Source organism: Astatotilapia calliptera, chromosome 22, assembly GCF_964374335.1.
Source record: "Astatotilapia calliptera chromosome 22, fAstCal68.1, whole genome shotgun sequence".
NCBI lineage: Eukaryota > Metazoa > Chordata > Actinopteri > Cichliformes > Cichlidae > Astatotilapia > Astatotilapia calliptera.
This window is the reverse complement of record NC_137442.1, coordinates 20294824-20360000: the sequence shown is the minus strand read 5'-3', so window position 1 is coordinate 20360000 and position 65177 is coordinate 20294824. Positions and strand designations below refer to the sequence as shown.

General features: G+C 40.5%; 6 protein-coding genes and 1 long non-coding RNA gene across 7 annotated transcripts; 1 reads left to right on the top strand and 6 right to left on the bottom strand.

Annotated features, from left to right (window-relative positions):
- Positions 1-18619: 18619 nt before the first annotated feature.
- On the top strand, positions 18620-24605 carry sp4 (sp4 transcription factor). Its single transcript, XM_026156692.2, has 7 exons — positions 18620-18761; positions 19045-19115; positions 20112-20462; positions 20554-21748; positions 22436-22634; positions 23730-23929; positions 24225-24605. The coding sequence occupies exons 1-7, from the start codon at positions 18755-18757 to the stop codon at positions 24494-24496; spliced, it is 2295 nt and encodes a 764-aa protein (XP_026012477.1). The 5' UTR covers positions 18620-18754; the 3' UTR covers positions 24497-24605.
- Positions 21831-24228, bottom strand: LOC145423808 (uncharacterized). Its single transcript, XR_013904852.1, has 4 exons — positions 24027-24228; positions 23692-23901; positions 23150-23270; positions 21831-22613 (listed from the first exon to the last, which is right to left on the bottom strand). It is a non-coding gene; the product is annotated as an uncharacterized LOC145423808 (long non-coding RNA).
- Positions 24606-31248: 6643 nt separating the features above from the next.
- Positions 31249-38024, bottom strand: cdca7b (cell division cycle associated 7b). Its single transcript, XM_026157252.2, has 10 exons — positions 37866-38024; positions 36161-36304; positions 35970-36070; positions 35588-35813; positions 35379-35444; positions 34287-34469; positions 33767-33922; positions 33478-33627; positions 32471-32607; positions 31249-31751 (listed from the first exon to the last, which is right to left on the bottom strand). The coding sequence occupies exons 1-10, from the start codon at positions 37911-37913 to the stop codon at positions 31730-31732; spliced, it is 1233 nt and encodes a 410-aa protein (XP_026013037.1). The 5' UTR covers positions 37914-38024; the 3' UTR covers positions 31249-31729.
- A 5030-nt stretch (positions 38025-43054) lies between these two features.
- On the bottom strand, positions 43055-44665 carry LOC113014175 (lactose-binding lectin l-2-like). Its single transcript, XM_026155534.2, has 2 exons — positions 44272-44665; positions 43055-43619 (listed from the first exon to the last, which is right to left on the bottom strand). Exons 1-2 carry the CDS (start codon positions 44357-44359, stop codon positions 43192-43194), a joined length of 516 nt encoding a protein of 171 aa, XP_026011319.2. The 5' UTR covers positions 44360-44665; the 3' UTR covers positions 43055-43191.
- An 8907-nt stretch (positions 44666-53572) lies between these two features.
- LOC113014856 (C-type lectin mannose-binding isoform-like) lies at positions 53573-54674 on the bottom strand. The gene is made up of 2 exons (XM_080296487.1): positions 54460-54674; positions 53573-54063 (listed from the first exon to the last, which is right to left on the bottom strand). Exons 1-2 carry the CDS (start codon positions 54545-54547, stop codon positions 53573-53575), a joined length of 579 nt encoding a protein of 192 aa, XP_080152613.1. The 5' UTR covers positions 54548-54674.
- A 393-nt stretch (positions 54675-55067) lies between these two features.
- LOC113014822 (ladderlectin-like) lies at positions 55068-56606 on the bottom strand. The gene is made up of 2 exons (XM_080296120.1): positions 56377-56606; positions 55068-55713 (listed from the first exon to the last, which is right to left on the bottom strand). Exons 1-2 carry the CDS (start codon positions 56462-56464, stop codon positions 55280-55282), a joined length of 522 nt encoding a protein of 173 aa, XP_080152246.1. The 5' UTR covers positions 56465-56606; the 3' UTR covers positions 55068-55279.
- Positions 56607-58183: 1577 nt separating this feature from the next.
- Positions 58184-60943, bottom strand: LOC145419224 (lactose-binding lectin l-2-like). The gene is made up of 2 exons (XM_080296119.1): positions 60672-60943; positions 58184-60066 (listed from the first exon to the last, which is right to left on the bottom strand). The coding sequence occupies exons 1-2, from the start codon at positions 60757-60759 to the stop codon at positions 59633-59635; spliced, it is 522 nt and encodes a 173-aa protein (XP_080152245.1). The 5' UTR covers positions 60760-60943; the 3' UTR covers positions 58184-59632.
- Between the last annotated feature and the right edge of the window lie 4234 nt (positions 60944-65177).

Genomic DNA, 65177 nt, shown 5'->3' with positions numbered 1-65177 from the left:
GAAAGTGGTATCTTTTCAACAAGCGTCTTCACTAAAGCTGCTTGCGTTATGAGTTTCTCTGCTCCTCCATCAACTTTCGTCACGTTTCTGTTAACTACTCCCAGTAAAGCTGCTGATTTATGCCGAGGAGCTGTTCTGCGCACCGAGATATTAATGAGATGCTTCTGGAGGAGGAGTCTTCATTGATTTTTCTCAGAAGTCGTTGATGTTTGTGATGAAAGGGAGTGTGTACGCTGATTGCAGGTCACTGCTTGTATACACTCTTGCTGCGCTCTGTTAACGTAGCTTAAACCTCATGGAGAGACCTCCGCCTTGTCTTCACATCATCTCAGTGTACATAACCCAAGTGTCACCTCAGGTTTGCAACTTTTAATATTAAAGTATTAAAAAAAAACCAACTACTGGTCTACCAATTAACTGTGCTAGGAATTGACTATAAATAAATAGATTTTTATAAATATTTTGAATGGTGATGCAGCGATTTCTAGAAAGTAAATAGTAAGTAGAAGTAATTGTTTCATATTTTACTTTCTTTGTTTTTTCTCAAGCCATCTTTTACCACTGCTGCTAATTAAATGACAGTTTTTAAAGGTTTGGAAAGGCTAACTTTACGGTACTGCAATTGTGTCTACAGCAAGCCCACAGATTAGTGCTGTCAACCACTCCTTTAAGATCCCAGCTGCATGTTGCTCGGCATCTGTCGGTGAAATGCTGATTGGTTGACAGTGACCGGAACCGGGTAGGGAGCGATAGTGGAGCTCACAAGGAATGGGAAAAGCATGAAAACATAAAACAGTGAGTGCAGTGGACACTTTTCATTGTTTGTAACACTAGGTTTCACTTCAGCTCTTTTGTATGGCTGGCTGATGGACCAACTACAGCACCATCAAGCCCACAAAGTGGTGGTACCACATGTTTTTGACACTGTCTCCATCTGACAAACAGCTGTACCATAATTTCCCCTTTAGTTCTTAAGATAGTAAAGATCTGAGTTAAAATAAATAGTTTTATTGTCATGGCTCAAGGGCAGGGATAGCTCAGTAGGTAGAGTGGTGGCCCCATGATCGGAAGGTCGGGGGTTCAACTCCACTAAACGGCTACCCTGAGGTACCCCTGAGCAAGGTACCGTCCCTACACACTGCTCCCCGGGCGCTGCATTGATGGCTGCCCACTGCTTCACTGGGTGAATGGGTTAAATGCAGAGGAACTATTTCCCTATGGGGACTAACACATACACATTATACATTATTGTGTGGATGCTTTAAGCATCCACACTATTGAGTTCCTCTTGGGACTTCCGTACACTTTTTGGCACTTAACTACTTCCACAATTTTCAGCCGATTTTCACCGTTCAAATTTTAAAATATTCTGCTATTTCTGCTAATTCCTGCTATGTCTTTTGGTATTTTTCACTATTATACTTTTTAAAATATTAAGCTTAATTTGTCCCATTGAAATGAATGGGAAACTTCTGCAATTCTGCTAAAATTTGCTTGTTTCTGAAACTTAACTACTTCCTCATATTTTCACGTAGAACAACCATTCAAACTTTAAAATGTTCTCAAATTATTGGGCTATTCAGGTATGATTCAGCTTTTTCAAATCTTTTACCGTTTTACCTTTATGCCTCTTAAAGTTTTCAGTTGCAAAATTGTGATTTTTCACAAAATACATGCGTTGTTATGGTTGCTATGCACTTGGCTTCCAGTCTGCCACTGAAGGTTTTGCAGTCTTCTCTTCATGTCCGAACAACTTCTTGCTACTTGCTCAATCTTCACTCAACTTCCACAAATTATACATCAAAACGTAGGTATTTTTGCTGGGTTTCCGAAAATGTCACTATCATTGTTGTGGGATTTATAGAATTTTGGCAAATCTCCTCAGACCAACACAAAGTCGCAAAACTCTCCATAGAAAGTCAATGGAGAGCTTGTTCAAAATCACCGCTTGATTTCTGTAATGAGAGGCATATTCGAATCGTCATATCTCCTTAACGAAGCAAAGTTAAGACATAAGGCTTGTCCCAGTATATCTTCAGACACTCCTGACGCTCACAATTCAAGAATTATTTTCTCACCTATTACCGTTCTGAAATGAGTTAGACTTGTTTGAGGGTAGGAAATTCGTCCTTCGCTCAGATTTCTTCAGATTTCAAACTCTGGAAATGAACCACTTTTTTCTTTCGTCATATCTTTTTAATGGATTTCCACAGAGACCTGAAAATTTCCATGATTGTTCACCAAAGCCTGCTGTCTCTTACGGTGAAAGAATGATATTGATACTCCAAATAGATTTAGAGTTAGAAAGCGTTGTTTGAGGGCAAGTCAAGGCAGTTTTTGCTTTGCTCTACTCAGTTATGGTGCATTAGAAGTCAATTATCTTTAATAATTCATATTTTAATGATAAATTGTCAACACTTTAAGATTCCCCCATCTCTTCTGAACAAAACGGTGTAAGAATGACCGTTCTAGCCCCTACGGTTAGGAAATTATCGTCATTTGTTTGAGGGGAGTCGTCATTATGAGAAATAGACTGCAAAAATCCTGTGTCTCTCTGTGCTGCATGCACCTGTTTTGGCGGGAAAAAGTGCACAGGCTCTCTGATTGGTGGATTCAAATTCAGCAGCTCCAAGGCTGCTTGACTGAGCTAGAAACTTACTTCTCTGTGTGTGTGTGTGTGTGAGTGTGTGTGTGAGTGAGAGAGAGAGAGAGAGAGAGAGAGAGAGAGATGATCTCATTGTAAGATTCAAATTCAATATATTTAGACTGGTTGACTGAATTGGATCTTGTGTGTGTCTCTCTCTGTGCATGTGTGTTTCCATATGTGTCCATATTTGTGATTGTGTGGCTGTTATATTTTTTTTTGCCAATTTTTTTCATTTAACAAGTATATTTGAGGGACCCTTAGCATGTTCAGCATTTTTTCAGCTGTCCATTTTGCTTTTCCAATTTTTCTGTTTAAATTATTACTATTGTGCTAAATCATACTATTTCTGCTATTTTATAAGATTTGTGCTAAATGTAGTATTTCTGTCAAATTATAGTATTTGTGCTAAAACATAGTATTGATTTAAAATTACAATATTCATAGTTCATCACAGTGTCTCTGGTAAATCACAGTATTTCTGCTCTGTTGTACTATTTTTCTAAATCATAGTGTTTCTGTAATGCTTAAGTATTTTTGGCTAAATATATTCTTTCTGTTATCTTATACTATTTCTCCTAAATTCTTGTATTTTTGAGAAGTTATCATGTTTCTGGTAAGTTACAATATTTCTGCTAAGTTCTCCTATGCTATTGTATTTCTGCCAAGTATTATGTTTCCTCTAAGATATTGCAGTTCTGCTAAGTTATTCCATTTTAGCAAAGTTCCTTTGCTTCTGCAAAGTTTTTACAATTTCTGCAACTTTTCAGCTTTTTCAGCTAGTTTTTGCATACAGCTTCAGCTTTAAAGCATCCACACTGCATTTTCGCAGGAAATGCAAATCTTTCTAGTTATTATTATTATACAAGTTATCATCTACACTGAGCTTCACTTTATTTTATGGACAGATTTTGTTGTCTCGTGTGACTATTAGCGGATTCTCAACAATAACATGGAACTGTGGGCCACAGTGAAGGGTCAACCTCTGGGGCTAAGAAAATGGATCCAACTGCAGTTTGTCAAATGACTGCTTTAACTGGCTCTAAACGTGATTCAGTCTCCATAGACTCTTATGTTTAAATGCCCAAAATCTATAGCAGAAATAAATATGTTTACAGTTTGATATAAAAACACTGATTGTTTCTACAGATAATTTCCCCTTCCTAGCAAATTCAAGAGGGTTTAATAGGGTTTGCATAACTTATTTAAATCCTACAATGGCTTAAAGTTATGCAGAGTTAAGTTTTTGTTCAGTGTGTGGTGTACATGAAATCACATTTTGACAGGGAAATAACTACAAAAACGATGCACATTGCTAACCAGTGCTAGCATTAGCAGATAACTCTATATCTTCTATAGCCTCTCCCTCCTCATCTGTATGAGACAGCTAAGATGCAGTACAAGTGCTGTATTGTACTAAAAGACCATCAAAGCAGTCACCTGCTGAGTTTGTTTGGTAAGTAAATTTTTCATTTAGTAAAAAGCACAAAAAACCAACAGGACAAAGCAAAGATGAAAAACAGCCAAAATTGCCACAGTGATTCTACCTTAGAACCATAAACAGATAAAAACAGAGGCTGCAGGCTGACTGCTCATAAGTTTGTTACCTGTTGAAGTTCAGGGTCTGGCTGCTGGGCTGGGGTCAGCATTCACTCAGCTTAAAGAGTTCTTGGCTAGCTTTGTGTTAGCAACAGAGGAGGAAGGAGGATTTGTCTGTCAAAACATTGGCAGATTGAGTTTTACCAACTTCATATTGACATTGTCTTATTGGGAAAAAGTTATTTTACGACTACTACTGCTGGAACGAAGTCAACTTTAATTAGATGTGACACCCAGCTCCGAAATCTGACTTCAGAACTAACAGGAAGCATATCTCCCAAACACTACCCTGAAGTGTTTGATATCATGGCTAAGCTTCAAACACGTGTATCACCATTCTGCAAATGGTGTTGAAGTTTTTTTTTTATCAGCATGTAGTGATAAGGTAGCAAAAACCTACAACAATCAGCAAACAAGATTTTGTCTTTATTGACTCAGGTTTGCTGTTACTATCTGTTTCCTGTGGCATTCAACAATCAGAAAACCAACATTTTTGCTTACACGTGAACTAATAATGCTGGGTTTCAAAGTGGAAGGAAGACAAACAGAAGAGCAGAAGAACTAGAAGAAGAGGATGAAGATATAAAAACAAAAAAGCCCATCATGCCACACATGTCACATGTCTGAGTTAAGATGCCGCAGTGTTTGTCCTGAAGCCAGCCTTGTTCTCCAAACTCAACCACTGAGGAGCACTCGGACAAACTCGTTCTCCTTGATTAAATCCCGCTCTGACCGTGATCTTGGTTCTCTTCACCAATAACTCTGTTCATTCCTCTTCTTGCTCTTCACCACCGCACAGACACTCCTCAGACAAGAAGATTAATTTACTCATGTTCATTTTTCAGGTTTTTGTGTCTTCTCTGTGTTTAATGTATGTGCGTCCATTGATTGATGAGCTGAAGCCCAGGAGCATAATCATACACTTCCAGACGTCATTTTTCACTTTCAGTCTTGATGGATGGACTTGATGCGTCTGATCGCTGCTACCTCAGCGTGGGGGGTCTAGGTCATCTTGTGTGTGTGTGTCCTGTTGGCTAGCAGTCCATCTGTCTGTCTGATGGAAGTGGTGATTGAGTAGACACCCACATCAGCATTAGAAGGCTTGTTTGTGAGGTTTTTTCCTCCCATCCTCACCTGGACGACTACCGCTCGCAGCAGCTAACTTTCGGAGAATTTAAGTTTGCATGTTTGCTAAAGCGAAGACCATCAGCCAGGTTTATTGTGATTTATAATTTTTTTAGCTTTTGAACATGATATATATATTTTGTTATTGTGTCTTCTTGTATAATCAGTGCAGATCTGAGCTCTATAAATCTGGAAACCTTAATTAAATACATTTACGAGTTTACGGCACCTATCTTAGTCTTCTTCTTAGTCTTAATCAATGACTCAATGAGCTTAATACAAGGCATCCTAAATTATTTTGATCAAGTGTCATCAAAAAAGCAAAAGGAAGTCTCATGGAAAACTCTAGGATATGGACATCTGCTGCTACTGATGCTTATAAGCACTCTGACTCCTCTAAGCATTCATATGTTTCTCTAGCACTTCTTCATGTGAAGTGATATTTTGGACATTTAAAAGTTTGACTCTTTTAAGTTTTCAGTTTAATTAAGATTTCAGTGCTTAGATAGAATTATATACCGGTACCCATCCCTAATTACACAGTTCTTAAACTTTTTTCAGTTATGTGCTCACTTTAAATGTACCTGGTGTTACAGATCACTGTTACTGTTGTTGTTTTCTTCTGCTTCTGAGTTTACAGGTGTCACCCAATGATGCTAAACGCAGGACACCTGCAAGGTATATGGGGTATGGCCGTATAAGTGTCCGCCTCCTTAGCCCTGCCCCCTCTCCTTTTCTACCTAGCCTTGTGCTTGATCGCTCTTTTGTTTAGAGTAAAAAGGCATTGTTTTTCTCCTTGCTTTTTTAATTAAAAGAAGTGGCAGGTGAACTTTATGGTTTCGGTAGTACATACAGGTATGAGTGTGAGAGTCCCCAAGAGCTGCTTGAGCTCTCTCCTTTTTTCACAGTATACACAAACATTGCAGAAATCAATACAAAAAGGTAAGCAAGCCAAGATCCATCAGAGATTAGTTTTAGATCACAGCTTGGTTTTAAGTTGCGGAGAGAAGGTTAAGCAAGGGACAACTTTAAGATGATCACTTTGGGACCCATGTGATGGATGAAAGCATTGGAAAATTACTCTATAGGGCAACTACTGAATTTTTCATCCATTATGGCAATACTACATGGTTTAGTAACCTGTCTGTTAAGCTCAGATCACAAATCCAAAATTTGATCAAAAGGGCTTGAAAGATAACTGTTATTTTTGTGTGTGTTTTGAAATTATTACTTTTATGTTAAGCACATTATGTTCACATGTTATGAAATGTGCTATATAAATAACATTGCCGAAGGTACAAACCAGATCCTTCATAAAGAGTAGAATTTGCCGTCAGAAAAGTGCAAAGCACCGAGCTATAAGTTAAATAGGTTGAAATTTTCTTAAGAGACACTATCAGTTTAATTAATGAATGATAATAGGTGAATTGTGAATGTGTGCTGCGCTGGTCAAAGCTGCTCTGCAAAGGTGTAGCTGTGTACTGTTTCCAGGGGGCAGTGTCAAAACAACTGTCAAGAGCTACATTTGGAGGCGTAAAGGTGAGGCCTTCAAACCTAAAAACACTGTATCAGCTACCAAGCAGGGTAGTGGTAGCATCATTCTGTGGGACTGTTTTGCTTTAACAGGTACTGGTACACTGCACAAAGTAGATGTGATAACAAGGAGGAGAAATTCTTCCACTTATTCAACTTCATAACAAATTAGCGGTTTGATGGATGACGCTTGGTCTGTGCCAGGAAACTAACCAGTTTAAATGAACTGCAGCAGTTATGCCAAGAACTGTGGTCAAATAACCAGACAGAAGCTTGATGATGGCTACCCAAAGCATCTGGTTTTGATGAAAGTTGCTAAGGGAGATTTATCCAAATATTAGGAGTAATGTATTCATGCTGTGTGGATTAGAGAACATCCTAAATAAAGCCAAAGTTCTGCATACAGTTCTTGTTTTTTAAAGTCATTAAAGATATATGCTGTAAAATAATTCCACTCTGGAAAAGAACAATTGAAGAAATCAGTAAAAACCCAAAGTGACCATGACACACATATATATGTTGAGTGTATGTAAACTGACTATAACCATAAGTCATAATGGATACAGAACTTATTTGCAGTGAAGGTCTTGTTCAAGTTAGCTTCAATAAGCACCTACATGCAGTGTCGTGGGTTTTGGACTATGTGCTGACTTTTTGGAGAACTGTGTGCAAGTGCATCTCTGTAGTCTCTGCATGGGTTAAATTCCCACAACCTCATTATGAAAAGTTATGGAAAATGACACCACACTGGGACTGCAGCAGTCCTCTGAGTGGTTTCTCTTCAACTAATCCTAAAAGTCTAAATTACTTAAGTGCTTTAACTTACTTTGTAAGTCATAAGGTAGTGTATAATGTGCACACAGTGCTGTAGTAGTATTGTATTACAAGTACTATTATATTCTTTAAAGCATGAATCTGTTTTGTTTTGTTTTTTTGTTTTTTTTACCTCTGCTGCTGTGAAATGTCAATTACTTCTTGCAGATTTGCAGACCAAAGCACTTTTCAGTGCAACTTAATGCAATAGCACTCACATACGTATGCACAGAAACGGACACATACTAACAAACCCACACAATCAACGCTACGCTCATGGTTAGCTCATCCTCCTCCCCATCATTGCGCTTCAACTCGCCACAATGCCTGCCATAAAATTCCGAGGCTAGAGAGAGCAGAAGAAGGGAGGCGCTAAGAAAAGCACTAAGAGATGGCTGATGTTAAATTGACTGGAAAACAGCCGCTTGCTTTTTCATGCTAATTGCCGTGCAACAAATTGTTAATTTATTCCACACATAAATGCAGACCCCGCCCCCCAAGATTTGCCTGGAAATGTGGGCAAGCTTAAATATCATCTGTGCATCTGACAAATCTCTGCAGAGGCACAGCCTCGCGCAACCCATGCTTTACATGGTCACCAATTAGAGCTGCTGAAGTCACTGAACAAGTTAAAGAAGAGAGAATACATGTCGACACACATCCTCTACTATCTTTCACTCTCCGTCTTGCTCTTCTTCTCTCTCTCCCTCTCAAACACACTCAGACACATTCCTCCACACTTTCTCAGAGCAGGTTCAGGTGGTTTTGAGGCGATTTGACGGTTGCTGTTTTATTGATGGTTCCTGTCGAACATGAAACCTTTCTTTTCCCACCTAACCACACACATACGCACTGCCTCTGGGCTGTCATTCAGGACGCATACAGACAGCCAGAAACAAGGGGCTGGCGTCAGCTCTACCGGGCCCTCAAGTCATGTCAGGTCCTGCCTCAACTACACAAACACACAACTCATGAATACACACATTACACACTTATCTTGGATTTTTATAGTGAGCTGCACCCTCCACTTAGCACTGCTGTAAAGGTTTTCCTGAGCTCACAAGAGTGCCATCTTCAAAGAGCTCCATGCACGCACACATGAACGCACACTGAAGAGCCACGCAGACTTCTAAGTGGACTTAATCATTTCACATTTAGCTTCAAAGAGACTGTTTAAACACATACTTGCTCACTGTCTGAAAGCACAGCATGAGACCTGTCCTCTTTAATAGTCTTTCAGTGCAGCTTAATTCTGTGTCTTTGAATTCGGCTATACATTTTTCCTGTCAAGTGGCGATGCTGAAAAAACTTCCCGTTTGTGTATGCATCTCATAAACAAAGCCAAACAATTTCAGTGCTTTGAACTAAAAACAATAATAACAAGGAATTCTGAGTTTGTGCTTTAATCTGCCCATAATTTGAACTAAATTTAGGCTGTACTGCATGATTTACGGGGGCAAAGTTCATCTCAGAGTTTACTCTCAGTTCAAGGTCTTGCTCCTACCTCTCCTGTAATGATGTTATATCTTTGAGCATCTCATCTCCTCAGGAGGTCTTTGACCTGTGATCTCTCAGGGTCATATAGTTTTGGAGCCTGACCGCAGGTTGACTTTTCCCTTCTCTTTGTGCATCTTTTATGTCTCTATCACCTTTGCAAATGTGTACATATAATAGTAAACTCCTGCATATGCCACTCAGATTTGGTCTTTGAGGATGTCTTCTGAGTCACAGAAGTGTTAATTACTGTAGGTTTGGCTTTAAGTATCATGGTTGAAGTTGGGGCAAAGAGCTGAAGACAGAAAAGTAAACAGTTTGTGTAACAGTCGAGGCTGCAGTAAAACTCAAAGATATTCTCTTTTGATGATTAGAATTTCACTATAACTAATACCTTCTAGTGATTTTTGAGACAGTAAGGTCACATTTAAACCATGAATGCAAAATCATGCCATATGATGTATGTATGAAAACTATCCAAGCCAATCCAGAGCTAAGACAAAGAGAGACCCAGCTTCCCACTCTCACATTCATACAGTATGTCCAGTTTGAAATCATGAAGCAATCAAAGGAGAATGTTTTGGATTGTGGGGAGAAAACGTGTGAGGCAACTGTTCACTTTGAAGAAAAAAAGGGGGGGGGGAAACAAAGTTAATTATTATAACTGCAGCTTTGACTGAATTACACAATATGTCCATAAAATAACTGGAAAAAAAAACCACTGAAAAATTGCTTAAAAGATTTTAAGTAAGGCAGTCCTGCATTAGATTTGTTCTCAACAAGAGAACACCTAACACAAGCACTTAACAGCAAGATATGGACAAGAACAGGAGAGAAGGATACTAAAAGTCTGATTAGATGCTTCTCAAGTATTAGCACAATGCTCTGTTTTCTTGTGTTCCAGGTCACTGCAGAAGTATTTCTTTGGAAACACTTCACCTGTTTTTGGACACACCTCTCTCAGTCACATACAATCACACACATACACTCACACATGCACGCATACTTTAGAGTAGAGATGTTTATTTTGTTTTTTTCTTTTTCTTTTAAGCAATAAAACCTTATTATTCCAGTCAATTAAACCATATGTGAAGAATGTTCTGGGCACAGACAGAATCTGTCAAACTTGTATCCCACTGACACACATTTAGACACTCTCACACACACACACACACACACATGCACACACAGTAATCCAGCCTGTCACAAGGTAATTTGTTATTAGTTTTACAGTCAAAGACTGTTGTCAGGCTTATCAGAGTCTTCTAGCAGGGTGTGACAACCAGTATCTGATGTCACAAAAATTCTTTCTGTATCCGGATTATGTCTGTCATTCATTCTTTATTTAAAAGAACCAGAGCACTTCCTCATTTCTGACAAACACTGTACTTATATTTTTACGAGCTGTTCAAATGTATATTTCAAAAGGGATTAAAAACTAACAAACAAAAAACAAAACTAGGTTGTAATTCAGTTTGATGCAGCTACTCACTTAAAATGAACACAAAAAAATCCCATTTATCAGTTTTTTATTGAAGTCTGATGTACTGGAAACAAAATGAAATACCTTTTCAGCATTTTTCAATAAAAATGCAGAACCTGAGATATCGAAAGATGATTAAAGGAATATATAAAACATGTTTTTTGCAAAAACGGAAAAGATTTTGTTTTAATTCCCATATTTAGAATCACTCAGCAGTAGTTGGTTGAGAAAAGGGTTTTTTTCTACATTATACTGTGTTACTGTGTTAAGCAGACAGTAAAGACATTATTGAATTCTTAACTCCCCCCTGCAGACACAAATAATTATGGACCTGCAGAATAGCGTATGACAATAGAGAGGAACAATTGAGATATGCACTCAACTGTCATTTTATTAGGCACACCTTGCACCAGGTTGGACCCAGTTTTTACTTTCAGAACTGCCTTAACCCTTTAACTCATAGTGGTCACTGCAGCGGACAGCTATTAAAAGGCTGTTTTCTTGTATTTGTGTCAGTGTTGATGGTATACTTGCACATAAACACAACACACAGTGCATATCATTTATTAGTTTGTCAAAACGTATGTTGTCCACCTAAGTGGACATGTAAAAAAACTCTTTGAAAAGTAGTTCAAATATGTTTTTTCATGCCTAAAGATGAATAAAAATACTTAAGAAAAAAGGTTGTAATAATTCATGTTTGAAAGGGTTAATTCTTAGCATAGATGGCATAGATCCAACAATGTTCTGGAAACATTCAGAGACTTTGGTCCACACTAACATGATGGAGATTTTTCCACTGCACATCGATGATGTGAATGTCCTGTTCCTGCACATTCCATAGGTGCCGTATTGGATTGAGATCTGGTGACTTAATCAGTGAGTTTATTGGCATATTCGTATCTGAGATCAGTTGAGCTTTGTGACATCTTGCTGACAGAATCTGTCACAAGACTAATGGACTCTGTTTATAAAGGGGTGGGCATGGTGAGCAACAACACCCAGTAGACTGTTTTTAAATGATGTTCAGTTGGTATAAAAAAGAACAAAGTGGACCAAGAAAGTCCCCCACACTATTTAAACCAGCTAATTTTGGTAAGCATGTCTTAACTGCAGCCTCAGTTTCCTGTCCTGGTCTTCTGCTGCTGTAGCCCATCTGCTTCAAGGTTCAACCTGCTGTACATTCAGAGATGCTCTTCTACTTGCCTTGGTTGTAATGAGAGGCTATTTGAATCTTTGTAGCTTTCCTATCAGCCTGAAGCAGTTTGGCCATTCAGCTCTGACATTTGACATTAACAAGGTATTCTCACCACTGCTGCTCACCGAATATTTTCTCTTTTTTTGAACATCCACTGCAAACTCTAGTGATAACTGTGCAGGTAAAAACCAGTAGATTTGAAATACTAAAATGAAACAACAACTATGACACATCTAAAGTCACATGAATCCCCTTTCTTCACTATTCTATTCTGTGGTTTGAACTTCAGCAGATCATACGCAGGAAATTCAGCCTGTGATGAAGGTTGAAGAGATGATGAGCATTGTTAGCTGCTTCTTTTTAAAGAGTGACAAACAAGGAGTGGGTGGTAAACTCAAACAGCACTGGTCTAAAAAACATCTATGAAACATCCAGTCACATAGAAAAAACTCACCTTGACAAAGGTTTTTCTCTTCGCGGGTTAGGAGCATATTCCACCCACACCCTGAACTGGCACAATACCCAATGAGACATACCGGCTGTCTTCCACTCAAGCCAGACACCAGGAAGCATCAATCATTTAGCTAACATTTAAACTAAAACAAAGCCAACTTCCAGGGAGCTCAATGCAAGTCCGGGTCAGTCTTATGTGATGCTCCATGGTGTTAGCAGTAAAACAATAAAATGTCATCACGGCCGGATACATTTCCTCAACAAACAGCAAATACAGAAATATTTAAGTCTATGGCTTCACCATCGTCATCATCCATCACAGGGTAAAACTACAAGTATGAGTGATGATGATGAGCAATAGCAAAGCAGTGAAATCACCTGTTCCTGTTCACATTTACTGGAACATAGAGTGACTAAAGAATGACTATCTATCTATCTATCTATCTATCTATCTATCTATCTATCTATCTATCTATCTATCTATCTATCTATCTATCTATCTATCTATCTATCTATCATGTATTTCATTATAGGAGAGTTATGCGAAGCGTATCTGTTATCACTTGTCAACAAATTCTAGGCCTACACAAAGACACACACACACACACACACACACGCAATGAGATGAGCAACAGAGGCCACTGCCAAAACATTAACTCATGCTAGAAGTCATAAATCTCTCCATCTTTACAGCCTAACCTTTAGGAAACAGAGACATCTTGACGCCAAGCCTGCATGTGACAAATGCACACTTACGCTTGCATGCGTGTGCAACAAACTCACGGATCTCACGCAAAACAACACACATCAGTACACAAGCCTGTACTGACTCATACCTGCAAACGTGCTTGTGTGCTGATGCACTATATTAACATTCCATTCCCATACGTACAAACGCACACAAACAAACACAGTGCATTAAATTCAGAGGAAGAAATTGAAATCATTCTGCACTGTCCAAAATGAAGTCGCATCAGTTACACTGTGTCCGCACACTTTATGTGTTTGGTTATGAAGTCTGCCTTTCATCAGAAAGAAAGTCAAGCTGAACTACAATAATTACATTAAAGCACACAAGAATAGGCTCTTGAGTATTTTCTATGATGCTAGGAAATGACAACAGTAGCAACAAATTTTATAGACACAAATTCAACAAAGCTATGTGCTGTTAAACTATAGCGCAATTCAACTATAGTGTAAATAAATGTTAATGTGTTATGAACCAGATGTTTCTTTGTTAAATATGAGATAAGTGTTTTTGTTCAGCAGTGATTTTTACATTAGAACTCTTCCATAAATGCCATTTTTGCCCAGTCTCTTTCTTATTGTTGAATCATGCACTCTGAGCTTAGCTGAGGCAAGTGAGGCCTGCACTTCTTTAAATTATCTTCTGGGCTCTTTTTTAACCTCCTGGATGAGTCGTTGATATTGCACTTGGCGTCATTTTGATAGGCTGGCTTAGAAGGTTCACCACTGTTCCGTATTTTCTTCATTTATGGATAATGGCTCTCACCGTGGTTCACTGGAGTCTTAAAGTCTTAGAGATGGCTTTGTAACTGTTGTGAGACTGATAATAATGAATAATAATAATGGATCGCATTTATATAGCGCTTTTTGGGGCCCTCAAAGCGCTGTACAATTCCACTATTCATTCACTCTCACATTCACACACTGGTGGAGGCAAGCTACAGTTGTAGCCACAGCTGCCCTGGGGCAGACTGACAGAAGCAAGGTTGCCATATCGCGCCATCGGCCCCTCTGGCCATCACCAGTAGGCGGTAGGTGATTGTGCCCAAGGACACAATGACCGGGACTCAAACCGGCGACCTTCCGGTTACAAGACGAACTACCAACTCTTTGAGCCACAATCGCCCCAATAGATAGATGTCAGTGACTTGGTTTCTCATCTGTTTCTTTAGCTCATGGCACAATGTGTTGCTGTTTGAGATCTTTTATCTTACGTCACTTTGTCAGACAGGTTCTACTTAATCAGGCCTGGGTGTGACCAGTGAAATTGAACTCAGCTTTCCAAAACTTTGCTTATTCACAGTCAATTCGTGATGTGAAAAAAAAGGGAGGGGGCAATTACTTTTCCACACAGAGCCAGATGGGTTTAGATATGTTTTCTCCTTAATAAATAAAATTATTATTTCATCCTGAATTTTGTGATTACTCTGGTTATCTCTGTCTAATATGAACATTTGTTTGATGATTTAAAACTAGTCTGTGTGACAAGTAAGCAAAAAACTAAGAAATCAACAAGGTGGCAAACACTTTGTTCGTGGCTCTGAATAACAACAGAAAATAAATAAAAGGACCCTTCAGAAAACCTTTGACTCTACCTGCAATGTAGCAGTTTGACTTGAGACGGATTCTTTTTAAACAACTTTTTTTCATTGTAAGAAATCTGAAAACGTCTTTCGTGATAACAGCTGCAAGGATGAGTACACAATCTGTCGTCCTGATTGGTGCATGGCGCCATCTAGTGGTTGCAGCTGTTCACAAATGGAACTATCATTTATAACCTGTTCCCATCGTGGATTCCTTTAGCTTTAATGTTTATTATTTATATGCTGATATTTTATTTATTTATTTGTTTATTTATTTATTTGTCTTTTGGTGAGCATAAAGGACTGCTAAATTTTGCAGGAAACTCAATGACTTGTCAGACAAATATGATAAATACAACTTTAACGAGGATTGAACCTGCTGTAAATTAAAGCCTTATTGTATCATAGAGTTTTACTGCAGTGGATATTAGTTTTTCTGTTCGCAGGATATTTATCTGTCCCAGAGAACAGCCTTCTTTCTACCACACCCCCTTCCATCACCACCACCTTACATACATATATAACAACACCCCTTCTTCCGAGCAGACCTCGTTGCCTAGCAACGCCCTGCCGAGTGGCCCAGGAGGCGGGAACAAGGGCCGTGGCTTCCGCAGTAATTACAGTGCATGTGCATGTATGTTTCTAGGCCAGCCCAGGTGTGTTTTCCTGTGAACATAGTTTCATTATGAAAATATGTTTAGACTGCAGCGTTCCCCCAAACACACACACACACACACACACACACACACACACAAACAGAATAAAAACCTTTGAAAAGGGGAAACGAAACCACATAAGCATAAAGTGTATGAGCATGTTACAAGAATAAAGTTCTCAAAATTTCTGTAGGTCTCTAAGTGTGAAAAGTCTCGTTCATGAGATATGTCTCAGCATTATGATACTCAAATGTGAAAGGCCATGTTAAGAATGTCTATGAGACACACAGGGACTAAATTAGGCTTTATCACATGCAAGCTACGTGCATGGACAAGGATGAAAGACTTGCTCCAGTGAAAATTGTGTTTTTAACAGCGTTAACGTGTGAAAGCCACAAGGAAACTAAGCAGCTGATATTACAGCTGAACAGTTCCTCCTGAGGACTGCAGCATGGTAGGCAGTCTCAGATACGTTGGTTTATACCATCAGGGTTTCAAAGTTAGGGAAGCAGTAGCCTCTTAGTGGCTGTGTGTGAGCAATGAGGAACAAAGCTGAAGGCTTATGATATCTTTTACCATTTAATATTTTAAAATGAGATATATTGAACACATTCTGACACATAAAGCAACTGGCAACCTTTTGCTGAGAATTCAGCTGTGCTAATAAACAGCTGTTTCCTTCAGGTCATTTTGTTTTATGCTAGCCAAAGTTAACAACCCCTTTAATGTCCCATTGGATCATTCATGCACCCTGCTAAACAGGCTACCCAACTAGTGATAAACTTATTTTATAACTAAGATGGCGACAGACAAAAAGCCAAGCACGATGCTTAATCCTACTGTACATTTGTTATTTTTTCACTTTTCTCTTCTTTCTCAACAATGACTTCTGATTGTTACATATATTGCAATAGTTTTCAGAGTTTGAGCAGGTTTGTTTAACTTACAGGCACACAGCAGATAGGTGAAGACACGTGAGACACTTATTTACACATTTAGAGGTCTGTGCATACTAAGATGATGCAAAGGTTTAGGGCTACCTATGCACTGTTTCCTCATTTAGGCACACGAAGGCATAAAAGGATCATGTTCAGGGAACATGAACAACTTATTAACACGTCAATTAGACTAAAAGAGATGAGCTGTCGCATTTTTAATTAATACTAGATTTGGAACTTCTATACCATCCTGTCTGAGTGTTTATGATGTTATGTTGGGGTGAGACACTGAGACAACTGCATTGCCTTGGCTGCCAGTCTATAAGCCTAAATATTTCCCCTGTGAGCCGGAGCCATAACCTCAGTTGGCCTCTTGCTAATGATGTTTTCTGCTTGGAGAACCAGGGCTGTGACTGGCTAAAGCCACGGAGAAACCAATACAGGCCTAAAGGCCCTCATACAGGCCTTCTGCTTCATCACAAACCCCTACTTCTCAGATGCATCAAAAACACACTGTTTAGAAGTCTGAAAGAGGTTTTGTCACTAGAATGACAGACATGACTTCTGTTTCTATTTAGACACTTAAGTACAGCTGTTGTTCCTCGGCCTGAAACCACCCCAGATGCATTTACAGAACAGTAGTAACAGTGTCACTTTATGGGCTAAAGTTATCATGCCAGGCTGATTCTTATTTCGTGGACAGCTCCTGAATGCTTAAACAGATGGACTGCTTATGTATTATTGGTCTAAACAGAAAACAGTGTGTATTGTAGTTGGATTATATAAGCAACCAGCTTCAAATAAATAAATAATTACTATATTTACTGTGATTTAGTTAGTAGATGATCTTTTTTAAATGCATCAGTTATTCAGATTCTTAGCATTCTTTTAAACATCTGTGGTTTATGGCAGTCTGGGATGTTAGCCTGTTTACCAAATCCATCAAGGTACCCAAGCTGAAGTCACATATAGCACTTTTCTACTCTCCTAGAGCACCCAAAGCACTTTATACAACATGCCATATTCACACTCAGTTCACACAAGCACTTTTTTCTATGCTTTTAAGTGCTTCCTACCTAAAATTCACACACATACTCCGATGGATTGGAGAGCAACTCGGGGTTAGTATCCAAGTAGTCTCTCTCCATGATAAAACTTTCATAACAATTAGAGACAGTTTATTTCTTTGCAACTAAATTCAAATACAAGTTGTTCAAAAGGATCAAATAATCGTTTCCCCCACTGTAAAAATTACTGTTGATTGGCAGAATGAAGCTATAATGCATATCCCAAAAGTTCAATTTGTCTGAAGAACCTTTTTTGTTGAACTAGCCAATCAGAACCCACATATTCAATTCACAATTGCATAACAACACAAACACACACACACACACACACAAATCTTGTACTAGTGTGAATTTCCTAAAGCCTCTGGCAATGCAATGACGTAATTTTCTACTACATAGGATCTAAAGTTGACAACAAGGGGGGAAATAGATGAGGTAAATAAATAGACGTACATCAGCTTAGAAGCAACACTGTTGCATTTTCACCTTTTAAATGATTTCAAAATAATTAAATCGTTTGTTTCCCTGATTATTTTAATTTTTTAACCCTTACTGACATTCTGAAACTGACACGCGTGCACAAAACACACGGGCGCGCGCACACACCTCCTTTCCCGTTTGCCCAACCCCCACAACACAGAAGTCACCGCCCTTCCTTCTCGCTCTCACACCAACATGACTACCGACACCGCCGCTCCAAACCCAACCGACAAGCCGGAGCATCACGGAAGTTGTAGTCCCGCTCGCGCTAGCCAGTTCGAGAAGGCGAGGCCTCACCAAAATACAACTCCCATCTCGACCCTCGCACGCCGAGCCCCGTCGTCCAATCTGAATATGTGGGAGGAGCGCATCCGCCCACAAAAGCCACAGCTATCTCCCTGTATCCCCCCCTTTAAAAAAATCAATTGTGCACGAAAAAAAGGGGAACACGCTTAAAATACCAACACAGGTGACGGTTTGTTTTCGGCGCGCGACGGACAGCGACGAGGCGTCCCCGCGTCGTGCGGCGTGAGAAACAGCGGTGACAGGCAGGAGCTGCGAGGAGGGTGTTGTCCTGATGCTTAAATGGAAGTGGGTGGGCCTCTACGGTCACACACTGCCAACTTCTCTGTGGATATCACTCTGACAACCGCCAATTTGTTCGTTTATGGACTGTCTATCCGGTAACGGAGTCATACGACGGATCTGTGAGGTGTCCGGCGGACCGGGGACGGTCACCGCTCTCTCTGTTATTTCCGTTATTTGGGGCTGTTTGATTGTTCCTGCGCTTGGCACCGCCCTTCCTGGCCGGTGGGTGGTTTCGTCAAACGGGCAGATCCGCCACGGCTCAGAGCCGAACATATAGGCCGTCCTCCGCCTGTGTACCCGGCCGGCCTTCTACCGTGAACTACACCCTCTCCCTCTCGGTATATTAATGCGTTATGAGTGGTAGGTACCCTCCCCCTCCCCGTCTCCACCCCTCCTTCCCTCTTTATAGCCGTTTGACAGATAGGAAGCTCAATGCCCCTTTGATATTGATGATAAGGTTACTGGTTTCTCTTCTGTCTATATTGATCACCTCTGTGATGCCATATATGGTATTTTTTTGCTTGGATTTTATTTGCAGCATGCAGTGCCCCGTATACTGCTCGGGACTTTGTAGTACTCAGTAATCCCCATGTGATAATATTGTAATTGAAAATATTCTAACATTTCTGCCTCTTCCTCACAGACTCGAAGAAGGAATCATCTGGAACTGAAGGAGGGAAAGCATCTAAAAGGGGGAAAAGTTCTGGATCACAGGTAAAAGCAAGGAGACAGGAGTTTATTATAGTTCGTTACTTTTCCCTTGCCTGTAGGCCAAAAATGTACTCCCTCCCTCCCAGCCTAGCCAGCCAGACACCTCTGGGGGCGTTTCTCTGGTGAATTCCACTTCCTGCTTCTGTGCAGCCCTACAGTGAGCCAACCCAGAGCCTCATGAATAGGCTTACACGGCTGTCACACTTCAGCCGCTATACTTTTTGAACTGTCTGTTTGAATTATGGTCAGAATGATTTAATTCTGCACGTGGATATTATTGAAAGACCTGCAGCTTTGGTTAAGTGGCCCCAAGACTGTGAAACTTCTCTCTGCAGCAGGTTGTATACATATATATCTTTGAGATTATTTTTAAGCCAGGCAGCTGTTCTTGAGCGCATCTTATTGTCATTAAATGTGCATGACGAGCATCGCTGCTGTGTTAATTTTCCTGCTGTTGTAGTTGTTACAAAATCTAGGCTGTTTCCCCGTGCACTGTTGTGAGGTGTTGAGCATTAAAAATTTGCCTGCGACCTAGTTCCTTTGAAAAGGGAGGAGAGAGAAGGCGGCATTTTCTTCCAGTGTTCTCAGAAAACAGAAATGTGGTTCTCACACGCCCACCCACTCGCTTCCTGTAATACCGCCCACTTCCACTGACAGCTCTCTCTCTCGCTTTCACTCAGCTTTTTGTGTTTCTTTTTTCTGCACCATGTTATTTCCCACCCCTCGCTCTTTTTCTCTTATTCATTTAAAATTAATCATTGCGTGAGCGTTTGCAATGATACCTGCTATCATCCCCAGCCTTAAGCGTTTTTATCTTTGCACATGTACTCTTTGGCTTTGTTTGTGTATGCGTACAAGCTGTTAATGTATGTTTCTAACCCTGACTCCCTTCTTGTCCTTCCTTCACCTGTCACTCCTGTTTTCCCTATCACCCTTCTCACCCCTCCCATCCATCCATCCATTACTCCTCCATCCCCTTTCCTCCACCGTCTCCTCTAGGATTCCTCTCAGCCCTCTCCATTGGCTCTGCTAGCAGCCACCTGCAGTAAGATCGGAGGGCAGGGGGGAGCAGAGGGGGCACAGGGCCAAGCAGGGGCCCAGCAGATCCAGGTCCAGGCTGGTCAGATCCAGTTGCAGGCGGGACAGATCCAGGGTCAAATAGTGGTGGACACAGCTGGGGGTCAGGCCTTAGTGCCCCAGCAGCTAGAACTGGTCCCGGCACAGTTCACAGGGAACGGCTGGCAGATCATTACAGCAGCGCCTACTATGGCCAAGGAGAACACCAGTCAACCTGTTGCTGTGACCGTGGCCACCACCTTGACTAATGACAGCTCACCTGGTGGACGTAAGGTGAGGGGAGTGGTGTGTTTGTGCAAATGTTTTTATCAATTTTTAATCCTTGTCCACATAACTGATTTACTGCTCCTTTCCTGTTGGGCAGGTAAAGGCAGTAGGTGGGACCAACAGTGTCGCAGCCAATCAGCAGCAGCAATTTCAGATCATCCAGGTTCAGAACCTGCCCAATGCCGGAGCAGGAGTCCAGTATCAGGTCATCCCGCACTTGCAGACTGCAGATGGACAGCAGATCCACATCAGCCCTCAAACAGCGTCCATCGGGGCCGTTCCCGAGCAGGTTCAGCTCATCCAGAGTTCGGGCCAGACCCAAGCTATCATTCAACCCACCAACCAGCAGGCCATCCTGACGAGTACAGCCAATCAGACGGTTCCACTGCAGATCCGTCCTGCGCAGTCATTCCCACTTCAGCTGCAGACTCTGCAAGGCTCCCAAACTCCTGTCATGACCACAGTACCTATAAACCTTGGTGGCATGACCCTGGCTTTGCCTGTGATCAATAATGTCGGAGGGGGTGGAGCTGTGCAGCTTATCCAATCAGCAGATGGCACATTCTCTGTTGCTAATGGCAACCAGCTGGTGACAACAGCTGTGTCAGGGGTGGCTCCTACCACAGCTGCAGCTGGATCAACAATGGCAGTAGCTGAAGGCGACAGCGTGCCTGATGGGGCTCAAGTGGTTTCAGCTGGATCAGAGGGTGGATCAGCTGACGCCCAAGTGCAGAGCAGCGAGGCAGACTCTCAAAGCCAGAATCAGACCAACGGGCTACAGAACCAGACAGACACACCTGGAGCCATTCAGCAGGTGATTGTGGGCCAGGTGGGGCACCAGTTGGTGCAGCAGATCCAGCTGCAGCCCCAGGCTCAGAGTCAGGGTCAGGCACAGGGCCAACAGCAACCTCAGCACATTCAGACCCTGCAGCTGGCTCCAGGACAGACCTTGCAGCCCATCCAGGCCTTCCCGAACTCTGCCCAGGTCCTTATTCGTACCCCAACCCTATCACCCTCTGGGCAGCTCACCTGGCAAACGCTGCAGCTACCCGGTGGAGTCTCCCTGCAGGGTGGTCTCGGGACAGCTGTGCCACAGCAGCTGACGCTGGCTCCGGTAGCTGGTGGGACTGCAGTTGGAAGTGGGGGACTAGTCTCTCTTAGTGGAGCTCCCTTGACGCTAAGTGCAGCCCAGATAAACCCTGGGTCAGGGGTGCAGACGGTCAGCATTGCAGGACTGAGCACAGCTGGGGTCCAGGTGCAGGGCGTACCACTCACTATTACTGGTCTACAGGGTAAGGGCATTATGAGAGTAACTGTCTAAATGCGTATTCAGCACCAATCTGCTCACTTTCATAAACCGTGAATGCAATGGGGTTGTGGAGACAGAGAGTCTTTATTTCTTGAGAAAATATCATATTAGTCCAGTGCGCTAATCCCTCATATCATGACAAACTAATCTATAAAGCTTGAATTAAAGGATGTCCTGCTCTCCTGCTTGCTCAGTTAGACTGTGTGTATGACACATAGTCTGTAATAAAAGTGCATGTTGCCTCTCTGTCTTTAAAGTGAAGACCAAGTCATTGAACTACATTCTTTCTAGTGATCAGCAGAGGGTGACTCTCTTGGTATCAGTTTGTAGAAAAGTCTATGAAAAATGATACTACATCTCACTTGTCTTAATACCTCAGCAATTATTTTCCTAAAGAGTTAAAGGCTTTAAGTGTTAGTTTCAAGTCTTCTTGAGTGAAATTCATATGCTCATTTAGTACATTTAGAATAGAACAGACAATGCAGCATATGCTTTAGGCCTAAAGTTTCAAAGCAGATCACCTCAAACCAATGGGAGATATAATGGTGGCTCCATATTGTATGTACAGCCTGTAGTCAAAGGTGTTCTTGTTTTTTAACTTTCTCTGTTGTAATATAGAAACTGTTCTTGTTTTTGATCATGTGTTTACACACTTTCAATCATCCTCCAGGTCAACCACAGGGTCAAGATGGGGTCAAAGTTCAGTCGTCTCCAGTGACTGTCACTGTGGGCAATGTTGCATCAGGCTCGTCAATGAGTCCAGACCAGCTGAGCTCTGTGCAAAGTTCTTCAGACCAGGAGGGACCGCCCAGCAAGAGGCTTCGACGTGTTGCCTGCTCTTGTCCAAACTGCAGGGATGGAGAGGGAAGGTATGCAAAGCATGCATAAGATACTCATGATTATTTCTAGTCTTTGAAGGGACTTTGAAGGCTCAGAAGTTATAGTGAATCCAAACTATACAATCTCAAAGGAAGCAGTTTTTTGTTTTTGGACTTAAAAGTCTTTCCGTAGTGGATTTTTTTTCATCACCTCACAGCAGTTTTCTCTCTGTACTGATTACTACTAACAAATTAACAAAACTGACAAGACTGACACAGTTCATTCTCCATAAATCCATAAATTACATGTTCTCAATTTTGAGAACATTGAGAAAAAAAATTATTGTTTCCAGAATTTTCAATATCATGCACCAACAGTGGTTTAAAAAAAGATGCAATTGAATTTTAATTGCTTTTGAATAAAAGATTAGGATTCCTAAGCTGAAATTTTACATACTCATATATTGGTTACCATGTCCATATAATGTTTTTAAAAAATATATATATATATGTATATATGCTAATGAGACATAAAGTTTACTTCCTGATTCATAAAAAATTTGTACCTTGTTCTGCTACGCTGCTTAACATACACAGACGCGTTGGCAGTTGGGCCCAGTGCTCGTGAGATAACTTCTGAGGCTTGCAAATGCAGAGGAGAAGTGGGGGTGGGGTGCAGGCAAACGACTGAAAGAGAAGGCGGGGTCCAACTTGACAATTCATGCATCTGCACATACTAAATGAGACAAAAGCACAAAACTATATCTAAAACTGTTTTCACACATGAAGCACTGAAAATGTCATGAGAATTGGCTTCTTAAACACAACACGCAGCAACAGGAGGAGTGCATGACAGCCATATTCTCACTACAGGAAATGCTCTATTTGGTTTAGGGGAGGGACTTTGCCTGAGAACGTTTGTTTTCCTGCATGCGTTTCTTTCAGGTAATGCTAAAGCTTTAGGGTTACAGAGTATATTGGGGGGGGGGGGGGGGGGGGGGGGGATAAGCAAAAGGCTTTGTAATATAAAAATTATGGAATTACAAATATAAACATGTAATTATTATGGGAGTATTTTGAGTTTGATCTGTAGCACACACACACAAACCTCCTGGTCCTCACTCATAACAGAAGTTTGTGTTGTAGGAACAGCGGGGATCCCACAAAGAAAAAGCAGCACATCTGCCACATGGAGGGCTGCGGGAAGGTCTATGGAAAGACATCCCACCTACGGGCCCACCTGCGCTGGCACACCGGTGAGAGGCCGTTTGTCTGTAACTGGATCTTCTGTGGCAAGAGGTTCACCCGGAGCGACGAGCTGCAGAGACACCGGAGAACACACACAGGTGGGAGAAAGCATAGACACAGACATGCAGGGTGATTTTGAATTGAATTTGAATTCACTGCTGAATGCAAACTAGAGCTGCAATGTTTTAATTTTACCCTCAGTTCTTGAGAAATGTCCAGCAGAAGCCAAAGTGGCACCTTTAAAGGTTTTTGTTTTTTCCCACCACCCAAATAATCTATAGGGCAGAGAAAAGCTGCAAAAATAGGTGGAATCACAATTTTTCTTTACTTTCTTTCTTTTAAAGTCTTCCTTAAAACATTAGTCTGACTCTTTTGTTCTCCACACTGTTGCAGGAGAAAAGCGCTTTGAGTGTCCCGAATGCTCCAAGCGCTTCATGCGCAGCGACCACCTCTCGAAGCACATCAAGACCCACCAGAACAAGAAGAGCAGCGCCGCGGTGGCAATCATCACCACTGACGACATGGAGGAAGACACTCCCGAGGACCTCGGCGCCTCCCCGCAGATTGTCGCCGTAGCAACACTGTCGCGTGACTCTGACCCCGCTACGCCGACCACTTCCAATCACCTGGAGGAAGAGGAGGAGGAAGAGGAGGAGTTTGAGTAGGCGCCTGCCTCCCGTCTCTTCGCTGGAAGGCTGGCTTCCTGTTTTTTTGGAGGTCTTTGCATAGACTGTAAGGGGTTACTTTTCTCTTTTTTTTTTCTTCCTTTTTTTTTCTAAAATTTGACCTTATTTTGAAAGGGTTCGCTCACGAAGAGACTCTAAAGGGACGGGCAGGGATCCATGCGATGAAGGGAAACCTGAAAAATATAAACAGTCTAAAACAAAACTAACGCGTATAATAACAAAATAGAGAAATTTAGAGTGTATCAAAGATTAGTTTGGCATTTATAAAAATTTAATCTATTAAGAATTTCAGGTGTGGCGGGGAAGGGATGTACGCAGATTAGCACAAGACAGGGGACCTGCTGAATTTGAAACCACCCGACACTGAGAGACATTTTCCTAATCACAACAGAACTCTATGCACAAAAGTTGTGTTCCTGCTTCACACCTGTCAGGCAGTGCTGAGGGTCAATCAAGGTACAGAGCTGTTGCAGATCAGTGACAGAGCAGGGGCAGTATTGGGAGGGGGGTGGGTGTAAATGTGAGCTGTGTGAATGAGTGTGTACTCCCATGCTGTCCTGCAGAGGATCTACCTAATTTGAGTTTTTATTCATGGTTCAGGTTTAAGTCCTCAGATAAGATTCAGGTGTTTGATTCTTTTGCGATCAGATGACAAATATAGGGGGATAATTCTAAGAAAAGAGAAGAAAAAAGAAGAGTAGGGGAGGAAAAAAAAGCACATATAAAAAAAGATTTATAAAATGCATTCCTATTGAGGCGCAGTGGCCATTAGAAAAAAAAAGGGTTTCTATAGAGAAAAACAATCTAGCTTTCTACAACTTTGTTTGTGTAGTGAAAGCAATACTGTAATAATGACAATCCTAGTGAAACCATGTTTACATTGTCAGGGGAAGTTTTCTCTTGTTAATACAACAAGCCAGTTCGCTCTAAGATTAAGGAAGGCAGCGCCGTAGTCCGGATGACCTGGTACCACAGGGTGGCTTTGACATCACGGCTGCACACTTCACACCGCCACGTGTTTGACAGTTTTACATCAAACAAAACAACACGGCACGGTCGGCGTAACTGTGGTGACAGCGTTGCTTTCTTTTCTTTCTTTTCAAATTTTTTTTGCTTTCTGTGCTCTAATGACCGCCCCTCTAAACCCCCCACCCCGCTACATGACCGATGTACCACAATTGCCTTAACACAAGCTGTCGTACAGAGGGATCTCCGGAGTGAGCCGGACGGAGTCAGAGGGGAGCTCTCCGGACTTGTAAGAGGGTGACGCGGAGTGCAAACCAAAGCACAGGCAGGTATATATATAAGACGGAGCTGTTGGGTGGGAGTCGGTCAGGCCGTTTAGCTACGTGGATATTACGAAATGTTTTCTGGTGGTGTTTCTCTGTGTTAGTTCAGTGCGTATATTCATTTGAAATTAAAAAAAATAATAATAAGATGCTTTTATTTTATAAAATTTATCAATTCTTTTAACTCCCCCACCCCTCCTTAAGTATGTTAACACACAGGACCCCCACTGTGTATGGCTAATTTATTATTTATCCTTGATTTGTAATATTTGCCTTTTTGCTGGACTTGTATTTGTGCGCGTTGACTCTGAGGTTGTGTACAGCATGTTTCAGTTCTTTGCCGTAGTGCTGCTTCTCTCTTCTTTATTCTCTGTGCTTCTGTTTTTTTTCTTTTTCTTTTTTTGTCTTTCTATGTCTGACCATCGCTGTTCATTTCTTCTTCTGTTTTCTTTTCTCTCTGCGCCATAACGTGTTTTTGGAGAAAAAAAAATCAACAAACAAAAGAAGAAGAAAGCAAAAAAACAAAAAAAAAAAAAGAAAAAGAAAAAAAGGAGAAAAAAAGTTACTATTGTTTAAAGCTGAAAAAGGTTGATACCAAACAAATTTAGATGTTTTTTGGTAATATTTTGTGTGACGACTTCTCTTTTTTTTCTTTCTTTGATATTTTGTAGTGACATCTCATTTGTAAATCTTTTTCTAAAGATGTTTGTTCGTCTCCATGACATTTGATAATGGGTTTTTTGGCAGGACAGCCTCAAAGGCTCCAGTTTATTGATATTTTTAAAACTGGTTTGTACAAATGTGTTATGTCAACAAAAAACAAAAAAAAAGGGAAGAAAAATTACAAGCAGAAAAGATGCTTTGCCTGCATAACACTTGACAATAAAGTGATTCTTAAAGTGAGGCTCACATTTCATCTCTGATGATTCTGAGTGGGGAGTGAGTCACTGCGAATTTATTTTATTTTTACATATGGTGCTCTTTGCACAGACACACAGCTATAACTCGTGCCGCCTCCTTATTACTGGGTATTCTCTCAGCTGTGTTTTGACAGCGGTGATGATGAAGTAGCCGCCCTCCCTGTGGGAACAATTTCTGCTCCCGGGTTTCTCTTTGTGCCACTTGTGGCCTTCGGAATGGCGCTGTGAAGATCCGACCTGAGTCGCAGGACAATCGTTTGACACTCAATAAGAAATTTGTCAAACCTGCTTGAATGAATTTCTTCTTGTATATTTCTGGAGGTTTTTCTTAGATGATGGAAACTCCAGAAATAAAAATAATCAACAAAAACAACATCTTAATTGCAACGGCAAGCGCCAAGCCTGTGAGGGTTCACCCACAAGTCACTCTGTCGGGTTTACAAAGCGTGTCACGTAGTTGGCACCTCACGTGTACCTTTGGCGCGTCACTCCTTTGAAGCACTTCAAAAACAGTTCGCAGCTCTTCTCTCTGCACCCTCAGGTGCTTCTGTCAAGTTTTGTAGGTATCAATTATTTTAATCTAATAAGCTATAGAAGTATCAGAACAAAGGCAGACTTTCTTATTCTCCTATCACACACTGAAGCATGAGGGGGGGAATTTTTCTACAATAAAGCCTCTCTGTGGCTCTTCAGTGCTTAAAAATCCCAGTAATGTTAAGTGAGAACCAGGAGACCCACACTGATCATCATGGGTAAGATTAGAGCTTCAAATGATAGCTGTAATCATTTTCTCACTCATGCTGCACAATAATGAGATGCATAGAGAGCCGGTGACCTCAGGATAACCTCTGACCATGCTTTCACATGACACAAGCTGGTAACCAGAGGGACCAGCAGATGACCTGCACCTGACCCCACTCGCCGGGGCTAAATAACACCAGATACACACAAAATAACTGCTTATTCAGGCTCGGCTGGTGCAGCCTGTTAGGTTACTGTGTTGTAGTTTAAACACGTGAGCTTGATTCCCCCCTTACCTCTTGTTGAAGATACTCTGATGTAATACCGACCACTGTGAGAGCTGAAGTCATTTAGCATGTAGCCTGTATATGTATGGCTTTGGCACCATTAGTTTAGCATTTCATAGGGTTTTTCTTTTTCTTTCTGAAATCCTCTAATTGCTGACATTTTTGGGAAGCTTGTTAAATTTAACGGAAATACATCGAATCATTCACCTATGATAAGATAAAGTTCACACAGACAAAGTTTTAAAGTTGTACATGTACAATGATCAAAGAAAATTTAGATTTAGGAAAAATCTGAATGAATATTGAAATCTCATATTCATTAAATTACTTTAAGAGTGGAATGATGTATTTTAAAAGCCTAAACTCAATCATCTAAAAAAAAAACAACAGAATTTTTGCAAAACGTCTTCTGTGTGTGTGTCTGTGTGTGTGTCTGTGTGTGTGTCAGCAAGTGAGTGACATAAAGAGTAAGGTCTACATTGTACATTACACAATTTTTTGACATTTTTTGTTCCCGACTGTGATACAACTACAACATTTCAATGGAAGCAAGTAGAGGAATCTACAAACCCATCAGGGTATGTGACAGTATTTGTTTTTACTGCATTTCAGTTTAAAGAATTTGATGTAGTTTTAAAAGCTGACAAACTGACGATCAGTTTAAATGACAATGAGTAACTCGTTATTTCTTTGACAGGTTTTGTTCAACACATGCATTTACGACATGGCTGTGAAGACCTGCTGATATCTTCCAGGCTACAGGGCTCAGGTAAGACCCAGATCCATGCAAACCAAAACGAACATAAAACAGGTAATTTCCGAGGACCTGAGTTTGGTGGTGTTCAAATGTCTCCTTTTATTTCTAGATTGCAATGATGATGGAGTTTCTTAGGCTTCAGAAGGAAAACAAAATCCCATCAAACATGAAGATCTAAGAGATCTTTTGGTGGAGACTCAGATAGCAGTGAGTTAATGCTGTGAGAAAACCTCTCTTTTGTTTTCTTTTGAAGGCTTTGAGAGTTTAAATTAGATGGTTTCGATGAAGAAGAAGCCAAACCTCTTCTGAAACTTTTGGAGATTTATTTTTTTCATTATGTTCACATAACCTCTAGAATAAAATGCCCTGTAAATGTGTTTTTCATCTTAGGTTTGGGCCATGAATGTCATTAACAAAATGAGGGATATAAAGTTTCAAGCGTGGATGCTCCTTAGGCCGTACGACCTAAATATCAGTGAGATTCTTAATAGTCCAGCTACAGTGTTTCAATATTTCTGTGATTCTTTAAATATGTTTAAAAGATCATTCTTATAACATTACTCTACAGAACACCTAAAGTCCTCAGCATGGTGAGAAATTACATTCAGATCCTGAAAGAGAAGCATCAGGAAGCACAAAGCACCAAACTGCTCACCGCACATGAACTGGTTATACAGGTAGTTCCCTGCGTCCTGCAGGGCTTCTTGGAGCTTCCTCCTCGCCCCCTGTTGAACAGGGCCTCCCAGAATCTGAGCATAATCTCCTTCAGTGTCACAAAGGCCACTTTGGATCATGTCAACAAAACTCTCACAGCGGTGGAAAGCCAGGCAATCTTCTCCTGCTCCATTAGAGATGACATGGTCCACAGCATACTGACGAAAATCAGAGACAAATATCCTCAAGAAATTCTACTCACCAACAGTGCAAACTTTGCGCCAGTGCTGCTCATTTCAATTGCAGATGTAGAAAAGAACGATATATCCAAGATCTTTAAGCCCCCTTCTGAAACTCCACCAATTTCTGATGTTCTTTCCAATGAAGAATGTCCTTCTGAAAGACCCTGCCAAAAAGTCTGAAAGTCGGCCAATGCCTGCTGTTCCCCTCAGTGAAGAACCTCCTTTTGAAAGTTCCCTGTGAGGAACCTCTTTCTAAAACTCCATCCATGTCTCAGTCAGCTGTATCTGTTATCAATATTCCAGAGAAGTCTGAAGACCTTAAAATCAGGAAGACAAAGAAGAAAGAACGGGGCGTCTTCCAAAAACTCAAAGGTCTGTTGCTGTTTCAGAGCCAGAGAAACTGACTGACTATGAGACTCCCATCTGTCTGTTCTCACACTACAAAATCAAATCAAATAAAAAAAAAAAAAACTCGTGAATATTCCTGCATGAATCTGCATCTATATTTAAAAAATATTTTTCCTTTAGATGTCTATAAGAGTCTCTTAGGGTTCCTCCACAAGTACAGTAAGTAACATAACAGTAGTGTTATTATTTTTAAGAAAACTTATTTTTACTGTTAACATATTAACAACAGTAACTGAAACTGGTATATAAAACCGCAGAATACATTTCCTTAAAAAATGGTTTGATTTATATTTTTATAACTGCTGAATCTTTGGTGAAAAAAAATGTTGAATAACAAATACAATGAATGATTCACACGAAAGCCAAAGTGCAGAGCTGTTCAAAGCTGAAGTTCAAGCAGGAAACACCGTAATATTTGCAGAATATCTTCTGTGTTTGAGTATCAGCGAGTGAGTGACATATAGAGAAAGAGGGGAACTGGCATCAAATGTACAGGTAAAATAGTTCTTAATCTTGAACTGTTTTGTGGATTTCACTTTAAGACTCACTGTGTGTTAATTAGGAGATCACCTTTACACACTAAAAGCAGAGACATTAAAATAGGTTAGATGAGTTGAAATGTGGGCGAATCAACTACAGACAAATGCTTTCAGTTCTAATCATCCAGTCGGAAAAAATGATTCTACAAGTCATCAACTGCCCTGATTTGAACCAGCTGCCTGCTGAAGACAAATCCACCAATGAAAAATAAGCCTGAAATTAATGTACCGATCAGAATGCTCTTTAATTCCCATACACTTAAATTCACCATCTGAAGATGAAAGCCAACAGCTTTGAGCTCGACTGCAGTAAATACTGACATGGTGTTACTCTGTGGGAAATCACGGTCAAATTTCTCTCGGTGCACTTGATGAAAAGTTTTAACTCAACTAATCTTAACTCCTATCAAAATACTGTTTGAACCACGAGGATCTTTATGGGTCAGTTAGAAGGTACTCACTTCACTTGCATCTACACAGTTCAGAAAGGGTCCAAAACTAACTGGACACCAACAAAAGTTACTTTTTCCTTTAATGTTCAGTTTGAATTCAAGCATGTCCTCTCCTCCATGTCTGCGTGTCTAAACGCTTTGAGTTTCAGTCGACGTGATTGGCTGATTAGACATTTGTTTTGGTGTGACATAAATTCATGACCAGAACCTGAGGATGCCCTGCATTTTTAATTTTTTTTTTACAAATACAAAGAGTCTAAATACAGCAAACCTCCTCAAACTGAAGCTGAGCCTTGGTTCAGAAATTAATTATTCACAACTTTATGTCAAACAAATTCCAAAAAAGGGTTGAACTGTTCTAACACTTAGATGATGATGATTATTATTATTATTATTATTATTATTATGATTATTATAGAACTGCATAAAAAACAACAAACTGTTCAGATAGTAATGTCCTTTATTAGGATAAACAGTAGACTGAGAGGAAAGCTGCAAAGTAACTCAGTTTTAAAACAGTAGTTTGTGTTAAAGGCTCTGTTTGTACCCGAATCACAAAAATTAAAACATTACAGCTGTCCAAGCAACATCACGATTAAAAACGACCCAAAAGAAAACAAACCTCCAAGTAAAAAGTGAGTACTGGCTTTAAAACAAAGAAAAAGCATCCCTGCATCTTATGCAGTCTTAAAAAAATTTTAAAAAATCAGCATATATAAAACATAGAACAGCATAGGTGCTTCAGCTTAAAAAAACAACAACAACAAACTTTAGATTTAGTATGTCTAGTAAAGTTTGCTCTAAACCTAAAAATGTGCATTTAAAATGATTTCTACAGTACATGTACTGTGCAGCATCAGATCCTCCTCCCCTGGATATCATCTGTTTTTGCAAGTTCTCTCCTCTGATCGTGTCTCTTGTTTTCACTGCAGCTCTTTTCGAATACTGCATTGGAGAAAGAAAAAAAAAAAAAAAAAACACAATCAGACATGACAGCTCTAGGTTTTAGCTGCTGGCTGAATAAAGGCTGCAACCAGTGGTTATGATCATCACTGATCCGTCAACAATTTCAGTCTGAACACACGGTGCTCAGAGCTCAAGACCGAATCGATCACTGCCTGCATACTGGCCTTCAACCAAAGACACCCAAAAATCAATGAGACAACAAATACAAAGCAAACAAGACCCGACACTTATATTTACGATCTATCCAGCTCATGTGTCGGCTAATCATTGTAATTGTTTCAGTAATCGCTCACATTCAGACTCAATTAGTAAGCATCAAAATGAGGTATTTTAGGAAATGTTCGCTTTTATAATATAAAATACCAACATCAAGTATCCAAACTGATAATAATATTTGCAACATGCAGTTTTATTTAAAGACATTAAAAAAAAGACATTATTCTGTGGTTGACAACAAAATGAACCGACTCCATCTGTACTTAATAAAACAGTGTAACTTTTGTAAATCAGCTGTAAAACTAACCACACCTATGAGCGCTATTTGGGGATTGCGCTCACACGCCATTTACTTTTGCTGTTTAGTAATTCGTGCCCTTGATCGTCAATAAATTTAGAAAAATAATTTTACATCATATCAGTTTCTTGGGAAATTCAGTTTGTGATATTCAAAACAAAAAAATCCCAAACCACAGACTCACCTCTCCAAATACTCGTGCACGTTGTCGTGGCCGTTGTAGCGAGCCAAACCGACCAGAATACCGGTGGCACAGCGGCCCTCTTTCTTACGACACAGGCTGCAGTTGCACATCCCTCTGCAGATGGGACACGACCACGTCTACAAAGAAAAGATCCCAACTCTGGTTGTTCAGTTGGTCACTAATTGTCTGTTCTTCAGGCTCTGTGCTTCAGCACACTCTACTGGAAATGATTAAATAATTCATATAAATGGTCTCTGCTTTGATCTCAGTAATAAAGAATAAGTAACAAATTGTTGGTGAAAAATCTATAACCTTTCATCTCTTTGTTAGATTTTTGTTTGTTGAAGCTTCCTCGGTTTACTGAACTCCTCCTCAACTTAAATCACAGCTCTCACTCAGATCTGAGCCACATGTGAGCTCTTTAGTGTAAGAACCAAGATCAATATGAAGCACAGCTGCCATAGAAACATCTCAGGCTGGACACTATGCGCTAACACAGATATTCCTCATCTCCATTCCCTCCCATTGCTGATGATCAGCAATGATCATCAGCTAAAAGAAAACTTGATGTTAAAAAAAAAAAAAGCCTATACATGTGCAAAGCAGCATTTTTTCCTTAATATATTTTAGTCGAATTTACAACATTCTGTACCTTTTGTGCTCAGACTTTCCAGTAATTACATTAAAGTTTCAGCAGGGGGCGCTCTCTGCCTTGTACATTGAGCTATGCATGTACCAACTGCTGTTCACTTCTAAGTTTAGTTTTATTTAAAAATTCCTGATGACAGAGGATTTTAAAGAGATTCAGAACATTGTCCACTATGTAAGACTTCCTCGAGCATCACATCGCTGTGCAGCGACTTTTTGTAAAAATAAATTTTAAAAAGAAAATTTAAGAATGTAATCACAACAACCAAAAGATTATTACTTATTTGAAAGACAAAAGAAACCACGATTGCCTGGGGTAGACTAAACCCACAGTGAGAAACATGTGGATTAGGACTAACCGGGTCTAGCAGCACGGTGCATACGTCCTCTCCATAGCGGTTCTTGAGGCACGGTCCACAGAACTGACCTTTGGCCCCCACACAGAAACCACTGCGACACACTGTCTTAGTGTCCAGAGTCTTCTGTCTGCACTGGTGACATGAGCTTCCCTGGGAGAGAACACACACACAGACACACACACACATACAGTGTGAAAAAAAATTGCTCCAACTCAGGAAACCTGAGAATACAACACACTGCTGCAGACTACCGTTAGCCCAAATCTGAGGACGGCCTGATGAGACTCACATTCTCCTTGTCCCAGATCTTGTCTTTGCTGCGGTACGCTATGTTGTCCAGGTCTTCTTTGGTGATCTCGTCGACCGACTTCACGCAATATTGACTCCTCTTGGAAGACTGGCTCCTTCTCTTTTTGTGTTTCTCACCAACATGGTCCTCGTCCACCTGCCAGGTTACATAAAAGTGAAATGCCACAAACAAATTTTATTCATCCTTACTGACTAAATATCAGTTTTATACATAAAATCCATAGCAGATGTTTTAGGAGTAATTGGTTTGGGGGAAAATGTGCACACAGTACTCCACTACAGAGCTCTCAAAACTAAACATCCAACAGAGTGTCATTATGACAATTTACTATGATATGCACGTCTGTGCTATCACACTAACTATAAATTGTACCAAGTCCAGATTAAAGACAAGGAAATTTTCAATAACCTGCTTGATCAAAAAGCCCTTTGTTTCCTGTTGAGTTCATCCATGCGTTTGTGTTGCTATATGTCAGCAGACAGTGTGCTGGGTGTTGTACCTCCACCAGTCTCTTGATGTCTACAGTACGGGGGCTTCGGACATGAACTGGCTCGCTCTTTTCCTCCACTGCAAAGTTCTCGGGAGGACGAGCCTTACGCGACGGGTTTCTCCTTTCTGACACCACGTCCGTTTCAGACTTGCGTTTCTTTGGCGTTGCTCTCTCTGACAGCCGTTTCTTCTTCTGCGGAAATAGAGCAAAGACAATGTTTGTCAGTAAAAACACAGTAGAGTCTGTAAAATAAATAAACAAAATAAACACAAAAGCATGAAAAAACAAAAAAAAAAAAACACCTATAAAAATATTTTTACATTTTTAAGAGGTTCATGCCTCTTACTCAAACATACACACCAGTGTCCAGTTTTGCATTTGTTTTCTTGTTTAGTATTATGTGTGTGTTTTTAAAGCCTACTTACAAGAACGGTTCATACTTCGGTACAGACATATACTTAGCAAGTATAGTCTTATTTCTACCTAGTTTGAATGCACCAAATATAAACTCTTCCGATACTTCCATCTATTTCTATGAGACTATATCTTTATAAGAATGTGTAGAATTTTAACCAACTGATGCTGGACATTTTCTGCTTTTTGATTGTAGTCTGAGTAGTATGGACCCATTAAATTTGACAGTGCTTTGGTTGCATGTAGTATAGGTTAAAAAAGAAAAATTACTGGTGGCTGCCAGTGCTACCCCTCAGCCTCCTACTACACACATCTATGGTATCCATTCAAAATAAGCAGGTTTCTACGCCGCCCAGCAGGGTGACAGCAATTCCCAATCAGCCTTTTATGGCTGAGGGTAAAAAGCTCCACGTAAACAGCGAGTGAGAGATTTTATTTACTGAAATACAGTTTTACAACCGCTGGTTATCATCAGACTGCAAGTCAGCCTTGTAATATTAGCTATTAGCTTTTTAAAATTTATCTATATTTGTAACAATGACCAGTATAATGTCATTATTGCATAAGGACACTGTCAGGAAGTCTTGACCTCAATACAACATTCGATGGGCTTCCAGATTGCTTCACTATTTTTATTTTTTTTGTCTATTTATGTTCCCATCACATGAAACTGCCACATATACTCACCTGAGGAGTGGTGGGTGCTGTCAGGTCAGCCATCGTTGTACTCAGATCAGCAAACAACTTGGCCAGCTAACAAAAAACAAAACAAAACAAGCAAACAAAAAAACACCACCACATAATCAAGTTAAGAACTACTGACAAAGAAAAAGCTGTTGTATTATTGTAAATGTGTTGAGATGTCAGAATATGAAAGGGCAGGAAGGGTTCAATACCATGGCCTTGTTTTCTTGGATGTTCTTGTCTCGTTTCTTTAGGCTATGAGAGAGTTCCTCCTCCTCTTTGTCTTCATCCTCCTCCTCCTCCTTTTCTTCATCCTGTTTCTGCTTCACCTTCTGCCTTCCTCTGGATATTTGTGAGGGAGATTTTCCTTTGACCGGCTTTTTAACACTTTTCTCTTGTGTTTCCTTCTTGGGTGAAGACACTCTTTTGACAGGAAACCTGAGGAGAAAGTTTTCAAAAAAAAGTCTCTATTCAGCAATCACAGATTTAGGGACAGTGACAAGGAGCCCAGTTTCACTCTAATCAAGTTACTTAAAAACAACAACTAAAAAACAACCCAAAACTTACTTAAACCAGTTTTACACATGCACCTACCTCAGAGCTACTAAAAGACTCCTTCTCTTTGCTGGTGGGGCCTCCTCCTCATCGGAGTGGAAGCCTGTGTCTATGTCACTGTCCTCTTCTGAATCCACCACCTGCAGAAAACCAGAGAAAAAGAAAGCATGCAGGCTTCTGCTTTGGCTGTAACATTTTTGTGAAACAACACAGCGTTAGCAGTTTCATACTTTGGTCCTTAGTTGCTTGTTAAAGCGTCCTCTATCCTCTTCTTCCTCATCATCACTGAAACCTTCAAAGTCCTCCTCACTGTCTGACTGGGTGAACAGATGAGCCAGCTCGGCAGTTATATACTTGGATTTGAAGCATGGAGCCTGTTGGCAGATATGTAAAGCACCATATTAAACAAGTTGCAGTCAACATTTTTCACCAGAGGGAGCTACTTCGCTATTAGTGGACAAGCTTCTCCACTATGTGAAAGGTGTGGTGAAAACAAGAGGCAACTTCCAGAGCTGTGAAATGAGGCCAAAATGCACATGTCAGTTCCTTTCATTGCCACTTGAGGCTGACTCCAAAAGCACGTCAATCCTGACAGACTCCTATGTGTGGTCCTCCACACAGTGCATTGCGGTTTGATTCTCCAGTCCCTTAATTTTCTGTGGCTAATAATAATAATATTGATATTAATATGCCTTTTCTTCATATGATGTTTTTCTTTTCTTCTGAGAGATCTAACGGTGACCTGTTGTGCTATTCTTTTGTTTTGTCTTCCTCTTGATTGTACACATTTCTTCTATTTGCCATTTATTCCTGTCGTCTTACGATTTATATCCTACTCCTCCTGCACATGCACTCCTCCATGTACAATGACAATAAAGGGCTATTCAATTCTATTGTATTCTAGATGCTCATATTTAACATGGTAAAAAATTTAAAATAATTCGATACAAGCCTATCACAAATATTTTTTTCTTCACACTTGACTCTGTATAATGTCAAAAAGGAAAAATCTGTGATAGTTTCTGGCACACATCTGTGGCTGAGCGTAGAAGTACCACCCACCTTCTGTTTGTGAGGGGTAGCCAATCAGAGTAAGCTGGCTCTAGGCAAGGTGAATGACTCTTTAACGCCCTACTTTTCACATACTTTGGGTGCCTACATTTTGCCAGTGTAGGTCAAATAGAGAGAAGACACCAAAGCACTGATTGTGCAAAAAAAAGGAATCAGTATTTTTAAATTACATATGATATTTATGATTTCCAAATTTTAAATGGAGAAGTGGGCTTTACAATAGAAAAAACATCTCTCCACCATTACTGATAAAGTAAATATAAAAGAATCCGCCAGCTTAAATCAGATGTTATAGTAGCATCACTGCTTCAAGATCAATTTTATAGGCAGCTTATCAAATGTAAAGTCTGTTTACAGGCATTTGTGTAGGGAAGAGGTTCAGATTTTACTTGCTGTAAATGAATCTGTCATCTAATGAGCTGTGTAAAACGTTGTCTCAGGAAAGCAGCTGATGTCCCAGTTGTTTGGCTAAACCACCCCTTTCAGCTTCAGCAAAGCTGACCTTTGACCTCGCAGAAAAACAAACCGGAACCCACCCATGAAGCCCCCCCATAAAAACAAAACTAAACCCAGCATCAGCTCATTTTTACCACAACCTTAAACTCAGAATGTACCTGAACACTAATCCGAAGCTGAGTACGTATCAAGTCGCTGGTTCGCCAGATGACATGTACAAAAGAAACCTTTGAACTAGCCTGTATATAATTCAGAAAACGAATCGTATCTTTAGTGATTCAGGCCGACCATGCCACCAATGTTAGCGGCTTTGGATCTCGTTTAGTGACTCGGCAGGACTTTTCTTTACCCTAAAATCCAACAGGCAAAAGAAAGCCACGCTTACACGAGATTTGCTCTACGACTTACCTTTGACGTGAGGGTCATTTTACTCTGTTTATAACCAGACTGTGGCATAACAATAACTTTTATCTTGTTACATGAGACTCGGCAATAGAGGTGTATTTAAAAACTAACCGCTAGAAAAGCCCGGCGAATGCAAACATGGGGGTTTTGTATTTGCTGATCTTTTGCTTAATTTATAGTTAAGTCCAACTGCTTAAACTTTAAGACTCCACTCACGGTCTTTATAACAAAACACAACGGTCTCACTCATTTGTAGGTTTTGGTAAAAAGGTTTATCTATATTTTGAAGTAGTAGTATTTCTACTTTCCCCCATTACTCAAAATGGTCTAGTCCCGCTTTTCGCGCGAAAAACGACATGTGGGCGTGTCTATGTTTAGAGCCAGGGAAACCTTTGCCTGAAGGCAAGTTTCTTGTCGTTATGATAGGAGTTTCTTGCTGACTATATATTTAACGCAGTTCTATTTTCTGAAGTGGTGGAATATAAATGAATAACAATAACTTAAAGACAACAGGGAAATACAATGTTGAGGTGCTTTTCTTCTTGACTCTTATAATACTTCAGTTTTCTAGAATTATTAACTTTTTTTTTGCATTACTGAGGAAAACTAAAAGGATGGTGTTTGATGTAAACTTTGGACACGGAAAGAGGACAAGGAGACCAAAATCTGAAAATGATGTGGAAAAAAGGTCAGAAGATCAGGAACCCACTGAGGTTGACTTCGCTCTCGTCAAAATTCATGGACTGGTGGAGACTGATGAGGGGGTCTCGAAGAGGACCACGAACAAATCGGGCGCTGAGAGGGCTTTCTTCATCACAGAGAGGATGATGATGTTGTGAAGAAGCTCTAAGATCTGTCAGGTTCTCAGCTAAAGAAGCTGCCAGCTTCTTAGTTAGACAGTTAAACTAATTGTTACTCATGTAACCTTCACTCATATTGTCTTGTTGCTACCTATTTTATAATGATTCAGAGACTGAGTTCATAGAAGACTTTGAATTAGCAATCTTTGTCCGTATATAGCACTCCAGGAGTCCACACTTGTGCAGCACAAGACCTTCCAATAACATAAAACCTGTAATGTAAAAATGTGGACTTGTCGATTGTCTTGTTGTTGTTTATTTAATTTTCATGATATATATGATAACATCATAATACCATATGACAAGTACAGAGTATCTAACATGTTATTTGTCATGCAGGAATGGTTCAAACAACACCTTTCACAATGGATCTTAAAGTATTGATAAGACCTGTTAATTAAAGCATCTGACATCAGCAGCATCACATTGACTTTTTCTTCTGCTGCCCTCAAGTGGCCACAAAGTAAATAACAGGTACTTACATTCCAGCTGTGAAGATTCAAACCACAAACATCTTTTCCTCTCAGGAGTGAGGAAACTCTTCTACATGGCTTAACCCCAAAAATAAATCACATTACAAGAATGCTGCTGTATGAAGCTTTGGAGTAGAAAGTACTTTGAGAGTTCAACTGAATAGAAAGGTGCTAAAAAAGTATCAGTCCAGTTCATTTAAGTCTCATTAGGCTGATTGTACAGACAAATGTGTGTTTGGATTCTGGCCACTCTGTTATGCACTGGTAACTTTGATCATATTTTCTATAGCAGGGTGTGTTAGAGACACTGGCTCTAATGTCCCCCATGCACTGATTTGCTGTTCTGTTCTACCCACTTAAACAACCCAGGACTCAATAAATAAATTAAACAGGGGTAATAGAAGTTTGTGAGGTTTTACAGTACATGAATATATTTTTTAATAACAGTAAATGCACAGAAATAAATTGATTATGGCAGGCCATCTTACTGTCAATAAAAAAAAACTGAACCACCAAAACAAAATGAAACATTTTGTTTTCTTTGTTGATTTTAAACATGCTATGAGACGTTTGTATTGCAGTTAAAATCAGAGATTAACTGTGACGTGTGTGAAATGTGACATGATATTCAAATGTAAACTATAAATGTACTTTTAGAAACAAAGGCAGTAGAGTTTTAAGCACATTTTAAAGCTAAAATACATTTTAGGAAAGTCTGACCTTATAGAAAAGGTCAGAGGTCCAAAGTAACGTGGTATTTAGAATCCCCACATATCATTTTCTCACTGTCTCTATCCTGTCAATACAAACAATGGCAGTATGAAACATAGTTTTAATAAAAAGGTCTATATAGAATTATTTCCACTTTGACCTCCAGATCAATCTATTAGGCTTCGTACGGGTGCTTGAAATCCTTGAAAATGCTTTAATATTAATACTATATTTTCAAGGTTTGTTAAGTGCTTGAATTTCAGATGTGGTGCTAAAAGGTGTTTGAAACTGTAACTTTATTTAATTCACCACAAATAACTATCTGATTGAATAGTTTTCTTATCAGAAAGAGAAATAAAATGAGTTGACAACGCGGAGATTCCAGCAACACTTTAAAGTAATGAGAAACAACTTTATTACGTGACCAGCTCGTTCCGGCTTGTGGCCTTCATCAGGGTCATTGTAAAATGTGAAACCGTTTGTGTTTAAATAAAAGACAAGAAACTGAAATTTTTTCAAATGGACCAATCACACCTTCACAGATAAACCACCTGAACAATTGACATTTAAGAGGTGGTATTGGCTAATTGGTTAAGTCACAGTACAAATAGATTCTGGACACAAAAAATGCAAATAAGTTAATATAAAAAATAAAAAAGATAAAAATAAAAAGTTAATATGAGTACAAGAACATTAAAAGAGGGAGACAATGCCAAAATCTAGTCAAAAACATACAAACACAAAAGGTACATTTCACAGAAACTCATTGATAGAAAAATCCTCATTCATGCCTCTCGGGTGTGAAGTCTTTAAACAAAATATCCAGAATGCTTCTCTTTTTATCTGATAAAATTAATATTACCACCTCTTTGACTGGGTTCAATGGCTTCAATGCCTATAATTTCATTCAAAATCTGTTTATCATGAGTGCCTACACATTAAACAACTTAAACATTATAAATGGCTTCAAGCTCACATTGAGGCCTGTGGGGCTCCATCCACCATTGAGGCAATAGACAAATCTATGTGTTTTCATATATGAATATTTCATACTTTAAGGCTGCCTGTTTATTTAAGGGAGATGAACAATACATTATAATTGTACATAAGATGATATTTCAAATAAATAGATTTTAGGTAGATAATTGTGTAAGTCTTATATGTTTAACTGAAATGAGTATGTGATCTGTTCAAAGCCTCTCCCAGTCAGTGCTGTTCTCCATGCCTGTCTTACTGTACACAGTGTTATTAGCATAAACACTTTAAAGGTGATAATTTAGGACTTCAACAATAATACAGACAGCATTATAGTTAAACATCTTACAGTTAGTTTTTATTATGAATGAACTTTAAAAAAACAAACAAACATCTGTCTCCTATTTTTTGAGTCACATAGTAAAGAAGCATCAATGTCTGATGAGAAGACTTATTAATTTGGCCTTACTGTGTATTATTGTGGTGTTTGGTGGAGTTTTGTTCTGTGGGATTGTTTTTTTTTCTCGAGCGGAGATGAATATCTGTAACAAGTTGATTTGTTCACATTTGCACAACTTAATTTTTAGGAGAAATGTGTGTTTTGAGTTTGTACACTATATTCATGCAAGACAACCTTTTCCTTTTGCAATATTTTATGTGGTGCATTTCTCTATGTTTTTACAAAAGGGGTACAAAGGACATTAAGGAAAAATGATGAAGCATATCTTGCCTTTGGCTTCACCTGCACAATGGTGGTGCTAAGTTAGGTTTCCACGACAGAATTAGTTTCCCCTGCGTCGGGAGCACACGCTGGGCTGTCCAAATCACGGATAAACAGTGTCCCACATTTTTGATTTTTTGTTCACAAACACTTCTTATAATGATTAACTCACCTGAAATTTTGGAGATGTTAGCTCTTTAAACTGCAAAGTTAAAGTGGGATACAAATAACATCAGGCTGATCCTGCCACAATTTGTACCCCAGTCCACATCACGGACAAACAGTACTTCATAAGGGGAGCAAAGGGACCTGAAGAACAATTTCTCTCTATTCCTTTTAATATGACACCTTAGTATGACACTGAGATATTTGATTTATTTACACTTTCCATCATAACTGATCAGATATACAGTGGGTAAAATACATATTTGAACACGTCACCAATTCTCTAAGTAATTATATTTGTAAAGGTGTTATTGACATGAAATTGTCACCAGATGTCCTCGTCTGCTCAGTTTTCCCCTGTGTCACTTGACATTTTTACACATAATTTATGGTTAATGTTTGATAATTAGCCTCTGTGTGGAAAAGCTGGGATAAGTGATTTAGGATAATGCCATGGTATTCCTTTTCTGTCAGCCAATCTAATCGAGCCACAGGTGTGGCTGTGTTTTTCCACAGTGTAGCTTTCCTTCACATTCATCAGGACCAGACTGAGCACACAGAGCCACAACCAGTGAGAAGAGGAAGACATTTTTATTGATGATTTAGGCCTTGATGTTTTCCTGGAGCTTGAACATTACTGAGAATATTGCAGAGACATGTTAACAGACTCTTTTATGGCTTTCAGAGAAGGGGTTCATGTCATTGGACAACAGCTAATGTTCATTATTATCTCAAGCTCGAAAGACTGTCAGTTCTCCCAGAGATGTGAGAAAACCTTAATTGAACATTTTTTTGATATATTCAATTTTATCAGTCTTATCAGTTGTTATTTACAGTTGTTGTTCCAAAAGGAACTGATTTGTGTTTCACCACATAAATCGGCTTTGCAAAGCATCAAAGTGTAATAAAATGTTATCATCTGTTTGTACACATCGTAGTTAAAAAAGTGCATTAATGTGTGTTTGGATAAAATAAACTACAACTGGACAACAAAAGGAGGAAGTATTTCTTTAGTGGTGACAATTAGTGAACTAATTTCATGGTTAACCATAACAAAGATGACAACGTGGCCTCTGTATGAGTGTTCTGATGTCAAAGCAAAAACAAATCACATAAATAAGTTATGGTGTATTTAACCCAGTGAAGATAAGATATGCACTGAAAACTATGAAAAAGTCCCTGTTACTGTTTTGTGAAAGTTGATAAGTGTCATTAGGCCAACAGCGTTGTACAGACAGGTCTGCGTGTGTGGATTCTTTACATTCTGTCATTCAATGGTTACATACATACAGAAACAGTAGGAATACTTTATCAATTTAAAGCACAGATCAACAAAACTGACATAAAAGTTTACATTGTTATCTTTTTTGTGGAATCCCCATACATGTCAACATACCATGCCATTGCTGAATTAGTAACTTGGATTAGTCTTTGCGTTTTAAACAAACAGATGAAAAACTGAGAGAACATGGGCAGTCATTCCACTTCTTATGTGAGCTAAAGTTGTTTGTAGCACAGTGCTCTTTTCCTGCCAAGTTGTTTGGCTCGCCTGCATTCCAGTTAAAAAAGCGTACCACAGAGCCATCAGACCACATCCATCTGCCCTCTCTGTGAACATCACTGAGTCCAATCCAGGTGGGTCTCTGAGCAGGATCGAAGTTCCTGATCAGGGATCTGACAAAGTTCTCTTCCTCCATGTTGTGGATGGACACCAGGTTGGCTCCCTGTGACAAACAGTGGAACTCTGCATCAGACCAGCTCATCGGTGTAGCTACATACGTATAGCAGCGGCCATTGAAGCTCCACCAGAACGGGGGACAGTTTCCATGCTGCAGCTTCACTGCTCGGTCATCTGAAAAAGACAGAAACAAGAAGAGGAAAAAGATCATGATTTGTTTTTTAGTAACAGAAGAAACCTGAAGAGACCTGGTGTCAGGCTGCTTTTCTGTATGTACTTCAGGGAATAGAAAGAAACATTACATATTAGCTTCTCTGCATCAGCTCCCTGCTAAATCCAGATTAAAATATAAAATCTTTCTCCTCACATACAAGGTATTAAATACTCTGTTCTGCTCTCAGACTGCTGGTTTACTTGTGGTTTTGAGGTAAAGTGTACTGGGAGGCAGAGCCTTCTACTTTAAGCCTCCTCTACTGTGGAACCAGCTCCAGTTTGGATTCAGGACACTAATCTTACTTTTAATATGAAGCTTTTCTTTTTGATGAGGCCTAAAGTTCCACCAGTCACAGCAAATGGCTGCTCCTGTCTGAGCCTGGTTCTGCTGGAGGTTTGAAATGTGGAACCAAATTAATGCATGTATCCCCAATTATACTAACACATATTTATCCTGAGCAAAACAAAACAAGAAACATGATAAAAGTGCATTTAAAATCTATTATTTGCTAAATAATATTAAAAAGACAAAAACAAAAAAGAAAACCCCCACAAAAAATAAACTACAATGAGTAAATGAAGGAAAAGAGGAGCCAGAATGTGGGACAGTTACCAAGTTGTAGCTTCACTTCATTGTCATCAGAAGGAGACTCAGAAGGAGCACCCAGAGCCAGACCGAGCAGGAAGGGGAGCAAGATCATGTTGGAGCTTTAAGTCTCAAAGTGTGATGAGGAGCTGCTGAAGCTTCTTTGTACAGGATGTTCAGATTTCTGCAGAGAGTTGGAGCTGCTTTCTTTTATAGCTGCCTGAGAGGGTGTTTTCACCCCACTCTAAACAATAACACTAAAAATGAGCCAGAAAAATACATCAAATTCCAATGAACTGAGCTGATGTGTAATTTATGTTTATGGTACCACAAAGCTATATCAGCATAATGATTAATCAAACAGGGTGAATCAGATCTCTAACAGGAAGGACCAAATAGAAACTCCTGAGCTGCTCCAGTAAACAAAGACAGATTGAACTCTCCCTCTCAGAAGGATCCTCTCTATGTAGTCAACCCAGACAGAGATATGTGACTCTGCTATAGCAGCCAGTAAAGTTGAAGTAAATACAAATTTTAAAATAAATTAAATAACATAATTCGGATCTTTGGTTTATAGATGGATTTTTGAATACCATCCATCCATCCATTCGCTTCTGCTCATCCTTTTCAAGGTTGTGGGGGGCGCTGGAACCTATGGGCAATTTAGATTAGTCATTTAACCTATCCCCACAAACTGCATGAATTTTGAATACATTTAGTCTTTATCAAGGTTTTTGTGATCTCACGATGCTTTATATAAACATCAATGGATATCAATAAACTCATTTATTATTTGATTGCATATTGAATATCGCCTGACTGCCTCTGCTCTGTGCAAGTATGCAAAAGGAGAGAGACAGAAATACTTACTTTTTACTCTACGCAGTAATTATAGTAATAGTAGTAAGTACACTAATAATGTTTTCATGCATTCAGATTGATACACACCTGTTGGATATGTGTGATATTTATCATGATATCAAACCAGCTGTTAAATCCTTGTCACAAAAGCTACATGTCATTAGAAAACTCTGGCATCATGACATTGAGCAGTTTATAAAAGTATTTTTGGTCACATCTTATTAATATTAATCCAAATAATTGCAGTATCAAAAAACAGACCTGAGCTACAACAGAGAGGATGATTAATGTAGCTTTGTTTTTGGCAACAACAATAATATCCAGTCAGCCTCCCCCCTCCTTATTTCATGTTTTGGTTTGGTCCAGGTGCACGTGCTCCCAGCTGATGCTGAGCCTAGAACTGGACCTCAGCAGGAGAAAGAGACAGTAGGATGGGTCCAGTATAAGTAAGCTCTGCTTTTCAAAAAAGAAAAGCAAAACAGCTGGAAATTAAACTCATAGTGAAGTCCATATGAATGAAACTGCTTGTCTTTCCTAGTGTTAGTTAGCTTACTTCATTTCTAACAAAAGCCTCAGGACAGACATATTATTTATTTATGAGATCATCGTTGAACTTTTAGTCTTTTTTTGCAAAACTGATTTAAGTGTGTTTTGGTAAAATTATCCACAACTCAAAGACATCACTTAACTACTTATTGACACGTGTTGAGCTCTGGCCTTTTCCAGAGAACTTCACTGTTTGTTTTTATGAGTATTTATTGATTTATTATATTGTAAAATGACATCATCAGCAAAATGCTTAACAGAATAGGTTACTATACCAGGAAGAGGAAATAGAAGTGTGCGATCATTCTCAGTAAACAAATCCAAAACAAACCTTGTGCACACTTTTTATTGCAGTGAACACATATAAATGAAGTGATTGTGGCCGGCCTGTTCAGAGTCAATAAAAAAGAAAGACCGTCTATGTAACTGTAAGAGTTATACACTTAATCACTCTATACATGTCTAAATAAACAAGTGAACAATGAAGAAGAAACACTGCAACTAAGGCATGCAAGGCACGAGCAACTACAAAAAAGAAAATGTGATGCACAGACAAAAAAAGAAAAAGCAAAGGCCCCCCTTTTTACATAAAAATAAAGTAAAAGAAGCACATTTTAAAAATAGAGGAGAAAAAAAAGTACAATTAATCTTTAATTTTTGTTTTTACTTTGCCACTTTATTTACAGCTTGTACAAATGTTTAAATGCCCTTGTGTCTGTTACAATTTTTAAATAAACAAAACAAAACAAAAAGATTGCAGTAAATAGACTTTTAAACTAAAGCAGATCATAACCACTGCTGTGCCAGCTAGGCTGTCCTGCAGATATTTGACACTCATGTGGGGGGTTTGTGTCGCTTTCTACCCTAAAATGTGAAGTTCAGCCTTAAAACTTTCTTCATCTTCCACCTTTCATCTTAACTCCCACCTTATTGGTTTAAGTTTTTTAAATAACATTTCTTACAATGAAAATTGACAGTTGGAGGTGCATTTCTATCTTTTTATAGCCTTTCAGTGGTTTTATTTAAATTATTTTTAAAATGACATGTCTGACCGTGGTTTGTATAGACAGAGGTCTTTAGTGACTCTATGTTGGCCTCCTACTCATTTTGATGAGGCTTTACTGTTATAACAAAAGGAGAGTGGAGAGCTCACATTTTAAGATCTGATCTAAAGGTTCCACTTTGCCAAGAAGGACCTTTATGATACAATAAAACTACAACAAAGTGCAGGTACTAGGGCAGTAGTATTTAGTTACCTGAAAACATTCCTACAATCAAATTTTAGATTGTAGTAACACACATTCATCTGCCTATAAGATTTAACTGCTCATTAACCGAGGGAACCAGAATACAGTTCAGGATCCTTCCAGCCCACTTTAACCGCTGGTCATATTTAACATAAGCTTGAAAAACAGTCAAACTTCTTCTTTGGATGTTACCTTTACAGGCTGTGGCTGTAGACACTCACTGCTGTACCTCTCTCCTCACCTCCTCAGTGATATTATTCTGTGTGTGTTTTTTAGGATGAAGCCAAACTATAGATCTTAACTACATTAGAGTTTTTTCTGGTAACGATAAAGGTAGATGTGAATAATCTCCATTTGTCTCCTTTTGTAATACTTAGTGTTTATTAAATACTACTCATGAAATGTGATTACTGATGTTGCAGACATGTGTCTCGTAACCCCAGAGATACACAATGGAGGCACTGATCATGAGTTTTTATTTATAGCTTTTCAGTTCTTTTACTTTAGAGCAGTTTTAACTATTTATTTGTTCACCTAAAACAGTCTTTGCTTTCATGAATTTTGACATTGAAACGATGAGTAAATATTCCCTTTGAATGCAGCTTCCAGTGGTGTCACGGTTCTGGGTCAGTTTGACCCAGTATTTTGAGTTGTTATGTTTTTGGTGTGTTTTTGCATTTTGGATTCTTTTCTTATTATGATGATAATGATGATTATGACTCTATGTTTCGGTTATTCTTGTTTAGGGATTAGTTCGTAAGTTTTTGTGTTCTCATGTTTATTGCAGGTTTAGTTCAGTGTCTAGTCTGTCTCTCTGTGTCGTGTCTGCGTGTTTGTTTAGTGGTGTCTTGTTTCCTGTTTTACTCTGAAGGTTCATGTTCCCATCTTATGTCAGTGTTTCTAGCTTTGTTCCCCCTGTCTCATTAGGTCTTATTCCTCCCAGCTGTGTTCCCCTGTTGTCTCTAATTCCTTGATGACTTCCTCAGTGTATTTAAGCCCAGTGTGTCTTTGTGTCAGTGTCAGATTGTCTGTTATCCTCACCTCGTATTTTCGTAGTTTCCCTTATTGTGACACTGTGTTTCATAGCCTGCTTAGTTACTCTGTGTTTATAGTTTTTTTCCATAGTTCCTTCACAGAGTGTCTTAGCCTTTTTAGTTTACACAGTGTTCTCTGTCTTCTTAGTTTTCCCAGGTTCCGTGTTTCCCTAGTGTTTTTGTTATGCCTTCAGCCACAATAAAGGCTTGCCTTATTTTGGAAACCTAGTTCTGTCTCCACTGTGTCTGCTCTTGGGTCTACCTCATGTTACACCCCGGCCTAGGCAACCGGGGTGCAACGTAGAAAAACAAAGATAAGGAAAATAAAACCACGAAGGCTCTCCACCAAAATCCCAAAACGAAAATATCCCATGACGAAAGTATTAACAAACCCATTCACAACTATTTACAACAGACTATTTACAACAAAACACCAAACTATTTACAACACGGGGGAGATCGCGACCATGACACACTGAAACACAGGGTTTAAATACATAGAGGGAGCAATCAGGAAATGGACCACAGGAGGGAAACACAGCTGGGGCAAATTAGACCTGACGAGACAAGGAAACGTAAACTGAACACACTAAGATAACACAGACTTTCAAAGTAAAACAGGAAATACATAAGTCATGCAAAACAAAACACTGACACACCGAAACGTAACATTTCCCCCTACCCAAAAATCAAACATGTAACCCCAAGTGAAAAGTTTGATTCAGACAAACGAAGGCTGAAACGAAGGCAGATGAAGCTGATGGAGGCTGGAGCGGTCCCACTGACCCTCCAGCAGACGACGAAGGCTGGAGCGGTCCCTCGGACCCTCCAGCGAAGGCGGATGAAGGCTGGAGCGGTCCCACGGACCCTCCAGCGACGACAAAGGCTGGGGCGGTCCCACGGACCCTCCCCCCAGCGAAGGCGGATGAAGGCAGACGAAGCTGATGGAGACTGGAGCGGTCCCACGGACCCTCCAGCAGACGACGAAGGCTGGTGCGGTCCCCCGGACCCTCCAGCAGAGGCGGATGAAGGCTGGAGCGGTCCCTCGGACGCTCCAGCGAAGGCGGATGAAGGCTGGAGCGGTCCCTCGGACGCTCCAGCGAAGGCGGATGAGCAGCCCACCAGCTGCACACACGGACACGCAGCCCACCAGCTGCACACACGGACACGCAGCCCACCAGCTGCAGAAGGCTGGAGCGGTCCCTCGGATCCTCCAGCGAAGGCGGATGAAGGCTGGAGCGGTCCCTCGGATCCTCCAGCGAAGACAGACGGAGACTGAAGCGGTCCTCGGACCCTCCAGCGAAGACAGAAGGCCGAAGCTGTCCCTCCTTCGGACCCTCCAGCGATCCCGGACGAGCCCCCATATGTTACACCCCGGCCTAGGCAACCGGGGTGCAACGTAGAAAAACAAAGATAAGGAAAATAAAACCACGAAGGCTCTCCACCAAAATCCCAAAACGAAAATATCCCATGACGAAAGTATTAACAAACCCATTCACAACTATTTACAACAGACTATTTAGTTACAACAAAACACCAAACTATTTACAACACGGGGGAGATCGCGACCATGACACACTGAAACACAGGGTTTAAATACATAGAGGGAGCAATCAGGAAATGGACCACAGGAGGGAAACACAGCTGGGGCAAATTAGACCTGACGAGACAAGGAAACGTAAACTGAACACACTAAGATAACACAGACTTTCAAAGTAAAACAGGAAATACATAAGTCATGCAAAACAAAACACTGACACACCGAAACGTAACACTCATTCTTCACACCGGCGCACCCCGCTGTGACAGTACGATCTGACTATGTCAGACCCAGCGGACAGTCCGGACGAGATTGGGGAGGAGCTGCAACGGATCAGTCGGCTCATGGCGCGCATCTGTGGGTGCACGGACCCCAGAGTGGTGTCCACTGGGTTGGAGGCCATTGACGCCATCCTTCAGAAGGCGCCACAGCTCCGGCAGTTTCCCCAGCTTTTTGAGGTGTTCGACTCTCTGGCCCCCCTGAAGGAGGAGCTTCGCGCCCGCGCGCTGGCCCAGAGGGTGTTAAACGCCGCCTCCGCACCTACGACTCAGACTCGTAAACGGTTGTCGTTGTCGTCGCCGCTGCCTCGCGAGCCGGAGGCAGTCAGAGTAGGGACTCTGAGGCTCACCGCTGCACCGCCATCGACTCACAGTTCGTCTCTGCCACTGTCAAGCTGCACAGCCCAGCGCACCAAGATGGTGGAGGCCACAGATTTCGACGACGATGAGTGACAGCAGGTATTGCTAGCTTTACGGGAGGACGAGCTTCGTTGGAAGCCCTGGCTCATTTCGGAGGAGGAACTCACAACTGTTGCACCGCCTCGGACCAGCCGCTCGCCCTCTCCACCCCGCTCGGACTTTACTTCACCTGCTTCTTTTCTGGCAAGGATGTGGGCGGACAACGAGGAGATCGCTTCCACATCACCCTCTGCTTCGGTGGCTTCAGCATCCATCCTTCCAGAAAGAACCGGCGTCAGCGCCGCCGTCACACCGCGCTACCCCCGGGGGTGAGTGACTGTGTGTCTGCGTCTCATAATCCTTTTATAGAGAGGAGCGAGATGTGCATTGATTCGCCGGGGCTGGAAACTATGACTGAATCGTGTTCTGAGAACTGACAGTACAGTGTTTAGTTGTTTAGAAAGACCTACTACGGAAATCATGGAGTCCGGCCTCAAATCTTTCGCCTCAAAGTCTTCCTAAGTTGCTGGAATGTGACTGTCATGAAGGGTTCGCAGACACTCCAGAGATAAAGACAATTTCTACATGTGCTGGAGGAGCGATATCGACCCAGTGCTCCTCAACACCACCCATTCTCTTAATAAACGATGAAAGTATTGATCACGAGCTCATGTTTGGTGTGAAGGGTGGTGATATAACCTCTGGTCATGAGCGGTGTGACTTAAATAATGACACCCTGTCTGTACCCGGTGATCAACTTGACTGTTCCTCAGCTCATTCATCTTGTGACTCTACTACTTGCTATGAATTGTGTAAGACCAAATTATTAGGTAAACCAGAGGAGAACAATTCAAAGCAACCTCTGAGTGATGCTCTCACTCCTGTACTCAACAAGCACAATTCACCTGAGTTTTGTGTTCCAGGTCAAGAGAACAGTAATGGGAATGTGGTTTATGTTCTGAACTCTAAAAGTGAATTGTGCCCCCCAGAAGAAGATGGGGGACACATGTCTGAACCATGTAGCTCCAGCACCCCTCAGGGCGCAGTGAATGCTGAGGCTGAGATCTGGGCCTCCGATACTGTCTCTAATGATCATGTTTTACCTTCAGTTTGTGTAAATTTGGAATCATGTTCTTTTGTTTCTAAATCATTTCAGGATGGGGTGTTGGTTGGGAGTGCTACTGATATAGTAAGCTCACAGTCTGCACCACCACTGGCAGCCACAGCTCTATTAGACTCTGTGTTAGCTGCACCTCCATTCATAGATGACTCAGAGTCTCTGTCTAAGTCAGCTTCTGGTGGGGGGCTAGCTGGGGAATGCAGGCCTGAGACTGCCAAATACCAGGCCGAGCCGCATGATTCCTGTCAGTCAGAGCGTAATGAGGCTTCAATCCCCTCTGACAGTGTCACTTTTGATTTGTTTGTGCCTAATGTGGTCTCTGCTAAAGCTAATGGCTCTGTCAAACCAATCACAGAAGAGTTTATTCAGACTCTTGGCGTTAACCTAGTGCCAGCCATCCCATCAGAAGTAAGTGTAACTGCAGTATGTGTAAGCACAGACTCTGATCAGGTTACAAGTCCACCACATGACTGCAAAATGAACGTGAATGAGTCTTCTTTAACCAGTTGTGCCGACTTAATGGATGTCCAGGAACCTAGCCATGAACTGATTAATCATATTTCTATGAACGGTTCAGTTATACATGCAGCTCATGTGGTCAAACTAGCCCCTTTGGTGACTGAAACCCTGTCACAGGTGGAGACTGTCACAGGAAGACAACGTGACGTTTCTTCAGAGGAAATGAACTGTACTGAGAGCCTTGGGGGTCCAACTTTCGAACAGGGTTTTTCCCATAACAGTTAACTTGCTTGCTAAGAATGGCGAAACTTCCGCTAGAGCTGATGCAGAGACTGTTACTGATTCTGGGCAATATTATGGGGTAGATGCTGCCTGTGTGTCCAAGATTAATCTATGTAATTCTGGTGAGGGTGAGGCAGCCAATCTGAGTTTGTGTTTTTCTGCTTCTGAGTTAAAAGAACCAAAGACTGAGACTAAAGACTCTGTCTTTATGTTTGTGAAGGAAAATGAAAATATGAATTTGGACAAGACCTCTGAAAGGAACACACACATAGTACTTGGCTGTGACACCACTTTTTCTCAGACTGCCATGGACATTTCTGTTCTGGGTTCTGAACCACACGGTGAACAAATGAATAATGTTTTCAGGGGCGATCTGGTGGGAAATGAATTGTGTGATGTTACATTAAATTTCCCAGAGAGTCAGCGGCATCTTTCTTCTGCCAGAGTAACGGCTCAGCCCCCTGTTCAGCTCTGTTTTGCCAGGGGTCTCCATAACTGCTCATCCTGCATCTGTAGCTGGATGCCTGGGTGTGCCACCTCGGCACCTTGCAGCACCCCCGCTGCTTCATGCCTTGTCAGCTGGAGGGCCCGAGGAGCCCATCCAGCCACCACCTGCTCTACCACCTGCGACTCCGTTGCCTGCAGCACCTACGCCGTCGCCTGGTCCAGCTTCTGCTCCGCCTACGCCGTCGCCTGGTCCAGCTCCGGCTGCCACTTCCGCTCCGCCTGGTCCAGCTCCGGCTGGTCCAGCTCCGGCTGCCACGCCACCTCGGGATCGCCGGCCACTTTCCAGGCCGGCCGCCAGACGTCATTGGTGTCGTGGACGGCCTCCTGATCTGTTGCTGCAGTCTTCCTCACGGCCGGCCTCCGGACCTGTTTTACTTTGGACTCCTGTGCTGCCGCCCGCACGGTCGGCCCCCTGAACTTTTTGAGGCTCGTATTGGCTTTAGTTTGATTTTGTCAGTTTTCCTGGACTCTCACTCCTTGTTTTTGGTTGGTCTACCTCATTCTTCACACCGGCGCACCCTGCCGTGACAAGTGGTTGTTTCCACATTTATGAAAATCAAGGTTAGTTGAATTGAATACTAACTGCGTGCTGATGAAACATGCACCCGCATGTCTGTGACACCAGTTACACGCTTGCATGTTTTCTCATAGGACCTGTAACCCCAGAGTTAAACAGTGGTGGCACTGATGATGAATTTTCATGTTTAATTGTTTTTTCCTTTTTATTTGGAGCAGTTTTAAACATCTATTAATGGGCCAAAACGATTTGCTTCTGTACAATGCAGCGAAAAGATACATTTCAGTTTCTAAGGGCAGGTTAACTGTAGCGGAATACAGTTACTCATATTTTGTATTTTAAATGTGTAACGGCGGTACATGTATTCCGTTAGTCCCCAACACTGGCTGTGAGATTAAAACAATGAGTAAATATTCCCTGTGATCCACCATCAGAGCTACCAGTGGATGATTCTGTATTCATGAAAATCAAGGTGAGTGAAATTTAATGACTTTTGCACAGACACACAAAAGACAGATTACAGTGTGCATTCACATCTTTATTGTAGCACTGTACTAGCAGGAACAGAAGGTTCGGTGCTTCTAGGACAGGTAATGCGTGTTGCACAAACATAAGGTAAATTGGTAGCACACGTGTAGTCATTCCATTTCTTATCTGATACTACATTGGTGTGAACACAGTGTTCATTTCCTCCCTCATTATCTGGTTGTGCTGGACTCCAGTAGACAAAACGCAGTGGACAACCATCGGACCACATCCAGGTGCCTTCTTTATGCTTGTCACTGAGTCCAATCCAGGTGAGTCCCTCTGCGTGGTCAAAGTTCTGGATCAGGTTTTTCACAAAACTCTGTTCCTCTGTACTGTGGATGGACACCAGGTTGGCTCGCTGTGACACACAGTAGAGCTCTGCATCAGCCCAGCTCATGTGTGTGGCCACATATTTGTAGCAGCGGCCATTGAAGCTGTACCAGAACGGGGGACAGCTTCCACGCAGTAGTTGAACTCTGTGGTCATCTGAAGAAGACACAGCTGTCAGAGCTCGATGAAAAACAAATAACTGTTTTTGTCAGTGTGACTGACATTTTTTTTCTTTGATCTAACCTCTGAAGAATATCAGAAAAGCACGTCTGCACAGCTGACATGGTGAAAGTTAAAAAAATGCAGAGAAGTAAGCTGCTCTTATTACGTTTATTAGCAGGTCTTTATCATAACTCTACAGAATAGTAGAACTTATCTGACACGGGGGGGGAAAAAAATCTATGTTACAATGAAACACCAAGAATTTTGTATCACTGACTGCTGAAACAGACAACAGAAAATCTTGGAGTATTTGACTAAATTGTGATTAAGATAATAAAAAAAAAACCCACAAAAATAAAGTTAAATAAAGGAGGGGAAGGAAGAGTCAGAATATAGGATGGTTACCATGTTGTAGCTTCACTTCACTGCCGTCAGAAGGAGACTCAGAAGGAGCACCCAGAGCCAGACTGAACAAGAAGAGGAGCAAGATCATGTTGGAGCTTTAAGTCTCAACCTTTGATGAAGAGCTGCTGAAGCTTCTTTGTACAGGATTTCTGCAGAGAGGTGGAGCTGCTTTCTTTTATAGCTGCCTGAGAGGGAGTTTTCACCGATCACTGTGATATCATTGGCCAAATGGAACAAAACTCTCCACAGTAAACATCACTAACACCGGCCAGTAAACACCATCAGATTCTAAAGAAATTAATAATTGCTGAACAGCCACGTCCTCCTGGCAGACTCAGAAGAACGTGACTGTATTTGCTGTAATTCTGCATTCATGATATGATCAAAGGCCTTTTCAGTATAATGATTAAACAAACATGAAAGGTCAGAGTTGTAACAAGAAGACAGCAGCTCACAAGCTCTAGTTATGGCCTTCTCTAATAAACAAATGTAGAACAAATACTCAACGTTAAAGAGGACTCAGCACCCAGAGTCACCCAAACAACCTATTGCTGTGCAACACTTTCATTTTATCAATTTAAAGTGATCCAGAAAAACAAACAAACAAATGCATGATGAAAATATCTGTTTAATATAGTATTACAGAGTCCTTAAATTTCAGTACTCCAGCCTTGCCCTTCTGTACTTCTAATATGTTTAATTAATAAACACATTAATTAGGATATATTAATATTAACATTGCTAAATTTATTGTGGAGGGACGCTACATGCCAACATAACATCAGGTTAACTGTCTAATGTTGAATTAGCGTCTTGGTTTCTAAACACAGGCATTGCGTTTTACACAAACAGAGGGATAACCACGAGAGCATGGTTCGTCATTCCACTTCTTAACAGGACCAAAGTTGTTTTGCACACAGTGTTCGTTTTTTCCCAGGTTGTTTGGCTCGCCTGTAAGCCAGTTAAAAAAGCGTACCACAGAGCCATCAGACCACATCCATCTGCCCTCTCTGTGAACATCACTGAGTCCAATCCAAGAGGCTCTCTGAGCAGGATCAAAGTTCCTGATCAAGGATCTGACAAAGTTCTCTTCCTCCATGTTGTGGATGGACACCAGGTTGGCTCCCTGTGACAAACAGTGGAACTCTGCATCAGACCAGCTCATCGGTGTAGCTACATACGTATAGCAGCGGCCGTTGAAGCTCCACCAATACGTGGGACAGTTTCCATGCTGCAGCTTCACTGCTCGGTCATCTGAAAAAGACAGAAACAAGAAGAGGAAAAAGATCATGATTTGTTTTTTAGTGACAGAAGAAACCTGATCTGTACTGCTAATATCCTAAAGGTGAGACCTGGTGTCAGGCTGCTTTTCTGTATGTACTTCAGGGAATACAAAGAAACATTACATATTAGCTTCTCTGCATCAGCTCCCTGCTAAATCCAGATTAAAATTTAAAATCCTTCTCCTCACATACAAGGTATTAAATACTCAGGCTACGTCTTATTTTAAGAGCAATGGAGTACTTTGCTCTCAGACTGCTGGTTTACTTGTGGTTTTGAGGTTAATTAAAAGTAGAATGGGAGGCAGAGCCTTCCGCTTTAAGCCTCCTCTAATGTGTAATCAGCCATTTTGGATTAAGGACACAGATAATCAATAATCTACTTTTAATATGAAGCTTTTCTTTTTGATGAGGCCTAAAGTTCCACCAGTCACAGCAAATGGCTGCTCCTGTCTGAGCCTGGTTCTGCTGGAGGTTTGAAACGTGGAACCAAATTAATGCATGTATCCCCAATTACACTAACACATATTTATCCTGAGCAAAACAAAACAAGAAACATGATAAAGGTGCATTTAAAATCTATTATTTGCTAAATAATATTAAAAAGGCAAAAAAAAAATGCACAAAAAAATGTTACCAAGTTGTAGCTTCACTTCATTGTCATCAGAAGGAGACTCAGAAGGAGCACCCAGAGCCAGACCGAGCAGGAAGAGGAGCAAGATCATGTTGGAGCTTTAAGTCTCAAAGTGTGATGAGGAGCTGCTGAAGCTTCTTTGTACAGGATGTTCAGATTTCTGCAGAGAGTTGGTCCTGCTTTCTTTTATAGCTGCCTGAGAGGGTGTTTTCACCCCACTCTAAACAATAACACTAAAAATGAGCCAGAAAAATACATCAAATTCCAATGAACTGAGCTGATGTGTAATTTATGTTTATGGTACCACAAAGCTATATCAGGATAATGATTAATCAAACAGGGTGAATCAGGAAGGACCAAATAGAAACTCCTGAGCTGCTCCAGTAAACAAAGACAGATTGAACTCTCCCTCTCAGAAGGATCCTCTCTATGTAGTCAACCCAGACAGAGATATGTGACTCTGCTATAGCAGCCAGTAAAGTTGAAGTAAATACACATTTTAAAATAAATTAAATAACATAATTCGGATCTTTGGTATATAGATGGATTTTTGAATACCATCCATCCATCCATTCGCTTCTGCTCATCCTTTTCAGGGTTGTGGGGGGCGCTGGAGCCTATCCCAGCTGTCATACGGCAAGAGGCGGGGTACACCCTGGACAGGTCGCCAGTCTGTCACAGGGCTAACACACAGAGAGAGAGACAACCACTTTCCCTCCTGCATTCACACTTATGGGCAATTTAGATTAGTCACTTAACCTATCCCCACAAACTGCATGAATTTTGAATACATTTAGTCTTTATCAAGCTTTTTGTGATCTCACAATGCTTTATATAGACATCAATGGATATCAATAAACTCATTTATTATTTGATTGCATATTGAATATCGCCTGACTGCCTCTGTGCAAGTATGCAAAAGGAGAGAGACAGAAATACTTACTTTTTACTCTACGCAGTAATTATAGTAATAGTAGTAAGTACACTAATAATGTTTTCATGCATTCAGATTGATACACACCTGTTGGATATGTGTGATATTTATCATGATATCAAACCAGCTGTTAAATCCTTGTCACAAAAGCTACATGTCATTAGAAAACTCTGGCATCATGACATTGAGCAGTTTATAAAAGTATTTTTGGTCACATCTTATTAATATTAATCTGAATAATTGCAGTATCAAAAAACAGACCTGAGCTACAACAGAGAGGATGATTAATGTAGCTTTGTTTTTGGCAACAACAATAATATCCAGTCAGCCTCCCCCCTCCTTATTTCATGTTTTGGTTTGGTCCAGGTGCACGTGCTCCCAGCTGATGCTGAGCCTAGAACTGGACCTCAGCAGGAGAAAGAGACAGTAGGATGGGTCCAGTATAAGTAAGCTCTGCTTTTCAAAAAAGAAAAGCAAAACAGCTGGAAATTAAACTCATAGTGAAGTCCATATGAATGAAACTGCTTGTCTTTCCTAGTGTTAGTTAGCTTACTTCATCTCTAACAAAAGCCTCAGGACAGACATATTATTTATTTATGAGATCATCGTTGAACTTTTAGTCTTTTTTTGCAAAACTGATTTAAGTGTGTTTTGGTAAAATTATCCACAACTCAAAGACATCACTTAACTACTTATTGACACGTGTTGAGCTCTGGCCTTTTCCAGAGAACTTCACTGTTTGTTTTTATGAGTATTTATTGATTTATTATATTGTAAAATCACATCATCAGCAAAATGCTTAACAGAATAGGTTACTATACCAGGAAGAGGAAATAGAAGTGTGCGATCATTCTCAGTAAACAAATCCAAAACAAACCCTGTGCACACTTTTTATTGCAGTGAACACATATAAATGAAGTGATTGTGGCCGGCCTGTTCAGAGTCAATAAAAAGAAAGACTGTCTATGTAACTGTAAGAGTTATACACTTAATCTTTAATTTTTGCTTGTACTTTGCCACTTTATTTGCAGTGTGTACAAATGTTTAAATGCTCTTGTGTCTATTACATTTTTTAAATAAGCCAAACTAAACAAAACCATAGACTTTTAAACTAAAGCAGATCATTACCACTGCTGTGCCAGCTAGGCTGTCCTGCAGATATCCGACACTCATGTTGGGAGTTTGTCGCTTTCTATCCTAAAATGTGAAGTCCAGCCTTAAAGCTTTCTTCATCAGCTTCATCAGCTTTCTACAGCTCTCATCTTAACTCCCACCATAAAAGTTTACTTAAGATTTTTAAAATGACATTTCTGACAATGAAAGCTGATAGTTGAAAGCGCATGACTATGTTTTTCTAGTGACTCTACGTTGGCCTTCTGTAACAAAAAAGGAGTGAAGAGCTCACGTTTTAAGATCTGATCTAAATGTTCCACTTTGCCAATGAAGGACCTTTATGATACAATAAAACTACAGCAAAGTCCAGATACTTAGGGTAGTATAAGGGTACTCTATTTAATTTGTAAAATATGTGTACACACACACACACACACACACACACACACACACACACACGTGTAGAAAAATATTTAGTATACACATCCAGAAATGCATATACTATTATATATTGTACATATATTTATTAGTTTCAGATGTAGCCATTCTTGTATTTTGCTTGTTTACATTATTGTATTTTGCACAACTCTGTTGCTTGTGAAGCTCGCACACAAGAATTTCACTCACATGTGCTGTACCAATGTACCTGCACATGTGATGTGACAATAAAAGTGATTTGATTTGATTTGATAATTTGGTGACCTGCAGAGAAGGTCTGAATTCAACAAGATATGAGCAGATGCTTTACAAACTAATTTCCTTGAGAGCCTAAAGCTGGTATAAAAAGTAAATTGGTGAGTTGAACTAATCAGTTTCATCACTCTAAATATAAATTCATGTCTCTTATCCTTGATGTATATCCTAACATTGACCATGAACACCACAGCCTGCAGTGGAGCAGCCCAGCACAGTTCATCACTAAAAATAACACGTTTCTACAGTTTGTTTTTCAAGACACTTCAGAAGAACATAGTTCAGCAGCATATCATGTTCAGATAAGCGAGCCGTCAGATGTCTTATTTTCTTGTTACTTATAAAGTGTCTCTGTCAGTGGACTCAACACCAGGCTGCAGTACACAACAAATTAACTCATTCCCAGTAATACACGTTCATCTGTCTATCAGACTGAGTTGCTCATTAACTGAAGGAACCAGAACACAGTTCTGCATCGTTCCAACCCAAATAGTGCAGATTAAAAGTATTTTTCAGTTTCTAAGGGCAGTTTATCCGTGTTGCACAAACAGAAGCTAAATTGAGAGAACACTGGTAATCATTCCACTTCTTTAAGTTTGAATAGTTAGTGTGACCACAGTGTTCATTTGTTCCTGCGTTGTCTGGTTGTATTGCATGCCAGTAGACGAAACTCACTGCACAACCATCAGACCACATCCATCTGCCTTCTTTATGGAGGTCACTCAGTCCAATCCAAGTCCATCCCTCAGCATGGTCAAAGTTCTTAATCAAAGATTTAACAAACTCCTCTTCCTCCTGGCTGTGGATAGACACCAGGTTGGCTCGCTGTGACTCACAGTAGAGCTCTGCATCAGCCCAGCTCATGTGTGTGGCCACATATTTGTAGCAGCGGCCATTGAAGCTGTACCAGAACATGGGACAGCTTTCTTGCAGTAGTTGAACTCTGTGGTCATCTGAAGAAGACACAGCAGTCAGAACTTAATGAAAAAGCAGGAATGAAAGGGATCAGGTTTTTGTCAGTGTGACAGACTTTTTTCTTTGGGATTCTTCAGAGACGGCACATCAGACAAGCATGTCTGCACAGTTGACACTGTGAAAGTTAAAGCATGCAGAGAAGTAAGCTGCTCTTATTGTGTTTACCAGCAAGTATTTATCATAACTCTGTGGTATAGTAAAACTAGTGCTGTCAGCGTTAATCTCATTAAAATGACTTTAACGCCATAGCCGCATCAACGCGGGAAGGTGCAAGGTGTCAAAGCCTCAGCACAGTTAGCTCGTTAATGCATTAGTGTCGTCCAGCCCCACAGATGGGGCGATCCGTGATAACTTGCTAACGGAGATTAGCCGCGTTAAAGCGGTTATGGCTTTAATGTCACTTTAACGAGATTAACAAGAGTAGAACCCATCTGATGTTGGGAATTTTGTAGAATTTTGTATCATTGACTCTGCTTAAATAGAGACATCAGAAATATGCACAACATGTTCTCGAAGTGAAATAAAAAAGACATAAATAAAGGGAAAAGTAGAGAAAAGAGCAGTCAGAATATGAGACAGTTACCAAGTTGGAGCTTCACTTCATTTTCATCAGACGGAGACTCAGAAGGAGCACCCAGAGCCAGACTGAACAGGAAGAGGAGCAAGATCATGTTGGAGCTTTAAGTCTCAAAGTGTGATGAGGAGCTGCTGACGCTTCTTTGTACAGGATGTTCAGATTTCTGCAGAGTTGAAGCTGCTTTCTTTTATAGCTGAGCAGAGCGAGATTTCACTGCTGGTGTGACATCATTGGCCACATGGACCAAAGCTTTCCACTGTACACAATAACAATAAACATAAGCCAGAAAAAACATCACATGCCAAAAAGTTAATAGTTGTTGAACAGTCACGTTTTCTTGGTACTTCCAGGAGAACGTGGCTGTTTTTGATGTAATTCTATATTTATGGTTTGTTCAAAGGCCTTTTCAGCTTAATGATTAAAGAAAGAGGACAGTTGTAACAGGAAGGGGCAAGCAGAGCTGCTCTCATAAATGAAGACAGAACATTTACACACGCTCATACTTCAGTTGATGCATAAGGCAGCAACTTGGGGTTATTATGTTGGCCACGGATATTTAGCACGTGGACTGGAGCAACCAGGGATCAAACTAGACCCTTCCAATTAGTAAATCACCACCTGCTCCACCACCTGAGCTACAACCACCCAAAGTGGCTATATGTATATAAAATTCCCACTTGCCCCTGTTATGTCCGACTGTTATCTGCTGACCTGCACTTTTCTAATGTTCACGGCTCTTTGTGAATTTAGCCAACTGAATTCAACAAGATATAAACAGATATTTCTCAAACTAATTTCCTTGAGACCATAAAGCTGGTATAAAAGGTAATTTGGTGAGTTGAACTAATCAGTATCATCACTTTAAATATAAATTCATATCTTTTACCCTTGATGTATATCCTAACATTGACCATGAACACCACAGCCTGCAGTGGAGCAGCCCAGCACAGTTCATCACTATAAGCTAGCTTAGCTTGAATAAAACTGCCTGTTATAGTATTTTCATTCAACCTCTGAATAACAACAAAAAAAAAAAGATATTAAAAAAAAGATATGTTTCTTCAGTTTGTTTTTCAAGCCACTTCAGAAGAACATAGTTCTGCAGCACATCATGCACAGATAAGCGAGCCGTCAGATGTCTTTTCTTCTTACCAAGCTGTGTCTCTGTTAGTGGACTCAACACCAAGCTGCAGTACACAATAAATTAACTAATTCCTAGTAATACACAAAGCTTTCCGTTGGACACAATAAATCAAAACAGAAGACAAAGAAAATCATGAAATGCCAAAGAACTTAATAGTTTTTAAGCAGTAACATTTTCTTTGGACTTCCAGGAGAACGTGGCTGTTTTTGCTATAATTGTATATTTATGGTATGATCAAAGGCCTTTACAGCATAATGATTAAACAAACAGGAAAGGTTACAGTAACAGAAAGAGACAAATAGATCTGCTCTAGTAAACACAGAGCGAGCTAATTCCCTACATTAACAAGCATTAGCTCTCATTCTCTTTAAGTTTTTCTATAAAATTTAATAAGGAAGAGCTTTGTTCTTTCCTTTGGAGGCGATTTTAGGTTCAAACTTTTAGGGGGGTCAGCCCCAAATGATAATCTCATGCATACAGTGCTAAATAATTAATGTTAATGGAATATGCTGCTTGTCATCACCCCTTTTCTCATTTGCAAACTTTCAAAAGCAGCCTAATTAATTGGACGACCTTTCCTACTGTGTAAACAGATGTCGTCATTTTTGGCTGTCCAATTTTGGTCCACTGAAGGAGTTGTTTTGTAACGTTTTTGATGTCCACTGAACAGCTACTGTTGATGTCCGTGCATCTTAGGTGATGAAGAGGTGAACAGATAACCTGCGCCTTTTCCCAGGCTTGCTCACACACCTGCAACTCATTGCTTTTATCTGTACTGTCTATTTAAAGACTAGCTGTGACAACGTGACTTCACTATGGTGGCAAATTGGCTAAACTTGTTTGATGATGACTTTTGTAAATTCTGTTCTGTCGCCTTTGTGTCTTGTCTGCTTACTAATTACCCACCTGAAGTTCCTGCCTCACTCACTGAGAAATGCACCTGCCTGGAGTCAAAGACCTGCAACTTGACTAGTACAGCAACGACACTCAGACACAGCAGTCAAAACTTGATGAAATACAAATAATAACTGTTTGACTGACTGTGTGACTGACATTCTTTCTTTGATGTACCCTCTGAATGTCACGGCCTGGTGGATCAGCAGGTAGCTGATCAGTAGCATTATTGTCTCTAGTTCTTCTTTATCTCTCTCTCTCTTGCTGGTGCGGAACTCACTGTGGATTCACACCCTCAGCCCACGCACCCGTTGTGTGGCTCGGATAGCCTGGATCCGTCCCTGTTTACCCTGAGAGGATTCCTTGTCATGAGTGATTGGAGAGTGGCTGGCAGCAAACAGTGAGTGACCGAAGAGGAGCGAGTGTTTTCCCCCTTTCCTCCTGACCTTGGATCCCTGGAGCCCATACTCCTGTCACCTTTGTATATAGCACTATTCCCTGCCTGTCTGTACACACACCTGGTGAAATGTGTAATAAATACCACTGTGTTTATCTCAAGTTGAAGGGTCCTGCGTGAAAGTTCTCAGTGAACCGTGACACTGAAGAATATCAGATAAGCATGTCTGCACAGTTGACACTGTGAAAGTTAAAACATGCAGAGAAGTAAGCTGCTCTTATTGTGTTTATAAGCAGTCTTTATCATAACTCTACAGTACAGTAGAACCCATCTGACATGGGGAAAAAATCTATGTTACAACCCAACACCAAGAATTTCGTATCACTGACTGCTGAAACACAACAAGCAGAAAATCTTGGAGTGTTTGATTAAAATAATTAAACACACACACACACACATAAAGTTAAAATACAAGAAAGGAGGGAAGAGTCAGAATGTGGGACGGTTACCATGTTGTAGCTTCACTTCACTTCCATCAGAATGAGTCTCAGAAGGAGCACCCAGAGCAAGACCGAGCAGGAAGAGGAGCAAGATCATGTTGGAGCTTTAAGTCTAAAAGTGTGATGAGGAGCTGCTGAAGCTTCTTTGTACAGGATGTTCAGATTTCTGCAGAGAGTTGGTCCTGCTTTCTTTTATAGCTGCCTGAGAGGGTGTTTTCCCTGATCACCTTGATTTCATTGGCAAAATGACTGACCAAAACTCTCCACTGTAAACATCAGTAACACCGGGCAGTAAAGACCATCAGATTCTAAAGAAATTAATAATTGCTGAAGAGCCACGTCCTCCTGGCAGACTCAGAAGAACGTGACTGTTTTTGCTGTAATTCTGCATGTATGATATGATCAAAGTCCTTTTCAGCATAATGATTAAACAAACAGGAAAAGTTGTTGTAACAGGAAGAAAGCAGCTCACAAGCTTTAGCTATGGCCTGTTCTAATAAACAAAGACAGAACAAATTCTCAACATTAAAGAGGACTCAGCACCCAGAGCAACCCAAACAAGAAGAGGAGCAAGATCATGTTGGAGCTTTAAGTCTCAAAGATGATGAGGAGCTGCTGAAGCTTCTTCCTACAGGATGTTCAGATTCCTGCAGAGAGTTGGAGCTGCTTTCTTTTATAGCTGCCTGAGAGGGTGTTTTCATTGCTGGTGTGACATCACTGGCCAAATGGCCCAAAACTCTCAACTGTACACAACACTAAACATAATCCAGAAAAAAAAACATTAAATTCCAAAGACATGATGAAATGTTTGTTTTTTGATGTATAATTTGTATGTATTGCACCATAAAGGTGTTATCAGCACAATGACTAATCAAACAGGACAGGTCAGAGCTCTAACAGGTAAAAACTCCTGAGTTGCTCCATTACACAAAGACAGAATGAACTCCACACAATCAAGAGGATCCTCTCTTAGTACTGGACCCAGAGATATGTGACTGCTGTGGCAGGTCTGATGGGAGTAAATGACAAAATAGACGAACTATTAACAACTTTTTTTTTTTTTACTTTTCCACTTTGAGATATTTACAGTGTATACAAATGTCTAAGCACCCTTGTGTCTGTTACAATTTTAAGGCATCCATAATAAAACCCCTGCAGTAACCAGACTAATCTAAAAGCAGATCATTACCACTGCTGTGTCAGCTACACTGTCCTGCAGATATTTGGCACTCGTGAGAGGTTTGTGTGACGTTCTTAAAGCTTTGTTCATCTGAGCTTCCACCATATCTCTTTACTGAAGTTTCCTGATAACATTTCTAACAGTGGAAACTGACATTTGGAAGTGAACCTCTATCTTTTTATAGCCCTCCAGCAGTTTGTATATAGAAACCACTTAAGAGAGTTATTTAGTTACTGTAAGTAGGATTTCTACAATTGATCCATTTTTATGCAGGTTTCCTGTTGTGAAAAAAGGGAGTGGAGAGCTCATGTTTTAACATCTAATCTAAATGTTTCATTTTGCCAAGAAGGACTTTTATGATATGAATTACAGTACAGCAAAGTACTTGTGTCAGCAG

Bases quoted from the DNA above. Each gene is read 5' to 3' on its own strand.
- sp4 (XM_026156692.2), top strand. The intron at 20,463-20,553 runs GTGAGGGGAGTG...CCTGTTGGGCAG, and splicing joins GCTCACCTGGTGGACGTAAG to GTAAAGGCAGTAGGTGGGAC. The intron at 23,930-24,224 runs GTGGGAGAAAGC...ACACTGTTGCAG, and splicing joins ACACCGGAGAACACACACAG to GAGAAAAGCGCTTTGAGTGT.
- cdca7b (XM_026157252.2), bottom strand. From the start codon at position 37,913: ATGCCACAGTCTGGTTATAAACAGAGTAAAATGACCCTCACGTCAAAG. The intron at 36,071-36,160 runs GTATGAAACTGC...GGTTTTCTGCAG, and splicing joins ACAAGCAACTAAGGACCAAA to GTGGTGGATTCAGAAGAGGA. The intron at 32,608-33,477 runs GTTAGTCCTAAT...TTTTCTTTGTAG, and splicing joins GCACCGTGCTGCTAGACCCG to ACGTGGTCGTGTCCCATCTG.
- LOC113014175 (XM_026155534.2), bottom strand. From the start codon at position 44,359: ATGATCTTGCTCCCCTTCCTGCTCGGTCTGGCTCTGGGTGCTCCTTCT. The intron at 43,620-44,271 runs GTAACTGTCCCA...TGTCTTTTTCAG, and splicing joins TGAAGTGAAGCTACAACTTG to ATGACCGAGCAGTGAAGCTG.
- LOC113014856 (XM_080296487.1), bottom strand. From the start codon at position 54,547: ATGATCTTGCTCCTCTTCTTGTTCAGTCTGGCTCTGGGTGCTCCTTCT. The intron at 54,064-54,459 runs GTAACCATCCTA...GAGCTCTGACAG, and splicing joins TGAAGTGAAGCTACAACATG to CTGTGTCTTCTTCAGATGAC.
- LOC113014822 (XM_080296120.1), bottom strand. From the start codon at position 56,464: ATGATCTTGCTCCTCTTCCTGCTCGGTCTGGCTCTGGGTGCTCCTTCT. The intron at 55,714-56,376 runs GTAACATTTTTT...TGTCTTTTTCAG, and splicing joins TGAAGTGAAGCTACAACTTG to ATGACCGAGCAGTGAAGCTG.
- LOC145419224 (XM_080296119.1), bottom strand. From the start codon at position 60,759: ATGATCTTGCTCCTCTTCCTGTTCAGTCTGGCTCTGGGTGCTCCTTCT. The intron at 60,067-60,671 runs GTAACTGTCTCA...TGTCTTCTTCAG, and splicing joins TGAAGTGAAGCTCCAACTTG to ATGACCACAGAGTTCAACTA.